This window comes from Vicia villosa, unplaced genomic scaffold (genome assembly GCF_029867415.1).
Source record: "Vicia villosa cultivar HV-30 ecotype Madison, WI unplaced genomic scaffold, Vvil1.0 ctg.000133F_1_1, whole genome shotgun sequence".
Classification (NCBI taxonomy): domain Eukaryota; kingdom Viridiplantae; phylum Streptophyta; class Magnoliopsida; order Fabales; family Fabaceae; genus Vicia; species Vicia villosa.
This window is the reverse complement of record NW_026705027.1, coordinates 1,289,007-1,361,095: the sequence shown is the minus strand read 5'-3', so window position 1 is coordinate 1,361,095 and position 72,089 is coordinate 1,289,007. Positions and strand designations below refer to the sequence as shown.

At 36.6% G+C, this 72,089-nt stretch overlaps 4 protein-coding genes across 4 annotated transcripts; 3 read left to right on the top strand and 1 right to left on the bottom strand.

The window, feature by feature from the left end:
• Positions 1-50,313: 50,313 nt before the first annotated feature.
• On the top strand, positions 50,314-50,844 carry LOC131624546 (pterocarpan synthase 1-like). The gene has a single exon (XM_058895502.1). The coding sequence runs from the start codon at positions 50,314-50,316 to the stop codon at positions 50,830-50,832; it is 519 nt and encodes a 172-aa protein (XP_058751485.1). The 3' UTR covers positions 50,833-50,844.
• Positions 50,845-55,230: 4,386 nt separating this feature from the next.
• LOC131624544 (uncharacterized) lies at positions 55,231-56,953 on the top strand. The gene is made up of 3 exons (XM_058895501.1): positions 55,231-56,144; positions 56,220-56,442; positions 56,537-56,953. The coding sequence occupies exons 1-3, from the start codon at positions 55,231-55,233 to the stop codon at positions 56,951-56,953; spliced, it is 1,554 nt and encodes a 517-aa protein (XP_058751484.1).
• Positions 56,954-57,735: 782 nt separating this feature from the next.
• LOC131624543 (uncharacterized) lies at positions 57,736-62,605 on the top strand. The gene is made up of 4 exons (XM_058895500.1): positions 57,736-57,890; positions 58,014-58,234; positions 58,382-60,582; positions 62,264-62,605. The coding sequence occupies exons 1-4, from the start codon at positions 57,736-57,738 to the stop codon at positions 62,603-62,605; spliced, it is 2,919 nt and encodes a 972-aa protein (XP_058751483.1).
• Positions 62,606-69,884: 7,279 nt separating this feature from the next.
• On the bottom strand, positions 69,885-71,951 carry LOC131624542 (uncharacterized). Its single transcript, XM_058895499.1, has 3 exons — positions 71,682-71,951; positions 71,265-71,636; positions 69,885-71,150 (listed from the first exon to the last, which is right to left on the bottom strand). Exons 1-3 carry the CDS (start codon positions 71,949-71,951, stop codon positions 69,885-69,887), a joined length of 1,908 nt encoding a protein of 635 aa, XP_058751482.1.
• Between the last annotated feature and the right edge of the window lie 138 nt (positions 71,952-72,089).

Below are 72,089 nucleotides of genomic sequence, written 5' to 3'. Positions count from 1 at the left end.
CAATCAAACTCGAACCGAAACGAGCTTAGGCTGACAGGATGCTGACTTGCTTTTAATGCTGTGTGGGCTGTGAATTTCATATGTATGCTGATATTTAAAGTTTTTGTATTTTCTGTGTGCTGTGTGTGTACGTGTTTGTGCAGGGCTTGTGATGACAAACTTCTTTTGGCTCGAGTCATGAAGAGGGAAATAGAAGTAGCAGACTTGTTGTGGCTTATTCATGGCATTCTTCTATGCTACAGGTTGATAAGGTTCACCTCGAAACCAAACGTTTGCTTATTGATTGAAATACCTTTTTTCATATGCTGAGCTGGGACCTCCTTTTTACTTCGACTACAGAATCACAACGTGAATGGCTTTGGGATTTGATGACTTGAATGTGTGTAAATATACAGGTCGTATTGGGGCTAGTCGGGTGAGAAGTTTAACCAAAGAATTTGGAAACATGAAGATTGATTCCGAAGACTTTGGAAGTGCGGAAGGCATGAAGCTTAAGACACTGTTTTTGTTTTCCCTTTGAATGGCTGCAGCATTATTGCGAATATCTCATGGGCTTCTAACACCTAATGAAGGCCAAGCAAAGTTGAAAGTATAAAGCTTGCTCAAAGGAGTTTAGGAACTTAGAGATTTTAGGTTTAGCAATAAATTATGATGTCTCTTTTTCTTTTTTTTTTGTTCCATGTTCCAAAAGTATGAAAAGAATGGACACTGGTACAGTTTGTAAGGTGAAAAAAAGGATTAGAACTATTTGTGAGATTTTTGTAGTTTTATACTTGTAATGAATATGGCTTTGATGCAATTGGGTCTTTGTGTGTATGGATTTGTAGTGAACCTGAATGGTGAGAATATTCTAATATCAAACCAATAGATTCGGATTTTGTGATGAGTACTTGTGATTTTGTGATCAAGTGGCCCTTTCCTTTCGAACCATCTTTGAATAAATTTTTCCACTATTTCCGTTTGATTTTCAAATCTTTCCCTCGCCTTGCAATATTGACTCATATGATATCAGTGAGTTTCCATGGTTGACTTCTACCAGAAAGTCAAAGTTTTAGTCATTGGCTTTCAAATTTGAAAATAGTCCCATATAAACTCAAGATGAATGCGCCCACACTCTTTTAATGAAGCTCTAAACAAATAGCTTGTACCCCAGACAATCAAGTGAGACAAACTCTGAATTGGAGAATGAATCATATGGAACTCTAACAATAAGATGATCACAAGAACAACCATGAAAATCCACAGTAATACAAGTACTGTGAAACAAACCCTAATCCATGATCAATTGAAGATCTCAATAGAAACAAGCTTGTACAAGGTATGAACTTCAAACCATGTGAAACCTCGGTTCTATTTATGACGTCGATCCCTTGCCAAGTTTATTGATTAATGATGCATGTTATGTTGATGACCTAATGAAGAGATATGTACATGAAATGCAAAGCCTAAGCCAGTTAGAAATTAGGGGTAGGACAAATATGGGGTATGACAGCTGCCCCTATTTAATCATCTTAAACATGAGTGTGAGATTGGCGTCGGCCTTTCGAACACTCGAGGTAGAAGAAGATTAAATACCAAGACCAAAAATTTGTCCTGAAATGATGGTGTGATTGTTGTCCTTATTTTTGTTTTGGAATCTGCTGGGGAAAGAGAAAATCTTTTATTTTTTGGTGGGGATATTTATAGTGAATAATGGATTTGAATAGTGGTAGTATGTAACATAGCCGAGGTGCCAATACAGGTTTTCAAAGAGAATGGTTGTATGAGACAATGACTGAAAGAAAAAGATCTCGTACGATCTATGACTCAACATCGGGAGAAGATCTCGTACGATCTTCAAGACTGAAAGGAAAGAGATCTCGTGCGATCTATGACTCAACATCGGGAGAAGATCTCGTACGATCTTCAAGACTGAAAGGAAAAAGATCTCGTACGATCTATGACTCGACATCGGGAGAAGATCTCGTACGAACTTCAGGACTGAAAGGAAAAAGATCTTGTGCGATCTATGACTCAACATCGGGAGAAGATCTCGTACGATCTTCAAGACTGAAAGGGAAGAGATCTCGTGCGATCTATGACTCAACAACAACTCGACATTAGGAGAAGATCTCGTACGATCTTCAGGACTGAAAAGAAAAGATCTTGTGCGATCTATGACTCAACATCGGGGTGAGAATAACAAACTCACGACTCACAAGAATTGAAGAAGGATAAACATCAACAATGAGGTTGGAGAAGGAGAAGATTATCGACAATACTGAGGCTGGGGATTGGGAATTGGGTTTGAAATGGTTTGCCAGGAAGGGAATTGGAATTTGAAGGGGTTTGCCAGGTTGGGAACTGGGCTTTGAAAGGGTTTGCCAGGTTGGGAACTGGGCTTTGAAATGGTTCGAAGGTCGGAAGGCAAAGGATTCACAACACGGGGGTTGAACCTGAAATTTTGTCCGCATGAGGGAAGGGGACCACAGAGACTAGTGACGACTAGACTCGATCAAAAGACATCGGTAGACATTGAAGAATCACGAAGATGTTGATGCTTGCGAAGCATAAGAATTACATTAATCCCTCAGGCCAAAAGCGGGGTGTAACTCTTCAAGAGCGGCAATTATTCGAATTGCCACACACCAAGTATGGTTATCCAAACGATTGAAAAATGAGATGGGTTGAATGCCCACCCTCATTCACACTCCATTCTGCACGCAGCATACGGGAAATAACCACGACAAGACTAGTGACGACTAGACTCGACAAGAAGATGACAGTAACCACTGGAAGTTACGGGGATATTGATGCTTGCGAAGCATAAGAATTACATTGATCTCTCATGTCATACCCCAAAATTTGCCTTCCATATTCCTTTTACAATGATTCAAAGTTCAAAATTCAATTCCAAAGCTTTGCTCAAACAATCCCAAGATCCACAGTCAACATCTCCAATCCTAAAGGCCAACTACAATCAAAGCATGATTCAAACCTATGATCATTGGTCAAACATCAAGTATAGAGGTGCATAACCATCATTTGATCAAAGAATGATCATGATTCCATTAATAGAAACTCAGAGATGAACAAATACAAAAAAGGTTCAAATTAGGGTTTCTTAGGAAAAAGTCAACCCAACTTTGACTGGGCATAACTTTCACATGGAACATCAAAAATGCCCCACTCAAAGCCTATTTTGAAGGAAATTGGATTCTCTACAACTTTGCCTCTCACAAGCCTGGGCTAGAAATGCTTCATTTGAGAGGTATGGTGCAAAAGATTACAGGTCATTTTCAAGCATCCTTCAAAAGCAGTTTTCTGGAAAAGAGGATATGATCAAGATAAAAGCTCCAAATGAAAAATATGTTCTAAAGTGGCTTATAGAGGACTTCTTGAGGTTTCCAAAAAGTATTAGAACTCCCACATAGCTTGAAAATTGAGTGAGATACGCTTGATCAAAGTTGAGCAATTTTTGGAGGCAAAATGTGAATCAAAGGGGTTCAAAATGGAATTTTTCACAAGTGGGCCTATGTTTTGTAATCCAAACTTGATCCATAAGATATTTAGGCTGTCCAAGACTACAAGCCACGAAATTATATATTATTTGATTTTTTAGGATTTTTATTTCATTTTTTAATAATTTAATTAAGGTGAAAAAACAAATATTTTGGTAAAGGACATATTTTGATTGTTTTCAATCAATATTTATGACCAAATAAAATCATATTTTCGTGCACAATTAAATGGGGAAGGATTGATACAAAACAAGCCAAGTTTAGTAACTTATGAATCAAGAAATAAATCAAAATTATCAAATATGGCAAGATTGGATGCAAAGGCTTTAGGCTCTCTTTGTTGACCTAATTTTGTTCCTCTATAAGTAGAAAACACAAGCCAGTGGAATAGGGGACGAATTTCTGAAGGGAGGCACACTTGCAAGAACAAAAAAAACCACCAAAGAACTCAAAATCGTTTTCGAAGAATTCGTGGATATCAACGAGGATTAAAGGTTTCACAAGCTTCTTCAGGTGATTTGGAACGTGTCTGGATACTAGCACAGCATCAACAACCCCAGAATAACCTCCTATAAGCCGAGGTAAGTCGTTCTCAACTTTGGTTCGATTTGCATGTTTGAAGCATTCATATGTCAAATTGTTGGTGTGTTATGGTTTGTATGATTGCTATGAATGTTTCTGGGTGATTTAATTGAAGTTTGCGTGGTTTATGTGTGCATTGCCATTAACGACCGAGCAAGGTTTTAGGGTTTATGAATTGGGGTTTTCTGTTAGGACTTCAATTAGGTCTAAAGAATGATTCAGTCAGGTTCGCATGGCCAAAACGAGTCGATCTGGGGTGGTGCGAAACATTTATGCGTGGGTGTGAGCTAATCGCTATTTTGCAGGTGTGTTTGCTACGAATGGGATCCTGGCAAATTCGTAGCAAAATGTGCAGGGATCTTCAGGTGTGGATGGGGAAGACGATGTGTTGTCACATCCTGATTTGCTTGTTTGAATTTCGCGCGCTGAATCTGTTTATTGTTTATTGTTTTATATATAATTTAACGAAGGTGAATCTTAAACAAGCGCGTTGCATAGTTGGGGTGGTAACGAACAGTCTGTGTGAGCCTGGGGGTGGGGGTTCGAATCCTCGCTCCCACATATTATTTTTCTGAATTTTCCCATATAATCCTGTGTGTCAGTCCCCCTAGGGTGCATCATGCGCCTCATAAACGTAGCCATAGGATCTCCACTCAACTAGATCTGAAGCTCCATCCTGGTTCCCTATACTATAGTCCCTCATAACAGCCACACAGGATCATAACCTTAATGAACTTTAAATAATTTTAATTATTTAGTTATTTTAATTGAAATGTCTTTTAATATTGATTATTAAATAATTGTTTTGTTGTTCGTGCCGATTAAATCGATTAATCGCTATGGGCAATAATAATTTTAATTAAAATGTTATTTAACTAAAAATACAATTAATTCCTATTTGGTTAAATGGTTTCGACTATCTTATTAGTCGCGATGATTAACCTTTCTATTTTCCATACTTCAATTCATTATTCTTTTTAATCGAATCAATCGATTGCGATGGGTAATGATACAAATTAATTATTAAAAATTATTAAAAAAATATCATAATTCGTTATCAGTAATAATCAAATCAATTTATTAAAATTGGTAACGATACAACTTCAAATCTGTTAACTATGGCGATTGAATCTATTGATCGTTGTGGTTAATAGTGCTAAATCAAATCAGGGTTGTACGCCCAAATCTAAAACTTCAAAACACTTTCCAAACATCTTTCAAACTTCAATTTCAAAATACGGATTTTTATCCTCATTCAATACAACTTCAAATACATTCAATTCAACTCTAAGGCGTACAATCCTGTGCCCGAACTACGTTGACTCTGATCCTCCATAAGGAGGTACGTAGGCACTTGGCAACAAGGCGAGTCCCCCTCTTCCAAACACTAATCATGTTCATATAATTAGCCTTTCAACTCTATTAACTGTCTGTCATCTTTCTTTATCTTTTGCCATAAACCTTTATCTTTGAGATGTTAGCCTTTAGGAAAGGGTTGAGGGTGCCTAACACCTTCCCTCGACCTGAATATAGTATCTTACCCCGATCTCTATACTGCGTAGGGTTTCCTATTCGCCCTTCAGAATAGGTGGCGACTCTAAAAAGCTAAATTTTTAGGGCAGGTTGCTACAGCTGGCGACTCTGCTGGGGATAACTTAAATGGTGAATACTATGCTCCTATAGGTTTTAGGTTTTGGCAGGGTTTAGGTTTGACAACTTTTTAGGGTTTGGCTAATTCGCCTTTTTTAGGGTTTGTAATTATTTTATTTTTTTTTTAAAAAAAAAAATTTTATTTATTTTTTATCTGAAAATATTTAATTATTTATAATATGTTTATATTTAATTGTTTATGTTAATATATTTATATTTAATTGCCTAATTGTCATATTTTTATATGCACTGCTGACATATTATGTAATGTTAAAACCCTAAGTGTGGGAGTTAACTTTGAGATCAATAGGGGAGCATGAATCGCCTACGAGTCTCATTGATAACTCCACTCGGAGTGGGTTGAGTATTCGGAAATGTCCAAAACGAGGCTTGACTTTGTTGAGGGCAGGACTGGATACTTGGCTGATCTCTCCGAGAACCTACCCAAAAAATTCGAACCTCATGGATAAAATGAGTTGTTCTAAAACCCAAAGAGACAAAAAGTCTCGGAGGCTACGAACGACCCCATGAGACCTTCTAGAACCCCCTATAAAAAGGTTGGCTCCCAAGAGCCGCTACGTCGAACCTATGAACCTGGATTTCTTGAAATATTATGATATGATTTGCATTTTTGCCTTATATGATTTGTTTTTTGTTTTGTTTGTTTGTTGCTATATCTTTGTGTTTGCATGCATCATACATCATTTGCATTCTTGCATCATGTCTTATCCAGAAAAAAAAAGGTTTTGGCATAAAGACATAAATACGAACAAGGCATATCATGCATGGCATGCACATCATTTTCATGGCATTAAGAGAAGATTTATCTTCTATCTCACGAACAAGGGACCATTGGGAAGAATAACCTAACATCCCGACCGTCTTATCAAACAAGGTTTCAGCAAAAGAGATCAATGGATCAGCTGGAACAGAATCAAGCCGCTCTTCGTGAGGAGGTGGATCAACTAAAGGTTAGTATGGAGGAAGTTAAAGGAGGTATGACTCAGATTCTAGGATTCATGAAGGCCCTCCTGGATAAACAAGAAAAAGCAAAAGAGGTTCAGTCTGGGGATACCCTGGTTCAGGATGAGATCCCTAACGACGAAAACCCGCTGCTAGGATTTGTTTCAGGCATTGGCCCAGCTAAGGACAAACCTCAGGCCCGATCTTTCAGGAGAGCTATCCAGTTCCAAGAAGGATTTGTCCCCACTCCACAAACGAAAGGGACAATCCGCACGGTTCGCATTCCTGCTAGCAATGTCCCTAAGGATGATGATTACCTGGATCTACAATACGGAGTACAAGAGGTGGACAACACAGAACAAGCACCTCAAACACAACAGTCTATTCCTAACTCTGGGGAAGACTCCAAGGACAGTGAGCAAATCAAGGCGCTAGAAGAGAGACTAAAAGTGGTAGAAGGATACGATGTCTTCGACGTGGATACCTTCGAAATGAGCTTGGTCTCAGACCTGACTATCCCACACAAATTCAAGATCCCCGACTTCGAGAAATACAAAGGACTCACATGTCCGAGGAATCACTTGCGCATGTATGTGCGAAAAATGGCTGCTTATGCTCACGATCAAAAGCTGATGATACACTTCTTCCAAGAGAGTTTAAGCGGAGCATCTATTGACTGGTACATGCAATTGGAGAAATCCTATATCAGAAGCTGGAATGATCTGGCTAACACATTCTTGAAGCAATACAAGTACAACTTGGACATGGCACCCAATCGGATGCAATTACAAAACATGTCACAGAAGAAGGATGAATCATTCAAGGAGTATGCCCAAAGGTGGAGGGAAATGGCTTCTCGAGTCCAACCTCCCCTAATGGACAAAGAACTGGTGGACATATTTATGAGCACTTTGCAAGGACCATACTACGACAAGATGGTCGGAAGCACATCTTCAGGGTTCTCGGACTTGGTAGTCATTGGTGAGAGGATTGAAGATGGAATCAAAAATGGGAAGATACAAGGGGCACCCTCAGGTTCCTATCACACAAAGAAGTCATATGACGGAAAAAAGGAACCCAACACTGTTGGGGCAATCCTGGTTAATCAGACACCAACACTACAACAGAAGGATCAGCAAAAACAACAGGGTGGCCAACGCCCCTGGAGGTCCAAGCCAAAACGATCATTCACCCCATTGCACATGCCGCTGTCTCAAGCTCTGCAACATCTGCTCAGTCAGAACTTGGTAACTCTGTTGCCTCCATACTCAGCTCCGGCTAACCCCGCTCCCGGGTACAAGCATCATGCTAGGTGCGCTTATCATTCAGATAGTCCTGGCCATGATACAGAGGATTGTGGGCCATTGAAGCACAAGATCCAAGATTTGATTGAAGAAGGGCTCATTGAGTTCGAAGATCCTCACAAGTCTAATGCCATAGGTGGCTAGAAGGAGGATTTCTTAGATCATTAGTTTTGTTTTCATTCGCAAATTCTTTCCGTTTGTTTAAACATTAGTCTTACGACATATGTTGTGTACTTTACAATAATCATTAATGCATTGCTTACGTTTGTCTTGATTTACTCCTAGTGTTCTCACTATATTTAAAACTGTGTTTTTACTCGGTTTTCTCATTTGTGATATTCAACTCTCGTTAAAAGTCGTACACCTTTAGTGGGAGAATGACGAAAACGATACCACAATTTCATAAACTACGCTTTCGAACAGACCGTGTTGACGATGTACAGGCATTGTTTCAATTCCTAAATAACGGAGATATAAGGATGTTAATCCCTTGTCAACCCCTTTGAGCCTAAAGAAGTAGGAGTTTTCCTTCATATAAAATAAAACCCTTAATACATAACCTGGGGTAGGGTAGTTGCTCAGTTAACTTAATTATTCCAAGTTGTTCCTTTGAACATGATCACCGATGGTTCCCCGTCATCATTAAGTTCGGCAGTCAATATCCGCAAAGAAAAAAGAGAAAGCAATGCAAGGGCCTGCTAAGTCGAAACCTATTAAGGAGACTTAGGCAAAATTGGGACTTCCCGCTGACTGTAGTTTTAAAACGAACAGTTCAGGCAAAAGTTAGGGATAACGAAGTCGAAAAGAGGTCACTATATACCTTTGACAAAAGGAAAGATATTACAAGAAAGGAGAATGACTTCCTTTGCAGATAAACCTTTGGTTTTTGAACCATCATAAAAGTCAATGTCACAATTCCCAAATTCTTTTGGAGACTAAACGCATAGCTAACTGAGCATAGGACTGGAGAACATCACGAAGATTGGGATGGGTACAAATAAACTTTGAGCCTCTATCTTTTGTTTCTCTAAACCGTGAACCAGGCCACGTTACAACCCTTAAAAGTCCTAACTGAAACATGGTTAGTTCGAAAGCATATCGTTACCAAAGGTATCCCGACTCCTTAAGGTCTACTATAACTCTTGAGTTGATATCACTTTCTTACAAAAAAAAACTTCGTTTACTCAAAAAAAATATTTTTAAAACTTTCAAGACAAACATATGCATTCGCATCTTATGAATTTCATTACAAAGTACACTTGTCTATGTAGTTTAAGATGTTTAAACATCAGGGAGAAGTTGCATGGGGCATGGCTAATGGCTAAAAATCCTACTGACTGACGAAGTAGCTTTAAAAACCCGTCAAAAGAAGAAACATCCCTTACTCATGACTGGGATGGCTAATGTGTACACATGGCATAACTCGTCATTATCCCATTTACATGGGGCAATCTAATCAAGATCCATTGGAATCTCTCAAGGACGCTGAATAGCCCATGGGGCAAGTCCATCACCTGGGGGCACGTTGCAAAGGTCACTCAGTATCAGATGGTGTCAATGCCAGTCTCACATCCTTTCCAGGAACCTTTATAGGATACTTCTCAATCTGTCCATATAGTCTTCTTTAAGACATGTTCAAATACTTCTCACCCTTTTTAGGAGCCTTTTTCAGACAGTCTTTTAAAGACCCACATTCTTATCCTTTCTATTTTCAAACCCTTTCAAACAGTCTTCTCTAAGACATATTCCTTTCCAAGAACCTTTTCTAGGTAGTCTTCTGTAAGACATCTCTTAATTTTTTTCAGTTAGTCTTTTAAGACATATTCAAACTTCTCTTATGCTTTCAAGAACCTTGTCAAACTTTGTTTAAAGTACAAAGTCTTCTCTAAGACAGTTCACCATCCTTTTTAGGGTGATCTTCTTCAAGATATCTTTTCCTAAGTTTTGTTTAAAACGCCACAAAAAAAAACAGTCTCTACCCTCTATAGGAATATTTTGACCCTCTGCACAAACACATCCCTTTGAGCTTTGTTTGAAGCGCAATCTTGTTTAAGACAATTTCCCATTCTTTCCGAGGACCTCTTCAGGTAGTCTTATAGAAGACATCATCTCATTCCGAGTACTCAGCAAATCACTGTCCGTCAGGATGCGACCGAAATGCATGACTTATTTTAAAAAGCATCTGCTTCACATTCGAATCAACACTTAGCATTAAGGAGACCTTGAAATTGGTCTAATCAAAGACAATCATTCCTGATAAAGACCCTTGAATGAGGAAACCACGTTCAGAGGATTTTCCTAAAACAGGGGCATACAATCAAGGATCCTATTGACTAGGGGCATATCTTTCAAGAATTCAAACACTGGGGCAATGCATATCAAGCAAGACATGGTGAAATTCGAGTTCTCTCTAAAGGTCCCTCCTTCAGATAAAGGGGCACGTCTCTCAAAATTTCTGATAATCGGGGAGTCACACTAGCATCACCCAAGGAGCATTATTGCGTAACTGATCTTTCCATGCCTATACTATTCACATCCCGCGGTGTGGGATAAGCATACATGCATAATTCTCATTTATTTTGAGAATCTCATTACATGACACATGCATCATGACATTGCATAAAACTAACGCTGCCTTTTCAAGTCACTTCATATTCAAAAGGATGTTATCATCCAATTACAGCGCAAATACGATAGTATCAACGATTCAATCTTGACAGATACAATTCCAATACCTCATTCCAGGTCTTTCTTCAAAGACAATCCAGAAGCAATCAAAGAATTTCTTACCTCTCCAGGTAGTCTTGTCCAAGACAATTATCAACCTTCCCAAGCAGTCTTGTTTAAGACGTATCCTAACCTTTCTAGGCAATCTTGTTTAAGATGTATCCTATCCTTTCTAGGTAGTCTTGTCTAAGACGCTCCATGTCCTTTATAGGAACCTTTCTAGGTAGTTTTGTTTAAAACGTTTCATGTCCTTTATAGGAACCTTTCTAGGTAGTTTTGTTTAAAACGTCTCATGTCCTTTATAGGAACCTTTCTAGGTAGTTTTGTTTAAAACGTCCCATGACCTTTATAGGAACCTTTCTAGGTAGTTTTATTTAAAACGTTTCATGTCCTTTATAGGAACCTTTCTAGGTAGTTTTGTTTAAAACGTTTCATGTCCTTTATAGGAACCTTTCTAGGTAGTTTTGTTTAAAATGTCTTATGTCCTTTATAGGAACCTTTCTAGGTAGTTTTGTTTAAAACATATCATTCCCTTTATAGGAATCTTTCTAGATAGTTTTAAAACGTATCATTCCCTTTATATGAATCTTTCTAGATAGTTTTGTTTAAAACGTATCGTTCCCTTTATAGGAACCTCTCTAGGTAAATCTTGTTTAAGATATCCCGTATCCTATCTAAGAGCCTTTCCAGGTGAATCTTGTGTAAGACGTATCACACCATTTCCAAAAACTGTTCTAGGTTAGTCTTGTTTAGGACATATCATTCCTTTCTAGGTAATCTTCTTAAAGACATGTATCCAATTCCTCCTTATCCTCTTCAGGAGCCTCTATAGGTCAGTCTTGTTTGAGACATATCTAAGTTAACCTTATAGTCTTATTTAAGGCGTGTCGTATCATTCCCAAGAACCTTTCTAGGTTAGTCTTGTTTAAGACGTACCATAACCTGTCTAGGTAGTCCTGTTTAAGACGTTTCATATCTTTTTAGGAGCTTTTCTAGGTGAGTCTTATTTAAGACATATCAAGCCTTTCTAGGTAGCCTTCTTAAAATGTCCATCCATTCTTTTCTAAGACACGCTTAGTTTCTTTTAAAGAACTTCTCAGTTAGTCTTCTCCAAGACATTCTTCCTAAGCATTGTTCAAAGCCTAAGCTTCTTCGCATCAACCTTCGATATATCCTATTCAGGAACCTCTTTAGGTAGTCTTATGTAAGACATTACTTCCTCTCTCCTCAGATACAATCGAATGATCCAGGTCTGAAAAGCATATGCTTTAGACAAATATCCTGCCAGGTAAATGGGAGGCATCCATAAGCCCATCTCCCGCGGAACTCCTTCCCTACGCAAGCAAATTTCAGGGCATTTCAGTGTCCAATCATCTTCTACCTCTTCAGGTTCAAGAAGATTGAACAGGGGCAGCTGTCTTACCCCAAAATTTGCCTTCCATATTCCTTTTACAATGATTCAAAGTTCAAAATTCAATTCCAAAGCTTTGCTCAAACAATCCCAAGATCCACAGTCAACATCTCCAATCCTAAAGGCCAACTACAATCAAAGCATGATTCAAACCTATGATCATTGGTCAAACATCAAGTATAGAGGTGCATAACCATCATTTGATCAAAGAATGATCATGATTCCATTAATAGAAACTCAGAGATGAACAAATACAAAAAAGGTTCAAATTAGGGTTTCTTAGGAAAAAGTCAACCCAACTTTGACTAGGCATAACTTTCACATGGAACATCAAAAATTCCCCACTCAAAGCCTATTTTGAAGGAAATTGGATTCTCTACAACTTTGCCTCTCACAAGCCAGGGCTAGAAATACTTCATTTGAGAGGTATGGTGCAAAAGATTACAGGTCATTTTCAAGCATCCTTCAAAAGCAGTTTTCTGGAAAAGAGGATATGATCAAGATAAAAGCTCCAAATGAAAAATATGTTCCAAAGTGGCTTATAGAGGACTTCTTAAGGTTTCCAAAAAGTCTTAGAACTCCCTCATAGCTTGAAAATTGAGTGAGATACGCTTGATCAAAGTTGAGCAATTTTTGGAGGCAAAATGTGAATCAAAGGGGTTCAAAATGGATTTTTTCACAAGTGGGCCTATGTTTTGCAATCCAAACTTGATCCATAAGATATTTAGGCTGTCCAAGACTACAAGCCACGAAATTATATATTATTTGATTTTTTAGGATTTTTATTTCATTTTTTAATAATTTAATTAAGGTGAAAAATCAAATATTTTGGTAAAGGACATATTTTGATTGTTTTCAATCAATATTTATGACCAAATAAAATCATATTTTCGTGCACAATTAAATGGGGAAGGATTGATACAAAACAAGCCAAGTTTAGTAACTTATGAATCAAGAAATAAATCAAAATTATCAAATATGGCAAGATTGGATGCAAAGGCTTTAGGCTCTTTTTGTTGACCTAATTTTGTTCCTCTATAAGTAGAAAACACAAGCCAGTGGAATAGGGGACGAATTTCTGAAGGGAGGCACACTTGCAAGAACAAAAAAAACCACCAAAGAACTCAAAATCGTTTTCGAAGAATTCGTGGATATCAACGAGGATTAAAGGTTTCACAAGCTTCTTCAGGTGATTTGGAACCTGTCTGGATACTAGCACAGCATCAACAACCCCAGAATAACCTCCTATAAGCCGAGGTAAGTCGTTCTCAACTTTGGTTCGATTTGCATGTTTGAAGCATTCATATGTCAAATTGTTGGTGTGTTATGGTTTGTATGATTGCTATGAACGTTTCTGGGTGATTTAATTGAAGTTTGCGTGGTTTATGTGTGCATTGCCATTAACGACCGAGCAAGGTTTTAGGGTTTATGAATTGGGGTTTTCTGTTAGGGCTTCAATTAGGTCTAAAGAATGATTCAGTCAGGTTCGCATGGCCAAAACGAGTCGATCTGGGATGGTGCGAAACATTTATGCGTGGGCGTGAGATAATCGCTATTTTGCAGGTGTGTTTGCTACGAATGGGATCCTGGCAAATTCGTAGCAAAATGTGCAGGGATCTTCAGGTGTGGATGGGGAAGACGATGTGTTGTCACATCCTGATTTGCTTGTTTGAATTTCGCGCGCTGAATCTGTTTATTGTTTATTGTTTTATATATAATTTAACGAAGGTGAATCTTAAACAAGCGCGTTGCATAGTTGGTGTGGTAACGAACAGTCTGTGTGAGCCTGGGGGTGGGGGTTCGAACCTCGCTCCCACATATTATTTTTCTGAATTTTCCCATATAATCCTGTGTGTCAGTCCCCCTAGGGTGCATCATGCGCCTCATAAACGTAGCCATAGGATCTCCACTCAACTAGATCTGAAGCCCCATCCTGGTTCCCTATACTATAGTCCCTCATAACAGCCACACAGGATCATAACCCTAATGAACTTTAAATAATTTTAATTATTTAGTTATTTTAATTGAAATGTCTTTTAATATTGATTATTAAATAATTGTTTTTTTTAAATTAATTATTTAATAGTTATATTAAAGATTTTAATTTGTTGTTCGTGCCAATTAAATCGATTAATCGCTATGGGCAATAATAATTTTAATTAAAATGTTATTTAACTAAAAATACAATTAATTCCTATTTGGTTAAATGGTTTCGACTATCTTATTAGTCGCGATGATTAACCTTTCTATTTTCCATACTTCAATTCATTATTCTTTTTAATCGAATCAATCGATTGCGAGGGGTAATGATACAAATTAATTATTAAAAATTATTAAAAAAATATCATAATTCGTTATCAGTAATAATCAAATCAATTGATTAAAATTGGTAACGATACAACTTCAAATCTGTTAACTATGGCGATTGAATATATTGATCGTTGCGGTTAATAGTGCTAAATCAAATCAGGGTTGTACGCCCAAATCTAAAACTTCAAAACACTTTCCAAACATCTTTCAAACTTCAATTTCAAAATACGGATTTTTATCCTCATTCAATACAACTTCAAATACATTCAATTCAACTCTAAGGCGTACAATCCTGTGCCCGAACTACGTTGACTCTGATCCTCCATGAGGAGGTACGTAGGCACTTGGCAACAAGGCGAGTCCCCCTCTTCCAAACTCTAATCATGTTCATATAATTAGCCTTTCAACTCTATTAACTGTCTGTCATCTTTCTTTATCTTTTGCCATAAACCTTTATCTTTGAGATGTTAGCCTTTAGGAAAGGGTTGAGGGTGCCTAATACCTTCCATCGACCTGAATATAGTATCTTACCCCGATCTCTATACTGTGTAGGGTTTCCTATTCGCCCTTCAGAATAGGTGCCGACTCTAAAAAGCTAAATTTTTAGGGCAGGTTGCTACACCTCAGGCCAAAGGCGGGGTGTAACTCTTCAAGAGTGGCAATCGTTCGAATTGCCACGCACCAAGTATGGATATTCAAACGATTGAAAAATGAGATGGGTTGAATGCCCACCCTCATTTACACTCTAATCTGCACGCAGCATACGGGAAATAACCTCGGAGACAACGATTCTGACAAAGAAAGACATTGTATCCGATCCATATTGGAGAGAGAAAATGAGACTTCTTTTGGGGATTAAGGATACCAGGTATCGGCACCGTGGCATAAGGAGATTTGTAATGTAGTAGCAGATATCAATTGGAGTTTGTAGGGACAATATTTTATGTGGGGAAGTATCGTCGTCTTGATTGGGTGCTGATTTGTATTATCTGGCTTATGCTTTGTATGCATGTTTGAATTTTTCTGTGGCGTAATGCTCCATGGATATGCTAACGCTTTTGAGGATGCAATGTTATATGCAGTGAACGCTATATGCAGAATGCCAAATAAAGGCATTAATGGGGTAAACACCAGGGAGAATCCCCTTAGTGTTAGGAATTATGTAGAGATGCCAATAGATATTGGACTTTGACTTACAAGATGCCCCTTCTGGTTGTTGACTTGAAGAATAACTTTTGACTTCTCACCACATGCCATTATTTGGAGGATTTTCAGTTTGAGGAGATTCCCTCGATTCACCATGTTGGGGATGAGAAATCCAGGTAACGAGCCTTGGTTAGGGGAGTAGAACAGCTCCTAGGAGAAATAAACTCCTATGCTTGAGGAATGGAACAAACTCTCTGGAGAAATAAACTCCATTACTTGGGGAGAGAATAAGTTTCCTGGAGAAATCCGACATTCAGAGAGAGGCAAGATAACTCAAAAGATTGTGCTCTAAGCTTCATGGCCCATGAGGGAATTCGCCCTAAAGGATCCTTGGAGAGATTTGTCGAATCTCGACGTAACTGCCCCAGATTGGTTGAACTCAAGAGAGATTCCTCGACATGATTGCCCCAGACTGATCAAAGCTTGAAGAGATTTATCGACATGATTGCCCCAGATATGCTGAATTTGAGAGGTCAAACCTCGACTTAATTGCCCCTGATTAGGTACATCTTACTAGAATCCCCAAGCTTTCTTTGTTTTGAAGTCGAACAAACATGGAAACAACTTTATCACACTCAACGGAGTCTTCAAACTCTTCCCCACAGAGTAATCAAAGAAAGCATCAACTGTTCATGCCCAACAAATTTCTTTAGAGAACCTGCCCCTTGATGGTCAACAATTGAGATGATTAGCTTTTACTCCTTGGAGTTCTCAAGTCTCTTGTACTTTGACATGATCAAGTTGCTCACTGATTCTCATTCTTGAAAGTTTCCTTGTTGTTAAGCGCATATTTTGTATGCAAAAGAATGATAATTCTAATGCAAAGCCTATGTTAGTCTTGAAGTTGTAAAACTTGTTTATGAAATGAGGTTGCGACCTCTTGTGACTGAATCACTAGTTGACACAACCTCGATTTTCGCATATGGAAGATAAATCAAACGTATGATACCAACAAGGATATGAGTCTCGCTTCATTGGGAGTCAGCTAAACGCTATCTCATCGGAGTGCGCTTTCAAAATAAACCCCACTTCAATTAGGACTTTTAAGGGTTGTAATTTGGCCGGGTTCACGGTTTTTTAGAAAACAATGGATTTTTAGGCTCAAAATTATTTGTACCCACCCTCTTCATGATGTTCTCCATTCCTAGGTTCAATTAACTCAACATGAGTGTTCATTCCTCACAAGGAATTTGGAATGTTGAGGAATCAATGAGGTTTTTTGGACATGGCGGTCGCTCACCTTTTATTCTTCTGATTCATTATCACACGACTTTGTTCTTGCTTGGCAATTTCATCATTTTTTTTCTTTTGCCATTTTCTTTTCATCTTTTTTTTTATTTTCATTATTTTTTCGCCATTTTTTTTGCTCTCTTTTTTTTTAACAAGTCGTGTGACCTCGCATAGTCTTTGATTCGTTGGAGGTGATTGCGACCGCCTCACTCCTTTGATTTAGTGAAAGATTACCATTGTGGTTTCGTCATCTCTTGATCTCTTGATGGAATAAGGATAATCATTGCGGTTTTGACGTTCCTCAACCTTTTGAAGGGTAACCATTGTTGTATCCTTAGATGCATATCCTTTTGGTGAGTTTTGAACACTCGATCAAGCTAAATGAACACTAGCCTGCCCCAAGGTTAAAATAAGGGTTTTTATGATTAGGAAAGAAACTCCTACTTCAAGGCTCAAAGGGGTTGACGAGGGTTTATCTCCCTTATATCTCCGGTGTTTGGGGATTTGAAATAATGCCTGTACATCCTCAGTAGGGTTTTATTCAAAAACACACGATTAGAGATTTTTGCATTTTTATTTTTCATCATTCTCCCTCAGCTCTTTGCCTAGGCAAGGGATTAATAAAGTTAGTATCGTATGCAAGCAAATCATTTTATGAGTGATAACGAATGGATTACTTCAAGAAAAACATAAACAATGCATTATGATTTTCATTCAGAAATTAACAAGTTTTTACATGCTAGCAATGCTTAAACAAACAATGAAATATTACAAATGAGAATGCAATAAAGAACTGAATGGCAGCCATTGTTGAGGAGACTTGACTCCGTTTGGACTTATTGCTCTTGAATACTTCCTGCAGTTTTGAGACCTCACAGGGACTTCAATTTATGCATAAACCTCTTGGAGTGAACGACACACAATCCTCAGTTAAATGGCTTGGTGCTCCAGCATGGTAGTCACTTAGCATTATCATGTGTTCCTTCCAAACACTTCAGATTACTTCAAAAGAAAACTCCAACGAAGTCACCCAAGAGTTGTAAGTTTTTGCCTTACTTTAGGGATTCGAGCAATGCGAGTGATGCAATGCTCAAGATAAGAGTACGTATTGCTTATCCCTCAATCGGGAGCCCCAAGCATAGTTGCTAGAGTAGTAATCGCCATCATAAATGGAAAGAACCTTGTATGGTCATCAAATTGAGGAGATCTATTTGTGGTGAAGAAGACCCAATACTCGAATCTTAGCCAATTGGAATTCCAACAAACAGGGGAGCGAATGGGCACAAGGCAATAGAATCACATCCATTTGTTTCTCATATTATTCTCGTCTCTATTAACAAGCGAAGGCCACTGAGAAGGAAATTATGAAAAGAGACAACTGAGATATGAAGTAGAACCTTGAGAATGAGAAGCATTGCGTAGAACGCTCTTTGATTACCACACGGAAGAAGATTATGACGAAGTTACCCAGGAATTTGTAGTGCTTTTAAGGGATTCGAACAAAGCAAATGGTACAATGCTCAAGATAAGAATACATCTTGCTTATCCCTCGATCGGGAGCCCCAAGAAACTTCCACACATGTACAGGAGATGATTACCAATTTAGCTTCAATATCCATCATTAGGAGTGAGAGTGGATGATCCTTGCATTTCTTGATATCATGCATTAGGCACAAACCAACAACATCTGAATCAGTGGCGTCACGACTTTTTATGGCTTTCAATCTTTTCTCCAAGAGGTGGAACCTTTTGTCAGTTTTAATAATTGGAAACTTGCAGACTTCAATGATGTGAATTCTCTTTACCAAGATTAGGAATCTCAACATTATTTCAAACATTCTGATACATAAGACTTTCTCATGGGTGAGATAAACATTTGCATTTGGCCTAGGAGGAACTCGTCTCAATTTTTCTTGTCAAAGAGAAAACGCTTGAATAACCTCCATACACTGATTCATGTCAGTCTCCATTTCTGTTCTCATCTCATTTAAAACCCACAGAGTTGTTCCAATATCAACATTTGAGCACGTAACGGTGAGAAGTCAATTGTGTTGCTGAAGTCAGAATTTGAGCAGAAAGGACCCTAATAGGTTTATGAGAGAACAATGAAATGCATGATAATATGAATGCATGTTTCATTTATGAGAGATCCTAAAGTCTTTTCACACACTTCTATTTCTCTTTTTATTTTTTTGAATCAAAGCCTTTTTTTTGCATAGAATATCTTTTCTTTCTTTTTTCTATTTTTTCTCTTCTTTTTTTTTGGAAATAGACTTTAGGATCCCTCATAAGTGAAGTGGGTAAATCAATGATGTTATGCAATGCAAAAGCATGGGATCAAGGTCCATATAATCTTAATAGCATTTGTGCAATCTCTGGATAACAGATGTGAAGCCTATGTGTAAGTCAAATGTCACAGGATCAAAGGTTCGACGCCTTTTTTGAATACCAGAATATCAAGCGCCATGAGAATAGACCAAATAAAGGTCTAACCTCAAATATGAAGAAGCCAAGGTATGTAGGAGCCAAGGTTTCCTGTCCCACCCCAATCTCACAGGTATGTAGTCTAGACACGGACAAGTGGTCCCTAATGGTCACTAGGGTCTACAGTTCCCATGGGGTACAAAGTGTTTGAGGCAACAAGCGTGCCAGACACAGTGTTCCATGAAAGAACCTCGCCCAGTTGTGGTACCCCATGTCAAACTCGATCATAGCAAGCGCTACGGGAGTCAACATGAGCATCCACGCTAATCCTAGGTGTCACTGGCCTGGGTAGTGGGCCTGTTACCTCACACAAACCCCCCACCTGCAAAACAAAGCAGAAACATATGTGGCCCCCATGGGGACCCATAATATAGTCCAGATGCATGATGTGCAAGCGGAATTAAACATGATATGCAAGCAGGAAATAGACATGATATGCAAACAGGAAATAGACATGATATGCAAACATATATACAAGATGTAAACACATAAACAAATAAATAAACACCCAATAAAAGAAACAAATAAAGGCTAGGATCGACTCGCTAAGTACGGACCCGCAATAGGTCTAACATCCCCAACAGAGCCGCCAGCTGTCGCACGCTCGCGAAAAATGAACAGAGTCGCCACCAATATATTTATCCCCTAAGGGAAAGGAATATCAGATAACCTGGAAAAGGATAAGAACGAGGTCTTTCGACCAGAGAATCTAGGTACGGGAGTCGGTTACGCAAGGGGAAGGTACTAGCACCCCTCGCGCCCATCGTACTCGATGGTATCCACCTATGTTTGTTTCTATCTAAAGGGTGTGTACTATGTCTATGTCTACATGCGAATGAATGCAAAATGTAGGGAAAATAAAAAATTGTACTCGCACGGGCCCTACCCCGCTGCCTACGTATCCTTTTCATAAATCAGAGTTACCGTAGCTCGGCTCATATGTTTCTGTTTGTTTTTGTGTTTTTTAGTTGGGCGGAGTTAACGCTCGCGCTCTTGCATAAGGGGACAGCCTAGGATGCAATAGAGCGGAGATAACAATGCCCTTAAAAAAGGAGAGAAGAGAGAGAGAGTTTGAGTGTTTCGAGGAAATCCCTAAGGCAAGGGAAACTCGAGTTACTCTTTGGTTTGTGTCTTTTAGAATTTGGGAACTTACGCCCGAATGGTTCCCTAAAGCAAGGGAGATCCAAGCACTCGAATGATTCCCTAAAGCAAGGGAGATTCAAGCTTCCATTCCCTATTTAACGATTTTCACTTTTTTATTAATGTTTTTTAAGTATTTTCTTTGTATTTTTTAAAGGGGATTTTATTTTGATATTTTTAGATGTTTTAGTGTTGTAAAAGAAAAAGAATGAAAAAGTGGGGGACTAGCCTAATCTCTAAGCCTAATTGTTGATTACTAATGTTAACGTGGTAAGGAAATGATTCTAAAAGAAGCATACAAATGGTATTAACATAGGCCAAAGTTATAGGCCAAAATCAATGTAAACACAAACATGCAAAACTTAGCACAAAAGCATATAAGACATAAATCAAAATAAAGTGCAAAAATAACCTAAAAAATACTACTATTTTTATGAGTTTTTTAAGCGTTAGGGGAATTCTAATTCAAGCCTAATTTGTACTAAAATCTATTAAGCCTAAAACTAATATTTCTATAGTTTTCTATGTCATTTTTATCATCTAAAACTCTATCAAAAGGATAAAAAACAAAAAAACTAAGTACAAAACTAACTAAAAAACATGGATAACCAGGGGGTTGGAAATGAATTAATGGGTATGATACTTAGGGTGTACAGGCCCGGTCAGAATGAGGCCCAAGGGGTTTTTATTGTAAAGACTTTCAGCCAAAAACGCAGGGTACATGGGCCAGAGGGGGATGCTGGTTAGCGAAAGGCCCAACAGATTTTTGTCATAGATTTTAACCAAAAAATGTGACACCGGGCCTCAGGGTGTAGGCAAGCAAATCATGATAAGGCCCATGTTGTTGATCCGTATTCACAGATTTTTGTAAATAGAACAAATTTAATAAAATATAAAAATGAAAGAGGGATAAAATTGTGATTTAGGGTTACCCGTTGTGACGCTTGAGTTCCTGTGAGTCCTTCTTCTCTTGCTCACGAATGTGATGCAACGACGGCGCGGCGAGAATCAACCTGCTCCGGCGAAATCCTTTAGTTCGCCATCTTTATCGGAAGCAAACGCCTCTACCTCCGACTTCATTCTTTCTTTCCCGTCTCTGTCTCAAACTCTCGCTCTCACCTCTCTGATTTCACAACTCGAACTCCCGTCTCGATCCCATCTCTCAAAATCTCTTCGGTTCAAACTCTCATCGAATGAAGATGGCCGATAAGGATGATGAAGCGTCGTTATTGTTGTTGCATTATGGTTGCGATGTGTGATGTTGTTGTTACGGTTGATGGAGGTGAAGTCGTTGCTTGGAGCAGGTCGAAGATGAAGGTACCGTGCAGTGAAGATTATGGAGATTCAAGATTGGCGAAGCGTTGATGATGATGATGATGAACTCGAACCAGGGAAGGTTGAAGGAGGTGATGAATTGGTTCACCGCGAAGATGAAGGTGATGCGATGGAGATTGAAGATTCTTCGATTGCTCAGATTTTTGTGGTGAGTTTTTCCTTTCTGTTACGTTCTCTTTCTTTTCTGTTTCCTGTTACGATTTCTCCTCATATTTTTTGGTGTGATGGTGATGGAGGCTTCGGTTAGAGGTTATGGAGAAGATTGAAGGAGATGATGAATGAAGTGAAGAAGAATGGTTGAATTGAAGAGTGAAGATGATGAATGGAAGTGAAGAATCGATAGAGAGAGAACAAAGAATGGTGGAGCGGATGAAGAGTAAAAATGGTGGAGATTGGAGGTGGAAGATGAGTGTGAGAGAGTGATGAAGATGATGATGGAGGAGAGTGTGAAGAAAGGATTCGGAGAGAGAGGGATGAAGGAGGTGGTTATGGTGGTGGAGAGAGTGAAGATGGAGAATGGTGACGAAGTGGTGGTGAATGAGCGTGTGTTTGAATTATGGAGGGAAGGGAGATTATATAGAGGAGGTGATGAGCTAGGTTCGGTTGAGTGTGAGGCTTGGGATTAGGTTCAGAGTCTGTTAGGTGAGGTTAGTAGATTGCTGACTAGGATTGGAGGTTGTTATAGGGAGGTTTGGATTCAGTTATGGGTTGTTGATGTTAGTTACATGGTATGCTGAGTTGGCACAGTTGATTGAAGGTTATTTAAGGGCTTTAGTTACAAATCTGAAAGTTTGTTATGGTTAAAACAGTTAGGCTACATTTAGATGAAAACTGAAGTCGGTTATAGGTTGACAGTTAGGAAGTTAGTTAGGGGCTGGCTCTGAGTTTTAACTGAAAGTTAGGTGGTTGGAAAGTTGGTTATAGGGGGCAAAATTAGTTGGAAACTGAATTTACTTGAAGGGAAGGGGAAGTTGGTCACATGATTGTTGGTTAAAGGTTTGTGAACTAACTGCTATCATTTTTAAGAGAAGATTCTGTTGCAAGCTCTGTTAGTTAGGAGATAAGGGATTGTGTTTGGGTAAAGTGGTTAGTTATAGGTTGTTGAAATTCTGTTACAGGTTATAAAATTCTGTTATGAGTGGGTAACACAGTCTGTTAGTAGTTTGAGAAATGTTAAAAGGTAGTTAGCGACATAGGTTAGAATGTTAGGAGATTAGTAAAACATAGTTGTTAGTTTAATGTTGGAAGAGAAGGTTAATTCTGTGCAATGTGTGGATGTGAAATGTGCAGTGAGCCCAAGTAAAAGATTCTTATTGATTTTCTGCTATGCTTTCTATTGGTGTCAGTTGGATGTGTGTTTGAATTGATGTCAATGTAAGGTTGTCTATTAACTGATAGTTTGGTTTTGATGCAATGTGTATATCAGCAAGATGGTTAAATCTAAATTGGAATGTATATCATGGTGAAATTGAATGCAGGTTTTCAAGTGCTTGGACAGTTTGGTTAAACTGAATAAGGTTTTCAAGTCTTGCGATAACTTCCGATAAAGCACCAAAAACGCTGCGAACATACTGATACAGAAGCTAAACAGAAGATCATGTAGTCTGATTCAAAAATAAAGATACCGTTAAAGACATAATAATAGCAAGGTGGTTGCAACCCTCAAAAAGCGCAAGTCTCAAGGATGATTGAAGAAGCTATCCACATGCAGCTCATTGGAGAAAACAAAACGAAAAGCAACACACAAGCATTAAATGTTGTGTTCAAAAATCAAGTTAACAGACATAAATCTTGAGATATCTATATTCATGTTCGTTTGAAACATCAAAAACAACGATCTCACACACACAAACATCATAAGTCTGAAAATCATCAAAATGTGAAGATACATAAAACTCGGTGAAGAAAAAGGTTCATATCCAAATCTCTGAGTTTCAAACATTCTGTACTAAACATTAGTGAAATATCACAATTGTGATTAAAGCTATTTAGAAGCAATTGTAAACCTGTTAGTTGAAGTTACTCTATAACAGATCCTTGAGAGACCAGCTAGGTTAGAAGTCTCAAGAAGTCTAGGACTAGTTGAGTCTTATAAGTTGGTTAGTCACAAACAGTTGGTTTGTGCAGGTTGTTAGTCACCAGCAGTTTGGCTCGTGCATTGTATTGTTAGTCACACCAGTGGGTTGTGCAATTGTAATCAAGTTCTCATTATAATGGATTAAGTCCTTGTTGAGAGAGGAAAATCACCTTGTGGAGGGTGGACTGAAGGTAACCTTATTGAGAAGGTGAACCAGAATAAAAATAACCGTGTTCTGTCTATCTTTCCTCCAAGCGAAAAAGAATCACTTATTCAACCCCCCTCTTCTAAGTGTTTTCTCTACCTTCACAATCAACCAATATTTTCTGGATTTTAACTCATGAACAACAACAAGAATCACTCAATTATATTTCAAGCATTTAATCGAACATCCAATTTACCACAAAGTGCATCTTATGGAAATTCAAGAAACAAGCCTCTCAACAATTATCAATCCCCAACTTTAATTCCAAGACACAATTTAGTTGCAAATAAATATCAACAATCCAACTTAATACAAAAATATTCACACAATCACTTAATCCTAAAATGAATTATCAATAAGAAATTATTTAAGTGAAGGATTCAAGAATTACGGAGATGAAATTGGAGAGTTGAATTTTATCCGAAGAGGAAGAGAATTTGCGGAAGCGAAGGGAAGCCGAGACGGAGAGGTGACCGGCGGAAGGAGTATCGTGCACGATTGCACGTCAGAAAGGGAGATCGCCGGAAAAATCCGGTTGAAGAGGGGATTCGCGGCGGCGGAGGTCCTGGCCGAAGCAGCAGTGATGAGTGGAGGAAAGCGGCGATCGGAGGAGAGAGAGGGAGATTTGATTTTGAGTTTTTTACGAACTTGGATGAAGTTGTTATTGTTCTTGATGAAGTTCAAAGAAAAAGGTGAGTTTGATTATGGAGAGAAAGAGAGAGAATTGAGAAAGTGTTTGTGGGAATGAGAGTTAATGAGAGGGAAAATCTAAAAATGAAATATATAGTGCTCCCAATTGCAAATTTCAAAAATTGCGCCAAAACGCCTTTTTGAGCCCCAAATACAAGGAAACATGTTTCGGTGCAAAATTCAGACTCGTGACCAACGACAAAATCGAAGATGAAGAAATTTGAGAACCGTTGCTGCGAGAATAGGCTCAATCCGATAAACGGTGAAGAAGTTATGCGCGTTTGAATGGCGAGAATCATCTGGTCATCTGAGGCAGAAAACTTAATTGTGCAGAATTTTCATGCACCTTGCAAAGAATGCGACGAAACTCGATCTTATGATAGATATCTAAAGTCGGGGTCTGAAGAGAACTTGTAACCGATTTTTTTTTGAAACAATACCGCCAGAATGAGCCCAATACGATAAAAATTGAGGAAGTTATGCATTTTTTAATCTTGTCGCACAGTGTCCAAAATTCCATTTCGACAATAAATTCTCAATGCTTTTGCAATATTCTAGATTTTTTGGTGGGGAGTTGGACTTCGGCCCGAACGTACGGAATGTCAGGGACATCGAGATGGAATTCGTGTCCAAAATTCATCAAGAGATGGTAAACGGTGCATAAGTTATGAATTTTTTATTGTCCGAGAAACAGCGTTTCAACACACTTTTTTGTTGTAAAACTTCTAGTTAATTGCAAATTCGGTGATCTTCTTCAAAGAATCAACTCTTGACTCGAACACATGAAATGTAGTAGACCTCAAGACGGTTCTTTTGACATAAGAATCGCTTCAAACTGATTTAGCGATCAGAAGTTACGAACTTTCGAACATCCGAAAAGCAGTTGAACAATAAATTTGAATTTTAAGTAATTTGCACATTCGAGAATCTTCCTCGAAGAATTGGCTTCTGGCCCAAACAAGAAAGATGTAGAGAATATCAAAACTGTCTTAGCAACACGTGAACCAAGCCAAGACAACCTTGCAGTCGAAAGTTACAAATTTTGCACTTGTGCCGTAGGAGCAGACTTTTGATATGAATTGTCTTGAAACGGTGGAAACTCTTTAATTGATTTAAACAACGAAATAAACGTCTACCATAACTTATACCAAAAAGAAGATGGCAAATTTTAGGATGCAACACCTCACAAAAAAGGTTTGGATCTAAGATGGTCCAATCTTGAAAAGTAAAGAAAAAGAATACGTGACATGCAAATTGTACATAGTAAAAGCTTTCTAATCACGTTATGTTCAAGAAAACGGTGAACGAGTACCTTGGCGATGCACAAAATTTTCAATTTATCATTACAGTACAAGAACATTTTGAGACATTTTACTTGAAAATTCACCATGCTACCTCAACAAGAATGAACCAATAAATGAACACAAACAACAACCAATATTATAAAAAATAAACAAAAGGATAAATATAAAATAATGGGGCAAAAATGATTAAGAAAGAGATGAATTTTTCTGTATGCAGGGGACCATGCTAAGCGGGCTCCTGCAGACCAAAACACCCACCAGCTTAAAACATATCCACTTCTAACCTCTCTTACCATTTCTTGACCTATACTAAATCATAAAAGAATGTATAAACGATGGAGTGCCTCCCACAAGCGCTTGTTATACGTTGTTAGCTCGACGCCTTTTATTGTTTCGTTCTTGGAAAGTAACTTCTCCACGACACGTCGGTGCTCTCGCCACAACGCAACCTAAAGAAAACATCCTAACCCAAACACTTAACAAACAAATCAAGAACAATGTATACACAAGTATGTGTCAAAAGACAAATATTCACAAAACTAAAATATTCAGAAAACTTTTATTAGCTAAACAAATTGAAAAGTGAAGATTAGAGAGTTCAAAACTAGTCCTATTTCCATTTGTTTAGCCAACACTAAATTTTCAAGTGTGATAAACATAAAAATATAAATGCACAAGTATGAAAACGTGTACAAATATACAAGTATGAAAACGTGTACAAATATACAAGTGTGTACAAATATCGCAATGCTATCCAATACCAAAACCAATCCCAGGAAATTACACCATTTTGTTGAAGTGGTAGAGGGAAAGCAACAAAAGATTTGGAAATATTATTCTAGGAATTTATCGTCTCCACGGGAATTGGTTGGAAAGAATTGTCGTTTGACGGATTCTTAGTTCTTGAGTTCGGGTTAAATGAGTTTTAAAGTAAAGTGTGGAAAAGTAAATTATAAACAGAAAATAAATGCACTTTCGAGAGGAGAAACTAATTTGGCACGAATGTAAACTACTCGTCACAAACTTAAACCTATCACTCCAATGCATCAAACATAAAATACTCGTCAGAATCACCATATATCCCTCACATCAATGTCCATTTCTAAAATACCAACGAGAGTTCAACCTTATTGCTCTTTCGACGATGTTTTAACCAGTCGAACAACACGGCACCACTGATCTGTCCTCGTCTTAGGAGCAGAGTGGTTGCCTTGCCATAGGTGTAGGGGCAAGTCAGGTCTGTGAGTATGAAGTGCGCCTAAGAGGGGGTGAAATAGGACAAATAAAAATTTCTGGTTTTAGAGACAAGGATGTTCTTATTTACTGGTTTGGTTAAGTGTGGATAAAGCAATCAAATGCGGAAAGATAAAGGATCCAACGACATTTCTAAGCTCCCCTCACAATTCGAGGGTAGTCCAGTCCCATTACGCAGTAAGAGATTTTCACTATTGTTGGTAACTTGAACAACATACAACAACAACACCAAGAAAAATCCTGTTGGACCAAGTACAATCCTCTTGTATTTTTTACTAAGACCACTTATGAGAAAAAGCATCTCAAAGTGCCTAACTTGTTTCCAACAATCCTGGACAACAAGTGAATAATAACCAATAGTCTTATTTTTAACAAATCTGAAAAATAAGATACAATACAAAGAATAATTTGAGTAGAAAATTTTAATATAATGAATCAATCACTTGATTGATCTTCCCTTTCAAGCAACAAATCTTTTAATGTAATACAAGTGTTTATGAATGTATGAGATGTATCTTTGCAATTTTCACAGAAAATCATGTGCAAAGCTTTTCAATAAAAGTAAGTATATTAACACTTGGATATTTTGAGGGTTAAAGAAAATTTATGATTTAGTGATATGTGTATGAAAGAGGTAATTTGTTAATGTCTGAAAATCTGAGTTTTATAGTCTCTAAAACACCCCTACAAAAGGTCATTATCCATGGAAAATTGTAATGGTTTAGGGTGAAAAGGTATAACAAAATTGTGTTGGAAAAAAATAGATTTTTTTGAAACTAGTACAGGGGAAACCGATTCCCTTAATATAGAACCCTGGTTCCCTATTCCAACTTAAAAGAATTTTTGATATTTTGAACTTGGAAACCGGTTCCCAAAATGTGGAACTCGGTTCCCATCCATTTGTGCGCAGTAATAAGGAGGCCGAGGGTTTGGGGAACCGGTTCCTCCAAATTGGAACCCGGCTCCCATAGTGTAAAAACTCAAAAAACTTAAGTAAAAAGGTTTGTTAGGGTTTTTGATGTTTTATAAGGTTTATGGGAAATGTATGTATGTTTGTAAACACTTGTTTTTGCACTAATAGATTTGTATGCCATATACCTTAATTCTTTTAGACGAATCAAGCTTGAATCCTTTAAGTAAAACTTGAAACTTGTTCTACAAGGCACATTAATCCATTACTTTTGCAATTGAGAGCTTGTCTTCATCAAAACCAAATAATAAGAAGCATGTCTTCACATTCTCCCCCTTTTCGATGATGACAACCTTTGCTTGAAATATATTGATGTTGATTTCTCTAACATCTAAAGCTCCCCCTAAATCAAAGCTCCCCCTTGATTTTTGGATGAAATTTTGTTTGAAAACTTGCTTGTATTTGAAACTTTGCTTGCTACAAATTGTTAGGAAACATACATGTATATATATAGAGTTCTACTCCCCCTTTGTCATTAGCAAAAAGGAATGGGAAAGAAGAAAAAATAATAAAATTATAAAAGCAATAAAAGACACACTTATATGATGAAATATTCTTTTGGCTATATGATGATGATTATATGTGATGTTCGTCCAATATACCGAGTTCTCTTTGCATTTTGAAGAAGGGTTCTTTTGCAAGTCGTTTTGTAAAACTATTTGCTAGTTGATTATGAGTATCAATGAACGTAACTTCGACGTCTCCTTTGTGAACGTGATCTCGTAGGAAATGATGTCGTTTGTCAATATGTTTGGTTCTTGAATGCATGACCGGATTCTTTATAATATTGATCGCACTGGTGTTGTCACACTTTAGAGGAATGCGTCCAAGATTTATGCCATAGTCACTGAGCTGTTGTTTTAACCATAAGATTTGAGCGCAACAAATTCCTTCTGCAATGTATTCTACTTCAGCCGTGCAAAGTGCTACACATGCTTGTTTCTTGTATGACCATGATACTAATGAATTTCTTAAGATGTGACTTGTTCTGCTCGTACTTTTACGATCAGTTTTGCAACCTGCATAGCCCGCGTCAGAATAACCAAGTAAATTACATATACTACCTTTTGGATACCATAGACCGACATTTGTTATTCCTTTGAGATACTTCATGATCCTTTTTACCGCCATGAGATGAGATTCCTTCGGGTTTTCTTGAAACCAGGCACACAAACAAACACTAAACATTATGTCAGGATGGCTTGCCGTTAAATAAAATAGTGAACCAATCATACCTTGATATTTTGTAATATCAATAGAGACACCAGATTCATCTCGATCCACATAAGTTCTGGATCCCATTGGTGTAGACATTGTTTTACAATTATCCATGTCAAATATTTTCAACAATTCTTTGCAGTACTTGGATTGGTTGAAGAAGATGCCATCCATTAATTTCTTTATTTGTAATCCAAGGAAATTGTTAATCTTACCCATCATAGGCATCTCAAATTCTCTTTGCATTATTGATGAGAATTCTTCATATAATTCTTTGTTTGTTGAACCAAATATGATTTCGTCAACGTAGACTTGAACTAATAAATTATGATTTTTAATTTTCTTTATAAACAAATTCTTATCAACTTTACCTTTTTTAAAACCTTTTTCGCATAGAAAGTTGCTAAGACAATCATACCATGTTCTTGGTGCTTGCTTTAAACTGTAAAGAACCTTTTTCAACTTGAAGACATGTGAGGGATTTTTGAAGTCTTCAAATTCCGGGAGTTGTTTGACATAGACTTCTTCATTGATGTATCCATTCAAGAAGGCGCTTTTGACGTCCATTTGAAAGAGCTGAAAATTTAATGAGCAAGCATAAGCAAGTAAAAGACGAAAAGCTTCTAACCTTGCAACCGGAGCAAAATTTTCTTCAAAGTCGATTTCTTCTTCTTGATTATACCCTTGAGCCACCAATCTTGCTTTTTTTCGAACAATTATTCCATTCTCATAAAGCTTGTTCTTTAACACCCATCTTGTACCTATGATGTGTTTATCACTTGGTCTAGGAACAAGTTCCCAAACTTGATTCCTTTCGAATTGGTTTAACTCTTCTTGCCTAGCAATTATCCATTGGTCATCTCCTAAGGCTTCATCAACTTTAGAAGGTTAAAATTGAGAGACAAATGCCATGTTTAAGAAAGCATCTTGAAGATTTAATCTTGTTGTAACGCCTTGACTAATATCACCAATGACTTTTGGATGATCTCTATGAGTTCTCCATTTCTTAGTGTAATACGGTGAACTGACTTTTTTGAAATGTCGCGGTTAAGCAAGAGTCGCCACCGACTTTTATTTTATCCAAATTAAACAGAAAGGCTAAAAGAACAGGAAAAAACCTTTTTAAAGAAAACAGGGTTCGGGGGGTAATTTATGCAAAGGGAAGGTGTAAGGCACCCTTTGCATCCATGGTTTTCCATGGGCTCTTAATTGCTTTGCTCTTTTTCGTTCAGAAATGTAGAAGAAGTGAATACGGACTTTAGCTCGTAAATGAGCGTAGCCATATCGAAGTTTTTTAAGAAAAAGATGAAAAAGAGTTTAATCGAGAGCAAGGCAATTAGGAGCAATTACCTTAATAATGTAGAAAAGTTCTTTTAGCCTTTCAGGGTGAAAGGGTCTATCCATGCCATAAGAGGGCAGGAAGCCTTTCATTTGGAGGTTGAAGGGTCATCGCAATATCGTTCGCCATAAGACTGTCCCATGCCATAGAGAGGCAGGTAGTCTAAGGGAAAGATCAGAATAGCCTTTCGTAGGCAACTAGAGGATACCTCAGCACTTCGTAGGCAACTTCCGAGGGACGAGATCATATTAGTGTATCGACGGCAGCATCATTAGGGACCTATGATCTTTGCATAATCGAGGCAACATGGCTGAGGTATCCTCGTATTCGAGGGACATGGCTATTCTGCAAAAAAAACCAAGGCAACAGGCAACAAGAAGGGTTACCACAAAAGCGTGCGTGGGTGCAACAATCACGTGATTAATTCAATATATTATCTTATAATTAGTTATTTTAAATTGATTAACAGGCTTGCACTCCCTAGGATTACTAACCATACAAAAATATAAAGAATATAATTAAAGCAATATGGGGAAGGGGAAAAAGAAACCAGCAGGGGGAAAGGGAAAATGAAGCCAGCGGGTTTGACATAAGTAATAATTAAAAGCAGAAAAAATAAAAGAGATTAGAGTTTTAGGGTTACCGACTATTTGAGCTTTGCCGATTGGCAAACCCTGAAAATGTGGGAAAAATAGAAACCAAAAAAGGAAGTGAGTGCATTATCAATTTAATAACAAGTAAAGTTAACCCTAATTAAAAAAAAGGCAAAAAGAAATTAAAATAAATATGAACAAAACTTGGCTTTGGATTTGATCTGATATGGTTGGCAGTCGGAGATAGCCTCAGGGTTAACCCTGAAAATGGGCAAAACAAAGGCAGACAGAAAATTGAGTGTAGGCAGAGTTCGTTATATTTAAAGGTAAACCCTAAAATAAATAAAATAAATGAAAAATATTAAGATAAGGATTAGATCGGGACTTAGCTTTGTAATGGGCATGGCGCGTAGTCAGAAGGAAACCCTGTTGCTAACCCTGAAAAGAATACACAAAAATAATATTTTAGTGCAGGGCAAATCCTCGTAAACCCTAATTCGGGCGAAAATTGAATAAAGTAACAAATCGATTTAATTAATTATTGGTTTCGCAACCTAAATAATTAAATCGAGGAAAAGAAAATAATTTAATCGGACAAAAAAACGATCTCATAATTTTTGTTAATTAAAACAAATTAATTATGGTTTATTAAAGAATTTAAATAAATAAAAACTAATTCTAATAATTAAAATAAATAAATAGAATAAATAAAATAGATAAATAGATAAAATAAATAAGTATAATAAACAAAATAAATATTATAAAATATTACTATAAAATAAATAAAAGAATTTAATAAAAAGATTTTGTTAAAATAAATGTGAAGAGGGGAAAAAAACAAATATACATATATATATATATATATATATATATATATATATATATATATATATATAAACAAAAACAAGTTGTGTAATTAAAAATAAAAACAAATTATAAAAATCTTAGCTTGTGATCGTATGCAGCGCGCGCGTGAGGTAGCATGGTAGACTGGCACGTCCAGATGCGTTGGATTGAAGATGATGATGATCAGATGGTCTGGATTGAAAGTTGCATCACGCTCACGTGGGTTGGCACGCACTGGATCCATCTGGGGAACAAAAAGCTCGCGCGCTCAAACTTTTGAATTCCAACCAATTAGACTGCGCCACGCAGTCATCTTCTCCACTAAAAAACTGTAAAACATCTTTTACAGTGCTTTTGGCAGATGCATTGTAAAAAGCCCTTACCTATTATACCGAGGGGTGTACGTGCGTGCTCTTGATGTTCTGAGCCTTGCTATTGATTGGAAAAGCTTCCTTGGAGGTCCAGGAACGTATTGCAATCGATGAACACCCTTGAATCGCCTTGTAATTTAGAATTGAAGTTTGGGTTTCTCTTGAATTTTTTTATCCGGATTAGGGTTCTCTGACTCAGAATTTTTGTAACCCTAGGGGTCTGGAATGATCATGTATATATAGGTGAATGTTTTAGGTCAACTTTTATGGAGAAAATCTTATTGAATCAATCTTTGCAAATTGTGAAAATTTGATTGAAAATATGTTATGAAATTCTTCTATATTTGGCCAAATATCAATCTTTCTTCAATCAATCTCTCTTGCACGAAATTATATTAGCAATATGCCTTAAATGATGATTGAATATGCTTAGAATAAGATCCCTAGCCAAATATTTGATTTTCCATGATTTATATTATTTTAATTCCTTTTTAATTAAAATAAAAAATAAAAATAAATCAACCAAGTAATATATTTTCGTGACAAGGGGATCTTGGGCTCTTGGATCCTTGAGGATCAAGATTGAACTAAAATTATTTGGACCCATTTGCAAAATATTTCAATTCCTTCACATTTTTCCCTCCAAAATAGTCCAACTTTGACAAGGCCTATCTCTCTCAATTTTTGAGGTATGGAAGTATTCTAGTACTTTTTAGAAACCTTAGAGAGTCCTCTAACCAGTGTTTTTGGTCCCATGTAAAAATAATTATCCATGCTCCTTGTGTGTCCTTTTGAAAAAAGTGACTATTTGTTGACCTTTGAAAAGGACCTATAATGTTTTGGTCCATATCTCCCAAATGAAGCATTTTTAGACTTGGCATGTGACAGACAAATTTGTAGAGCATTCAATTTCCTTCAAAATGAGCTTTGGATGGAAAATTTCTGATGTTCCATGTGAGAGTTATGGCTGGTCAAAGTTCAGTTGACTTTCTCCTATACAAACCCTAATTTAGAAACTTTTGGAATTGTTGATTTCTGATATTTCGTTGATGAACCATGATCAATTCTTTATTAAATGGTGAATGATACTTCAATATGAGGATGTTGACAAAAGATTAGGAGTTTTGACTGTACTTTGACCAAGTTGACTTTTAGGTTAAACTGGTCGACTGTTGACTTTTTGAGCAATTGAGTGACCAATCTTTTGTATTGAGCCCTGGATTTTGTCATGGAGATAATGTGGGGTATCATGGACCCTATGGGATGCTTTGGAGCCTTTGGTTCATTGATTTTCCTTCAGAACAACAAAACCCTAAATCTTTGAGCCTTGTTTAGGAGAGGGTGTCTTTGAGCTTTGTACCTTGATTTGAATTTGAACAAGAGAAATAGTATGGGCAAATTTTGGGGTATGACAGCTGCCCCTGTTCAATTTTCTTAAACCTGAAGATGTAGAGTGGTTTGTATGCCAGTCGGAATCTGAAGGTAGAAGAGGATTGAACACTAGAATACTCAGGAATTTGCCCCAGCTGATGATGAAGGGACTTTTGTCGGAGATGGGCTTGAAGATGCCATCCAGGTGTTTGGAAAAGATGTATGATGGGGATGGGCTTAAAGATGCCATCCGGTTGAGCATGCATTATACTATGTTTGAAATGTTTGAGAAGTAGTTGTTTGTATGTTGATCGTGTCATGACTGTTCATAGTAGATGAATTATATCTTTGAGAATGATCGTGTCATCACCGTTCGTAGTAAATGAATTAGATCTTTGAGAATGATCGTGTCATCACCGTTCGTAGTAAATGAATTAGATCTTCTTGTCGTGTTAGCACCGTTTGTAGTAACTGAATTAGACTTTAGAAACAGTTGATCGTATCCACACCGTTCGTGATGATAGAATTAGATCTCTGAGAATGATCGTTTCATCACCGTTCGTAGTAAATGAATTAGATATTTGAGAATGATCGTGTCATCACCGTTCGTAGTAAATGAATTAGATCTTTTTGTCGTGTCAGCACCGTTCGTAGTAACTGAATTAGACTTTAGAAACAATTGATCGTGTCCACACCGTTCGTGATGATGGAATTAGATCTCTGAGAGTTGATCGTGTCAGTACCGTTCGTAATACCTGAATTAGATCTTGGGAAGATGATCGTGTCTACACCATTCGTGATGATAGAATTAGATCTCTTGTCGTGTCAGCATCGTTCGTAGTAACTGAATTAGACTTTAAGAAACAGTTGATCATGTCCACACCGTTCGTGAGGATGGAATTAGATCTCTGAGAGTTGATCGTGTCAGTACCGTTCGTAATACCTGAATTAGATCTTTGAGAATGACCGTGTCATCACCGTTCGTAGTAAATGAATTAGATCTTCGAGTGTTGACCGTGTCAGTACCGTTCGTGGTAGCTGAATTAGATCTCGGAAATTTGGAGATTCCGTTCATTTGTCTGTACCTGTATTCTGTAATAGGTAAAAAAAAATTATGCAATGTCATGATGCATGTGTTATGTAATGAGTCCCTCAAAATAAATGAGAAACTTTGTATGTTATGTATGAGTCTATCATGAGGTAATGTATGCGATGTATGAGTATGTTTATGATTTATGACGTATGATTATGATTTATGCTATTTGACACATCTTGATTGAGAAGATGGATCTCCCATGTTTTTGATGTTTGATCTTATCTTGGAGATGCTCAGCTGGAGATTTATGGTTTTTGCTTGGGGATTATCAATAGGTTGATGTACCCTGATTGGGGATTGAAGATACTAATAAACCATGTTGGAGAAGAGCCCAGTGTTGGAGAACCGATAGTGTTGGAGAATTAAACTCTGTTGGGGAGCCATGTCTTTGTCGGGACGAGAGCATTTGAAGATATCTTCTTAATGATTACTCTATGGGGATATGATCTTGTGAACCCGGCTCTATGGGGAGACATGGGTGTCTTGAAAGTTTTCCCTAATATTATAGTAACTACCATTCCTGGGTTTGATTAGGACACACCACTGAATATTAATCAAGATGTCAAACTGGACTTGCATAGATTTGCCCCTGCTAATAGGGACTTTGGAAAGATTCACCTCGCGAGGGCTTTATGAGATGTGCACTATGGGCGACATGCCCCTGGTAATCATGGGCCCAGGAAAACGTCCCATGTTGATTGGGAAGTAGCTTCAGATCTACTTGGATACATGCTCCTGATTGTTTTGGCACCCTTGAGATATTCTTGAAATCTTGACTTGATTGCCCCAGATTGACTGGCATTCTTTGAGAGATTCTCGGAATCTTGACCTGACTGCCCTAGGTTGATTGGATAAACCATGTCATGCCCCTTGTATACATAAGAGACATTGCTTCTGAAGTGATTTTGTCTGTCGGGATAACTTTCAGTCATTAGTCGTACCATGTGCAAATTCTTCCTGATGCTAACATTCGAAATTATGTAGCAAAATATGTTTAATAATGAGTTCATGAGATGCAATGCATACGTTTGTCTTGAGTTTTTTGAAAAACATTAAAGCAGGAGATGTAAAAGGCGTGGTGTTTATAAAACGTGATGTTTGTAAAAGGAGATATCAACTCAGCTTTTATGGCAAACCTTAAGGAGTCAGGATACCTTTTTGGTGACAGTATGCTTTCGAACTAACCATGCTTCAGTTAGGACTTTCAAGGGTTGTAACGTGGCTTGGTTCAGTGTTTAAAAAACAAAGGATAATGGCTCAAAAATTTATTCATACCCATCCCAATCTTCGTGATGTTCTTCGATCCTATGTTCAGTTAACTCTGTGTTTAAGCCTTAGCAAAGCTTGAAGTTGTAACATTGATATTTGATGATGGTTAAAGTACCGGAGGTTTATTTGGACAGGCAGTCATTTTTTTTGTAATACTTTCTTTTTGTCGAGGATTTGTAGTGACCTCTTTTGAAATGTTTTCTTTTATCGAGGAAAATTTTTTAGCAACCTCCTTTTTAACTTTGATTTTGTTATCCCTAACTTTTGCCTGAACTGTCTATTTTGAGATTACAGTCAGCGGGATGTTTGATTTTTGATAAGTCTCCTTCATAGGTTTTGACTTAACATTTTTATCTCCTTTTTTTTTATGGATATTGACTGCCTGACTTAATGATTACAGAAACCCATCATTACTTGTGTAAAAACAACTGTATAATTGAGTTAACTGAATAACTACCCTGCCCCAGGTTATGATCAAGGATTTTAATTAGTACAAGAAATAAACTTCTACTTCTTAGGCTCAAAGGGGTTGACGAGGGATTAACATCCTTATATCTCCACTATTTAGGAATTGAAACAATGCCTGTACATCGTCAGCATAGTCCGCTCAAAAGCATACTGTATGAGGTTGTAGTATCGTTTTCGTCATCCTCCATTAAAGGCTTACAGCTTAGCAGGAATTGAGTATCACAAAACATATGCAAAGTAAAGACATAATTTAAAATGAGTGGTAACGAAATAGTTTATTCAAAATAAACATATGCAATTCACTAATGATGATTATTAAGACAGATAATGTCTATCATAAGTCGAATGTTTAAACAAACAGAAAAAGAAATTGCAAATGAAAGTAAATCTAATGATCTAACAAGTTCATCCTTCTAAACATTAATCAATCTTGTCGTGACTAGGAATGGGAGCGGTGATCACTACAGGAGTCTTGGGATGATTGAATTCAATTTCACTAGCATCGATCATGTCTTGAACCTTGTTCCTCAATGTCCAACAATTATCGGTGTCATGTCCAGGACTATTGGAATGATACGCACACCTCGCGTTGGGATTTTAGCGAGGAGAGGAAGTGTTGGGATTCACGGGAGGATCCTTTATAGTAATCAAGTTTGCTTTCAGCAGATATTGTAATGCCTGAGCCAGTGACATATTGATCTTTGTGAATTGACGCTTAGGTGGCACTGTCTTGCGACCTTGTTGTGGAACTGGTGTAGAGATTAGAATTGTCCCCACAGATTGGTTGCGTTCATTATGACCTTTCTGGTTGTAGCCATATGAGATTCCTCAGGTAAGTTGAAGTCAATGATCTGGTCGTCGATTAAATCTTGGATCTTATTCTTCAATAGCCAGCAATTGTTAGTGTCATGTCCAATGCTGTCGGAGTGATAAGCACATCTTGCATTGGGGTTATACTGATGAGACAAAGTGTTAGGATTCCGAGGCGGATCCCTCAAAGTAATTAGCCCTTTCTTCAACATCTGTTGTAATGCTTCAGCCAAAGTCATGTTGATCTTTGTGAATTGTCTTTTAGGCGCGTCATGTTTGCGTTGTGGTTGTGATGCTGATGTGGATATCAGAACCTCCCCAACTCGTTGGTTGCGCACAGTATTAGCCATGTAAGGCCCCTTAATTGAATTGAAATCAATGATCTTGTCGTCAATTAAGTCTTGGATCTTATGTTTCAATGGTCCACAATCCTCTGTGTCATGACCAGGACTATTCGAATGATAAGCACATCTCGCATGGTACTTATACCTAGGAGCAGGATTTGTAGGAAGTGAATATGAAGGTAATAGGATTATCAAGTTCTGATTGAGCAGTTGTTGCAGAACTTGAGACATCGGCATGTGCAACGGAGTGAATGATCGCTTGGGTTTGGGTTTCCATTTGTCTTGACCATCTTGCTGCCTATGTTGATCCTTCTCCTTCTCGATCAGAAGTGCCTTTAATTCTTCTTTCCCCTTGGCCAAGTGAAAGATTATTTTTCGGAACTGGTTATTCTGAGCCTGAAGATTTTTGACAGATTGTTCGAGATCCATTTTCTCACTGAAATAAACAGCGGAAAGATGAGGTATTTGCTTTTATGAAACCTGTGATGTAATGTTTATGAATGATATGATTATGTCTATGCAATGATCTCAAGGAGTTAAAGGCTTTTTAACACATTTAAAAAGGAAATAGAAACAAAACAAATTAATTATTTAAATAGAAACCAATGTATTATATGTTTTTGAAGTTACATCAAGGAAATACTAAAGAAATAATAAATAAAATACAATAAAAGAAATCATTCTTCAAGTCGGCGTTTCCTCTTCAATCCTCTGATTTCTTCTTTATGGGCTTTGACCATCTCATTCTTCTCTTGAACAAGTCTATCAATCTCTCGTTCCCATGATTGTATTTGATTCGGCGAGATAAATTCTTCAATCTTCCACTTGCGGGAGAAATAGTCAAGCATACTATCTCGTTCTTTAGCATTAGCCACTAATACTGCTTTTTCTGCCTCAACCACTTGTAAACGCTTTTCAAGATCAGCCTTTTCTTGTCTTAAGTGAGCAAAGGTGGTAGCAAGGTCTTCGTTTGGAGCGGGTACATAAGGCTCCAATTCTACGTGAACCTTTGGAGGAGTGATCCTTGGAACAATAGGTGTGTCAGATGGATATGGTATGCCAAACTCGACGACTCGGTCATAAATCCATTTAAAGTAAAGATCTGAAGGAGTATGGATCCTGGTTCTCAAATCTCTTGCACCTACCTTTTTTACTTCGTACCAAGCTTTAATGAAGCGATTCTTCTTTTCGGCTGTACCTGAACCATAGTCGAAACTTTCCGAGCTAAGATATATGGAGAGAGGCTGATCTTTCAAAGCAAAACCAAACTGATGTCGAGCAAGTACAGGATTATAAGTAATTCCTCCTTGGGTGCCAAGAAGAGGCACATTAGGGAACTCTCCACAACGATCAAATAACTGAACTCCCTCGAACTCTTTTGGATACCAAATGATGTCATCGTACTAAAGTCTCATAATCCTCTGAATCCAAGTCAAACCTTCTTCATTCTTTATTGCTGATCGGGGTAAGTGAGAAATAAACCACTTATGCAGAAGGGGAATGCATCCTAAAACACAACCTCGTCTCTTTATCAGCAGAGTTAGAACACTTTCCAAGAAGGGGAATGCATCCTAAAACACATCCTGAAACAGAACTTGTCCATATATCAGCAGAGTTAGAACACTTTCCAAGGCATCCATACTTAGAGCTTCAACAAAGATCTTGGCTTTCTCGTACAAGAAATCCACAGGTATTCCAGAATAGTCTATTTTATTGATCCAAACCTCGTTAATTTCTGATCTTGGTAGGTGCAGAGCAGCAGCAATGTCTTCCAACTTAGGACCTCCTTCCTCACCAGTGTAAGGAATTTGATCAGGTATGGGTATATCCATTATATGAGAGAATTCTTCCAATGTAGGTACCAGTTGAAAATCTCTATAAGTAAAACAATGGAGGAGAGGATCATAAAACTGCATCATGGAATTGAGAAGAGCTTCATCCACTTTGGTTCGTATTAAGCTTATCAGTTTGTTGAGAGGCTCAGTGAGAACGAGAGAACCAGTAATATCATCACACAAGAGTCTTAGTGCAGTAGGTACTTTCTTGAAGTTGAGAAAGAAAGGCTTTCGGATTAAAATTCCCATATTCAAATAACCTACAAAACAAATTATGGTTAAAAGACCTTTTTCTCCTTGAGATGGGTTAGCCATGTCATGAATGCATGTATGCATGATGCATCACAGAAAAACAAATCCACACAAATCACACAATTTTTGGCTTAAGGCTTGCATGGAGTCTGATCAGGTGTCCTTTCCAAGGATATTTCTATGGATTAGGAGGTTTCAGCAACAGGTTCTATAAGTTATCCAGAATTGTCAGCCCTTCTAAAGCACCCTCGGACATGATGCATTTGCACAATCCAATGATACTTTGAGAGAGAACCTATCTGAATCGTAGCATCGGGTAGCGACTAGTTCTCAACATTTGTCAAGAGTAGTCCCCCCACTACGTTCCTAAAGGCCAGGATGGGTTAAAGGTGACTAAAGGTCCTTGAGCTCCGGCGCACCCACAGGCACATACATAGACCCCCCTCAATTGAGAAAGGTGTGCATATGCTATGGAGTCCTAACTCAAGTGTGAAATTCATATTGACTCATCTCCCACATATGTGAAAGAGGTCGCCATGACTATGCCACTCCTAATCTTAAGTGTTCTTGAATCCGGGAATAGGATTCGTCCTTCATTTAATTCCCAAAACGCCCCTGAAAAAATAAAACAAACAAAGCAAACAATAGAAAACATTTAAGTGAATCCTAACCTTTTAAGGTAACCCCTCTTTTATAAGAAAATAAATCCCCAACAGAGTCGCCAGTTCTGTAATACGGTGAACTGACTTTTTTGAAATGTCGCGGTTAAGCAAGAGTTGCCACCGACTTTTATTTTATCCAAATTAAACAGAAAGGCTAAAAGAACGGGAAAAAACCTTTTTAAAGAAAACAGGGTTCGGGGGGTAATTTGTGCAAAGGGAAGGTGTAAGGCACCCTCTGCATCCATGGTTTTCCATGGGCTCTTAATTGCTTTGCTCTTTTTCGTTCAAAAATGTAGAAGAAGTGAATACGGACTTTAGCTCGTAAATGAGCGTAGCCATATCGAAGTTTTTTAAGAAAAAGATGAAAAAGAGTTTAATCGAGAGCAAGGCAATTAGGAGCAATTACCTTAATAATGTAGAAAAGTTCTTTTAGCCTTTCAGGGTGAAAGGGTCTATCCATGCCATAAGAGGGCAAGAAGCCTTTCATTTGGAGGTTGAAGGGTCGTCGCAATATCGTTCGCCATAATACTGTCCCATGCCATAGAGAGGCAGGTAGTCTAAGGGAAAGATCAGAATAGCCTTTCGTAGGCAACCAGAGGATACCTCAGCACTTCGTAGGCAACTTCCGAGGGACGAGATCATATTAGTGTATCGACGGCAGCATCATTAGGGACCTATGATCTTTGCATAATCGAGGTAACATGGCTGAGGTATCCTCGTATTCGAGGGACATGGCTATTCTGCAAAAAAAACCAAGGCAACAGGCAACAGGCAACAAGAGGGGTTACCACAAAAGCGTGCGTGGGTGCAACAATCACGTGATTAATTCAATATATTATCTTATAATTAGTTATTTTAAATTGATTAACAGGCTTGCACTCCCTAGGATTACTAACCATACAAAAATATAAACAATATAATTAAAGCAATATGGGGAAGGGGAAAAAGAAACCAGCAGGGGGAAAGGGAGAATGAAGCCAGCAGGTTTGACATAAGTAATAATTAAAAGCAGAAAAAATAAAAGAGATTAGAGTTTTAGGGTTACCGACTATTTGAGCTTTGGCGATTGGCAAACCCTGAAAAGGTGGGAAAAATAGAAACCAAAAAAGGAAGTGAGTGCATTATCAATTCAATAACAAGTAAAGTTAACCCTAATTAAAAAAAAAAGGCAAAAAGAAATTAAAATAAATATGAACAAAACTTAGCTTTGGATTTGATCTGATATGGTTGGCAGTCGGAGATAGCCTCGGGGTTAACCCTGAAAATGGGCAAAACAAAGCCAGACAGAAAATTGAGTGTAGGCAGAGTTCATTATATTTAAAGGTAAACCCTAAAATAAATAAAATAAATGAAAAATATTAAGATAAGGATTAGATCGGGACTTAGCTTTGTAATGGGCATGGCGCGTAGTCAGAAGGAAACCCTGTTGCTAACCCTGAAAAGAGTACACAAAAATAATACTTTAGTGTAGGGCAAATCCTCGTAAACCCTGATTCGGGCGAAAATTGAATAAAGTAACAAATCGATTTAATTAATTATTGGTTTCGCAACCTAATTAATTAAATCGAGGAAAAGAAAATAATTTAATCGGACAAAAAAACGATCTCATAATTTTTGTTAATTAAAACAAATTAATTATGGTTTATTAAAGAATTTAAATAAATAAAAACTAATTTTAATAATTAAAATATATAAATAGAATAAATAAAATAGATAATATAGATAAAATAAATAAGTATAATAAACAAAATAAATATTATAAAATATTACTATAAAATAAATAAAAGAATTTAATAAAAATATTTTGTTAGAATAAATGTGAAGAGGGAAAAAAACAAATATATATATATATATATATATATATATATATATATATATATATATATAAATAAAAATAAAAACAAGTTGTGTAATTAAAAATAAATAAAATTATAAAAATCTTAGCTTGTGACCGTATGCAGCGCGCGCGTGAGGTAGCATGGTAGACTAGCACGTCCAGATGCGTTGGATTGAAGATGATGATGATCAGATGGTCTAGATTGAAAGTTGCATCACGCTCACGTGGGTTGGCACGCACTGGATCCATCTGGGGAATAAAAAGCTCGCGCGCGGAAACTTTTGAATTCCAACCAATCAGACTGCGCCACGCAGTCGTCTTCTCCAATAAAAACTGTAAAACATCTTTTATAGCGCTTTTGGCCGATGCGCTATAAAAATCCCTTACCTATTATACCGAGGGGTGTACGTACGTGCTCTTGATGTTTTAAGCCTTGCTATTGATTGGAAAAGCTTCCTTGGAGGTCCAGGAACGTATTACAATCGATGAACACCCTTGAATCGCCTTGTAATTCAGAATTGAAGTTTGAGTTTCTATTGAATTTTTTGATCCGGATTAGGGTTCTCTGACTCATAATTTTTGTAACCCTAGGGGTCTGGAATGATCATGTATATATAGGTGAGTGTTTTAGGTCAACTTTTATGGAGAAAATCTTATTGAATCAATCTTTGCAAATTGTGAAAATTTGATTGAAAATATGTTATGAAATCCTTCTATATTTGGCCAAATATCAATCTTTTTTCAATCAATCTCTCTTGCACGAAATTATATTAGCAATATGCCTTAAATGATGATTGAATATGCTTAGAATAAGATCCCTAGCCTAATATTTGATTTTCCATGATTTATATTATTTTAATTCCTTTTTAATTAAAATAAAAAATAAAAATAAATCGACCAAGTAATATATTTTCGTGACAAGGGGATCTTGGGTTCTTGAATGCTTGAGGATCAAGATTGAACTAAAATTATTTGGGCCCATTTGCAAAATATTTCAATTCCTTCACATTTATCCCTCTAAAATAGTCCAACTTTGACAAGGCCTATCTCTCTCAATTTTTGAGGTATGGAAGTGTTCTAGGACTTTTTAGAAACCTTAGAGAGTCCTATAACCATAGTTTTTGGTCCCATGTAAAAATAATTTTCCATGCTCCTTGTGTGTCCTTTTGAAAAAAGTGACTATTTGTTGACCTTTGAAAAGGACCTATAATGTTTTGGTCCATATCTCCCAAATGAAGCATTTTTAGACTTGGCATGTGAGAGACAAATTTCTAGAGCATTCAATTTCCTTCAAAATGAGCTTTGGATGGAAAATTTCTGATGTTCCATGTGAGAGTTATGGCTGGTCAAAGTTCAGTTGACTTTCTCCTATACAAACCCTAATTTAGAAACTTTTGGAATTGTTGATTTCTGATATTTCCTTGATGAACCATGATCAATTCTTGATTAAATGGTGAATGATACTTCAATATGAGGATGTTGACAAAAGATCAGGAGTTTTGACTGTACTTTGACCAAGTTGACTTTTAGGTCAAACTGGTCGACTGTTGACTTTTTGAGCAATTGAGTGACCAATCTTTTGTATTGAGCCCTGGATTTTGTCATGGAGATAATGTGGGGTATCATGGACCCTATGGGATGCTTTGGAGCCTTTGGTTCATTGATTTTCGTTCAGAACAACAAAACCCTAAATCTTTGAGCCTTGTTTAGGAGAGGGTGTCTTTGAGCTTTGTACCTTGATTTGAATTTGAACAAGAGAAATAGTATGGGCAAATTTTGGGGTATGACACTTAGGTAGATTGTTAAAATTTGATTTTTGTTGAATAGGTTCTACTTGATTCTCATTGTTGACTTTAAAAGTTTCTCCTTGAGGTTCCGTTTGATTTTCATTGTTAATTTTGGAAGTATCTATGTGATTCTTCGATTGATTCTTATTATTCATCTGGAAAGTATCTTCTTGAGGAACTACTATTATATCATCATCACCATGATTACAAATAATATCCTCCTTGGAGGGATTAGATTCATCAAAAGATACATGCATAGATTATTCAATTTTTAAAGTTCTTTTGTTATATATTCTAAAAGCTTTACTAGAAAGAGAATAACCAAGAAAAATACCTTCATCGGATTTTTCATCAAACTTACCAAGATTGTCTTTGTCATTGTTTAAGACAAAACACTTGCATCCAAAGATGTGAAAATAAACAATGTTTGGTTCCTTCCTTTGAATAGTTCATATGGAGTTTTTTTATAATAGGTCTAATATTAACTCTATTACTTACAAAGCATGTCGTGCTTACCGCATCCACCCAAGAGTATTTTGGAAGATCTGAATCACTGAGCATTTGTTCTTGCAAGTTCCACAAGTGACCTATTCTTTCTTTCCACTAGTCCATTTTGTTGAGGAGTCCTTGGTGCAGAGAAATTATGAGATATTCCATGTTCTTCACAAAATTCTTCAAAAGAAGCATTTTGAAATTCTCCACCATGGTCACTTCTTATGGAGGCAATTGTTATGGACTTCTCATTTTCAATTGGTTTCCATATTTCTTGAACGCTTTGAATGCATCATTTTTCTGCACTAAAAAGAATGTCCAAGTATATCTAGAGAAATCGTCAATAATAACTAAGGCATATACATTACCTCTGAGACTTCTTGTTCTTGATGGACTAAATAAGTCCATATGCAACAATTGTAGCGGCCTTATGGTGGACACCACATTCTTAGACTTGAAAGTTGATTTTTGTTTGTTTCCCTTTTTGACACGCATCACAAATTCTATATTTGACAAACTTTATCTTAGGCAATCCAATGACAAGATCATGCTTTATTAGTTTATACAAATGGTCCATATGAATATGAGCAGTTCTTTTATGCCAAAGCCATGAGTCAATATTGTACGCCATGAGACATCTTACCTTCATAGATAAATCATCAAGAGAAATCATAAATATATTATTAATTCTTTTACCTTTAAGTTTAAACTCGTGTGTGACTTCGTCATCTATCAAGCATTCATCTTTAGTGAACTTGATCTTGAAGCCTCTGTCACAAAGTTGGCTAATACTAAGAAGATTATGCTTTAGTCCTTCAACATAAAGAACATCTTCAATGGATGTGAAAGGTGGTGCACAAAATTTGCCTATGCCAAGAATCTTTCCTTTATTGTTATCTCCATAAGTAACATAACCCTTGGCCTTAAGCTTTAGATTTGAAAAATTGTTAATGTCTCCCGTCATATGCTTGGAACAACCACTATTGAGATACCATAGATTTGATGTGGTCTTCAAGCATACCTACAAAACAAATTAAGTTTTGTTAGGTACCTAAATTTCTTTGGATCCTTTATAATTAGTACCTTTCTTTATCCAAACATAATACCCACTTGCTACACTAAAGTTTCTAACATAGCAAGCATTAGGTGTATGGCCACTTATACCATAGTAAAAACATGTAGGAACAAAATTACTTCTATATCTCGGAACATAAGGTTTATTTTTAGGAAATTTTTTCATAGGATGGTGATGAACCACTTTAGGCTTGTTAACATTCTCTTGGGATGTTTGTTCACTAGCCTTAACAAAAATAGTTTTGTTAGAACTTGGTTTTGAGAACTTTGAATAACCAAGCCCACTTCTATCATTAGAATATCTTTGTTGACTAAGGACACCCTCCAAACCAATTTTTCCTTTTTCATATCTTTCAAGGACTCTCATTAATTGGACAATTTGGAAAGAAAGTGATTCACAATAGTTACATGTAGATTTTTATTTTTCTTTATTAACATATTGTTTCTTTTCAATCTCGAAATCTTTTTGCATAATATCAATTTTCTCTTCAAGAGATTTAATTTGTTTCTCTTGTGTTGATACGGTTCTATATAACATTTTGCATTCACTCAATAGGTCATTTATGCCACCTTGTGGATCATTATCATATATGGAAAATTCATTACTATCCTCATCGTTCTTTTCATAGGAATTGTGTGAAGCCATCAATGCTAGATTTGCACTTTCGTCGCTATCCCGAATCGGATGATGAACTTATCTCATTGTCTTCCCATACAACACAGGCCTTTTTATGCTTGAAGTCCTTTTTGCCTTTGACACCACCATTCTTGGAGAGTTTAGGACAATCTGGTTTTATATGACCTTGCTTACCACATTCATAACATGTGACATCTTGTGTTGAAGTGGAAGCCTCCTATTTCCTGAAATGTTTCTTTCATTTTACATGAGAGGATTTATCGTTTTTACCAAAGAACTTACCAAGTCTTTTAATAAGGAGCATGGAATTTTCATCTTCCACCAGTGGATCATCGAACATAGAATCTACTTTCAAAGCGATGCCTTTGGATTTTGTCTATAAACATTCGTGCTTTTCAAGTCTTCCGAGTTCAGTTTCATATTCTTGAAGTTTTCTGAACAGTGTTGTGAAAGTCATTTTAGTTAGAGTTTTCTTCTCGGATATTTCCGTTACCTTTGTTGCCCTTCTCTGGTTAAGGATCTTAGGACTTTAAGATTTTGTTCCTCGGTAGAGAGTTTCTTTCCAAGAGCGCTTAAATGATTTACTAAGTGAACAAATCTCTTTTGTAAATCAAGAATGGATTCTACAGGCTGCATTCTAAATAACTCATATTATTGACTCAATGTATTTAATCGAGATCTCTTAACTTCAACGGTTCCTTCATGAGTTTCTACTAACGTATCCCATATTTCTTTAGCTGTTGTACATGCCGAAACACGAAATAATTCATCCATGCTAAGTGCACCTTGAAGAAGATTGATAGCCTTTTGTCAGCAAGAACTCTTTTCTTATCGTCGTCATTCCATGAGTCTTTAGGTTTATCTGATCCAACGCTATCGACAACAGTTGTAGGAACAAAAGGACCATCTAGGACAGCCTCCCATACTTCTTCTCCTTGTGCTTCTAAGTAAGCATTCATCCAAATTTTCCAAAAATCAAAGTATTGTCCACATAACAATGGAGGTTTGCTGTTGCTACCATTGTCTCTAAAAACTGGATTTTGATTTGTGGAAGCCATCTGAATCTTTTAGGAACAAGTTACCTATAACCTGCTCTGATGCCAATTGTAAGTATGAAGTGCGCCTAAGAGGGGGTGAATTAGGACAAATAAAAATTTATAGTTTTAGAGACAAGGATGTTCTTATTTTCTGGTTTGGTTAAGTGTGGATAAAGCAATAAAATACAGAAAGATAAAGGACACAATGATATATCCTGGTTCCCCTCACAATCCGAGAGTACTCCAGTCCCCTAACGCAGTAAGAGATTTTCACTATTGTTGGTAACTTGTACAACACACAACAACAACACCAAAAACAATCTTCTTGGACCAAGAACAATCCTCTTGGATTTTTCACTAAGACCACTTATGAGAACAATCCTCTTAAAGTGCCTAACTTGTTTCCAACAATCCTGGACAACAAGTGAATAATAATCAATGATCTTCTTTTCAACAAATCTGAAAAATAAGATACAATATAAAGAATAATTTGATTAGAAAATTTTGAAATAATGAATCAATCACTTGATTGATCTTCTCTTTCAGGCAACATATCTTTTAATGTAATACAAGTGTTTATGAATGTATGAGATGTATCTTTGCAATTTTCACAGAAAATTATGTGCAAAGCTTTTCAATTAAAGTAAGTATATGAACACTTGGATATTTTGAATGTTAAAGAAAATTTATGATTTAGTGATTTGTGTATGAAAGAGGTAATTTGTTATTGTCTGAAAATCTGAGTTTTATAGCCTCTAAAACATCCCTACAAAAGGTCATTATCCAGGGAAGATTGTAATGGTTTAGGGTGAAAAGGTATAACAAAATTCTATTGGAAAAAAAAAAGAATCTTTTGAAACTAGTACAGGGGAAACCGGTTCCCTTAATATAGAATCTGGGTTCCCTATTCCAACGTTAAAGAATTTTTGAAATTTTGAATTGGGTAACCGGTTCAAAAAATGGGGAACTCGGTTCCCATCCATTTGTGCGCAATAATAAGGAGGCAGAGGGTTTAGGGAACCATAGTGTAAAAACTCAAAAAATTTAAGTAAAATGGTTTGTTAGGGTTTTAGATGTTTTGCAAGGTTTATGGGAAATGTATGTATGTTTGTAAACACTTGTTTATGCATTAATAGATTTGTATGCCATATACCTTAATTCTTTTAGACCAATCAAGCTTGAATCCTTTGAGTAAAACTTGAAACTTGTTCTTCAAGGCACATTGATCCATTCCTTTTGCAATTGAGATCTTGTCTTCATCAAAACCAAATAATAAGAAGCCTGTCTTCACAAGGTCGAACGTAGCGATGGTGAGCTGTCCTCGACATGAAGGAGGAGCGAGCCCGATGAAGGGTTGGGGGAGACAGCGGTCCTACTGCCCTTAATTGATTGGGTTAAGATATAGGTGTCGTCCTGAGAACAGATATGAATTGGGCCCTTATTAGCCGTCGGGCTAGTCCACAACTATATATATATATATATATATATATATATATATATATATATATATATATATATATATATATATATATATATATATATATATATATATATATTGTTTAATAATAGTTTTAATTTTATACTTAACACCTATAAGATATACTGATTTATAAAAGATAATATACAAGAGACATTAATCTTACTATTTTTTGCTCTATCCAAATTTGCTATCTCATTTTTTTTTCAACTTTTTAATTTTGTTAAAAATAAATATTATTATTTTTTTCATTTAAAACTATTCCATTTTCTATAATTATTTAAAAATTAAAAATAAAATAAATATTCTCTAAACTGTCATTTTAATAAAATAAATTATTAATAATAATTTAATAAAGTTAATGGTAGAGTTACTCATATAATAGTTTTTTGGGTGGATTTACTCATATGACAGTTTTTTTTTTTTTTAAAATGTTGGGTAGAGTTATTCATATAATATATTTTTTTTTGAAATTTAAAATTAATTTAATAAAAAATTAAATATAATAAAATTAAATGACATTTAAGTGATGAATTGAATATACATTATCCAACTTTTAGAGATTGGTAGATATATTATCACCTAATATTTATCTAAAAGGATTGTGGGGTAAGAAATAGAGTGAATCTCAACTCTAAGAAATATTATGTTATGTTTCGTACATATAACTATATCTTTTATTCCACAACGGTAAATGAAACACATTTCATGTGAATTATTCCGGTGTTAGAGATGCATTAATTATCACCAAAACATAATTTGTCCAAGTCGGTGAGTAGAACAAGCACAAATTATAATGAGGCTAGAGAGAATCACATTAATTTATTTATGTAAATGATTTGTTCACAATATTATTCATATACTCACGTTTAAATGACTCGCATATTTATTTGAAATTAAAGTTTGTTGTAAAAAAAACTTTAATTTTAAAGAAAGTCTTTCTTTAAGTATAAATTCTGTCCCGGATCGCCTCTATAAATTTCAACCATTTTCAGAAGTTTTTTTTTTAAATAGGTAATGGTATTAATAAAGAGCAAAAGGGTTGCTCCTCCCAAATACAAGACTACAACGGACCTCTAATCAATAGCAAGATAGAGGAAGAACATGCCACATGTGGAAATTACATTTAGAGATACTCTTGGAACACCAAAAAAAAATGACGGCAAAGTTTTCAGTTCCAATATTGCTTTTCATAACCATTAACATAGCTAATGGTCAAGCTCAACCAACTCACTCAACCTTGGTGTTCTACCTACAAGATGTCGGAAAAGGACCTAAGGCAACGGTTGCTACGGTTATAGGCATCAATGGTAAGGTTTGGTCTTATAACACATTTGGAACAATATTTGTTGTTGATGATCCTGTTACATTAAGTCCTAGTTCATTTTCAACTCAAATCGGAAATGCTCAAGGTACAATTACAGTAACTTCGCAAGATGGCGCAAATGTGAACATTGTTTTGTCAATTGTGTTCAACAATGAGCAATATGCTGGTAGCACTTTGGAAATTCAAAGTACAAGTCGCCAACGTGATAATTTAAGAGAGTTAGGTGTTGTTTCTGGAACAGGAAGGTTTCGATTTGCAAGAGAAATTGCTGTGCTTGAAACTATATCTTATGATCCTACAAGTAGTCAGTCTGTTATTAGGTTGACTATAACCTTGACAATACCTTGAAAACTTATGTATTTTTACATGGTTAATGCTAGTTAAAATAGAACATCATATGATGCAAGATTCATATATTTACCAATAAACTAAAATCAAAGATATCACCCTTTTATCTTATTTAGCTGTATTTTTTTCTTATTAGTATTATCTTTTATTCTATGTCCAACTTGGATTGTGATAATAGACTACTTGAAAAATATTTAATTTGTTAAATTGAACGTAATATTTTTTTTAATAGGCAATGATATTAGAAATCGTACTAGGGGTGCAACCCTTACATCGAAAAGACTCTAAGAAGAGTTGCATTAGTTCAAAGATAATTTATACCAATCATAAAAAATAAGTCTAAAATCGGAAACACTATTACACATCCATCTCCAAGAGTAAAACATTATGTTGGATATTGACCACTTCGAAGCTAAAAGGGGCACTATCAAAGATAATAGCATTCCTCATTAACCAAATGTTCCAAATTAAAGGCAACCAAATTAAATTAAGTTTAGCTCTAGTCTTGGCTTCTTTCACCTTGTCTTGAATGCAACCGAAGTTCTTGAATACTTCAAAAGAAATCTCCACAACATTTCCCAACCAAAGAATTTTTTTTTCCCAAACCCCTTTCGATATTAAACATTGGAAGAAGAGATATTCCAAAGTTTCCGGATGATTAGTACAAAACAAGCAATCAAGAGAAGTAGCATTAGACAAACCTTTATTGGCCAAAAGGTCTTTTAGAGTCATCATATTTAATGTCATGTAGTTTTAAAATTCTAAATGTCACAATTTTGAGGTGAAGTTGTTTCTTGAAGGGGTGATGTTGGAGTTTTGTTTGAGGTTTTTGTTTTTAAATTGACTATCAAATGCTCAAATTTTGAACAACACTTTGAGGAATTTCTATAACCTTAGGTGTGCTTTGAGTAGAGGATATAGTCGCTTTAATATATTCTAGTCAAGCAAGTGACAGAGGCTCACAAAAATAAAAAGAACCAGACCCTCAATAATAATAATTCCTTGGATAAGATGAATAAGGCAGACAATAGTATAACCAATTCTTGCACTAATTAGGGCAAGATCTAAAGTAGTAACAAAAGTGAGAAAACTAGGTATGATTATCAAGGAAACAGCAAAGGCAAAAGGATAATCACCATGAAGTATAAATATCAACAACGGGTTAGAGATAGCGAGGAGACCTTTAGCTTAGATACCATTTGGTGTTAAGGTAAAACCTTGGGAATAATGAACAAGTGTTACATGAATCAACAAATCAGATACACACAACACCTCGAATACATCAAATAAGAAGGTTAAAATCCAGCAAATTCATACAAAGAACATCAACAACAAAAAAGTCAGTAATAGTTCCACTCGCTAAGATGATTATGAAACTCACAATCAACAAACACAAGGAGGACATTCATAGCACAATCAACATGCAAAGAGATCAAATCAAAAATAATAATAACACATGGAATAAGAGAACAAACAAGATCAATAGATATAAGTTAGAATGTGATAGGAGAAATAAATTAAAAAGTTGGAGAGAAGAAAGAAATAAGGAAAAACGTCGTGAGGTGCACAACACCATGAAGACCCTAAGAAAATTCCTTTTATGGATACTTTATAGAGAAAGAAAAATTATTATGTAGATAGTCAGAATAATAACATCAAGCACATGCATGAAGGGAAGAGAAACAATAAACACAATAAAGATGAAAAATCTTCCTATAAAAAATAGGGATTTAACGGTCCATTACCATGATTAGAGGTGTGCATGGTTGGTTATTTTCAAAAATCAAATCATAACTATTTAAAAACCATTTAAATGGTTTAGATTTATAATCATAACCACATTTTAATCAAAACTGGTTATAAAACCGGTTATAAATTTGGTTATGATTATATAACCGGTTTTTTTAAAAAATTTAGTTTTGAAAATTATTTTTTCCGAATTTTTTTTTCAAAAAAATAATAATTTATTTTGAGAATTAAAATTTTTGGATTTGGATAATAACCGGATTATAACCAAATCCAAAATAATTTAACCGGTTAATAACCATTTAATTATATTCGGATTATATGAATGAATAACCAAACCATTAATAACTAAACCTGTTAATAACCATTCAATTATATCCAGATATTTAAAAGTGATTTGGATTTGGTTATGAATTTGGGCATCACAAACGGATATTTTGCACACCCCTAACAATGATTCTTCAGTGGGACATTATCATTCTCAAAAAACCCTTGATTTAAGACATAAGAGCCTAAATATTTCACCCTTAGCGTGAGAGGAGACAGATCATATTAACACACGAAATACACAAAAAGCTACATTGCTTCACATCTCACGTGAGATGTCTCTCTTATCACCGGAAAACCCCACCCACTAGAATCTCTCACAGCAGCGGACAAACCCTAAACCACCTTACAAATACTATAGTCTCTAACTACTACTTCTAACACAGGGTTGTCATCCATTTTGTACTTTTAAGTACAGAGACAAATAGTTGCAACTCTTGGAATAAAAATACAAATTCAAACATATGAATAATTTGTTGAACCAATACAATAAAAATGCTTTGTGGCTTGCATTTGAAACTGTGTCAACCATATTGACATTTAGGATCAATATTATAGATAAACATTAAATCTTCAGGAAGAAAATAACCTCTAACTTTGGGATGTGAGGATCATAGACATATAGAGCCTTAGATCATGTGATAGACAAACCAAGAAAGGAAGCCATGTTAAGAAGAACTGGAAACAAATGGTTAGTGATGAAAGACTAGGTTTGGGAAAACTAAACAAGTGCTAAATATAAAACATCATGTCAACCCATAAAAGCATAATTATAAGAACATTAAGGGCATGTTTAGGGATGGCAAACCGGCATGTCTGTCCCGCAAAAGCCCGCGAATAAATGAGGCGGGGCGGACATATTTGAGAGTGCGGTCGCAGAATGTTGTCCCGCCCCACAAAAAGTTAGGGCGGGGAACGCCCGCGAGCATTGAACTTTTTAAGTCTAAAAAATATAAAATTGTAAAAAAAAGCTCATGCCCGTAAAAAACAGAGTGAATACATTCAAGAGAACGGACCTAAAACTTTTCCTCGCTCCGCGGGCCGAACCCATTTTGCCACCCCTAGGCGTGTTAATTTTAGTTTTAAAAAAATGGATTTTTTTTCTTTGTATTTTTAAAAATATTACAAGGTTTTTTATATTTGTTTTTTCTAAATTGCAAGACTGATTTTGATATCTTATAATATAAACATACATTATTGAAGATTAAAACATAGTCAAAATCGTAACTTTTACAAAAAAAAAAATTGTATCTTAGTAATGATTTATATGAAAACTATTTGAAATAGCTTTAAAATTAAATAATTTTTTGAAATTTTGATATACAAATTTTTTTTTAATAAAATGATGAAATATTTAAAATAACATTTTAAAATTAATTATTCAACCAACTAAATTTTCATTTAAAATATTTATGAAAAATTTCTTTGTAAAATATTTTTATATAAAATTATATAACACTATAAAAATCATTTTGACCTAAAACTTATAAATTTTGGTTATGAATAGTTTAAATTTATGTTATTGAGGATAATTAATTCTGAATTGAGCGAGGGAAGTTCTAAAACTTGCTATCAAAACCCAAGAAACATGGTTTCATCGATAGCGATAAAGGTGGAAGGATATTATTAAAAGGGACACCTTCTTTACCCAACACAAAAATTGGGTAGTGTACCTTCAACCAATCACAAAGTTCTATTTAACTTTAATACGTTTAATTAATTATAAAATAGTATAATTTTTTGTTGTTTCCAAAAAAATTTACATTAAAGGTAACTTTACCCAATTTTTTTGAGTTGGGTAGATAAGAATTCACCTTATTAAAATTTGATTTGGGTCAAAAAAAAGCCTTAATATGAACATTTGAATTATCATGAATGGCGATTCGAATGGCGATTTCCGACGTGTTCCATCTTCGGCGCTTTAGGTCGAAGTTTTGAGTTGTGTCTTTGCAGCGGGTTTCGGTAGGCTTTCAAGTGGTTTTTGTTCGGGTTAACATTCATCTTTTCAATTTCGGTTTAAATTCCTGCCCTTAGGGTTAGGGACCTTGTTGAGGAGGTGGTTTGTTTTCTCTGATAAGGCTTGGTGAGCTTCATCGCATCTTTCCCCTGCAATCGTTTCTTCTCTTTGTGCCTCTGAATCGTCTTGGTTGTTCTGTTCCCTGGGTTTTGTGGGTTCTCGTTTGTTTGCGTCTTCGCTTTTCTTTGATGCAGAGTGGTGGTTGGAGTAAGGTTTCGTATAACAGGCCGCCTTTATTGAAATGGGATACCTTTCCCTTTGGTGGGCGAAACCGAAATTTATAGTGTCATGATAAGGAGGTTACTTCCATGTATGTCTCTGAGTTTCCAGAGGAGTCAACTGCTAAACATCTTTTTGAGTTGTTTGGATGTATCGGGAGTGTGGTTGAAGTCGCCATTTCTCCAAGGAGAAACTCGTTCGGGAAGAGGTCCGGGTTTGCTCGTTTCGTAGAGGTAAGGGACGGGAGGCTTCTTGCGGTTCGCTTGGACAACATCATCATTGCCGGTAAGAAACTTCATGTCAATCTCCCTAGATATTGTAGGGTTCAGCAGACGGGTGTGAGGAGGATTGCAGAGTTTGTTAGAAGAGATTGCGGTAGGACTCAGGTTAGGAATGCAGGTGTGGGGTTTGGCAACACTAGAGTCGATTCTTTTAGGAATGACAAATCTTATGCTGAAGCAGTGAACAATGATTCCCCAGCAAGTGAGGTTAATGGGGTTTCGAGCAACGCGTTACATTTCAATTCTTCTTCTGAGCGGAGAGAAAGGTTGGCCAAAGCCTATGTTGGTAGAGTCTGCATTCTAGGTTCTTCTTATAACATACACACCCATTTCGAATTGGAGGGGGTTTATGCGGTGAAAGTGTCGCCTTTAGGGAGTAATTTGTGTCTGTTAGAGGAATTAAAGGAGGGTTACATCAAAGATTTGATAGCAGAAGGGGAGAGTTGGTGGAAGTCTTGGTTTTTGGAGATAGTCAAATGGGAAGAACGATTGGTGGATGAAAGTAGGGATGTTTGGATTAGGATTTTCGGGATCCCGGTTCATTCATGGTCCGCTGATTTCTTTGTAGCAGTGGCTAATCTATGGGGGAGGTTTATTTCCTTAGACGAAACGACGGCGAAAGGTGAAACTTTTGATGTGGCAAGGATCTTGATCAGTGTTCCAATTGCTGTTAAGATCCTCGATGCTGTTAATGTCGTGATTGACGAAGTTTCCTTTAAGTTGTTTGTGAGAGAGGATGCTCCGACTTAGCTCAGAACTTCCGTGAAGGATTTAAAATTGGTTCCAACTTTTGGTAGCAATTTTGTTTCGGAAGAGGATTGGGTCGTCGATGACGAGGGAGAGGATGATTTGGGGGGTTCTGCAGACGCAGTGGACAGCATTGAACAATTTTCTTCGAAGCACTGTACTGAGACCAAATCTATGAATAATTCGGCTACCATTAATCGATGGGCAGAAGGGCCAGTTTTATCCGCTGCGGCTTGTGCTAAGGTAGGGAGTTGTGAGGTTAACAGCAGCCAGGTAGTGAGGAGAAATGCTGCCGTTTTAACTGGTAACAGTCTGGATATTAGTGAATCTTTTCAATCTGTGGTGGGCTGTTTTGTTTTTGATGCAGGTGAAAAAAATGGGGAAAAGGATTAAATACAAGAATGTGAATGGGGTGGGAAATACTAGTAGAAAATATAAGGGTGCTGGCAACATTTTTAAATCTACATGCCGTAGCACAATCAAGGAAATCGGGAAGGCAAAGGGAGTCGAATCTTTAAATGTGAGGGAGGATGGAGTTAATAGTGGTAAATCTTCGGTGTGTTATGGGAATCAATTGGAGGAGTCGGATATTCGTAGGAATAATGGAAGGCAATGGGATTTTTTAAATAGGGGTGTGGGGTATAAATTATGGGAGGCAATTGTCGAATTGGGGGTGGTGGATGAGGAGGGAAGGAGCAAGTTAATTAGTAGGATTGAAAGTCTGGAACAAAAGAGAGAGGTGGAAGGAGAAGAAAGGAAGGAGCTTAAAAAAGGTGGGAAATGATTGTCGGTTCTTTGAACGTTAGAGGGGAAACGAATGCACTCAAAAGAAGGAGAATAAGTTCTTTAATCAACAAAGGCAATGCAGACATTTTTCTCATTCAAGAAACAAAAATTTCTAACATGAACGATGATTTTTCTAAAAGTCTATGGTGTAATGTGGGGATTGGGTTTTCTTTTTCTTACTCGGTGGGAAGATCGGGCGGTTTGATTACTTTATGGAAGAAGAATAAAATGGAGGTCTTGCTTAGTTTCAAAGGGGAAGGATTCTTAGGTATTAAAGTGTGTTGGAAGGAAGAATTATATTATGTTGTGAATGTTTACTCTTCGTGCAATCTTAATAAGAAGAAGGTGATGTGGGATGAAATTCTTAATTTGAAGGAGGCGTTTAGGGATGGGAAATGGATTATAGGAGGAGACTTCAATTCTATCAAGAATGTTAGAGAAAGAAAAGGGTGAGCAGGAGAGGAGAACAAAAAAGAGGCAGATCTTTTTGCGGAGTTCATTTGTAAGAGTGCTTTGGTGGATATCCCATGTAAGGGTAAAAAGTTCACGTGGTTTAGTGGAGATGGCAAGTCTATGAGTAGGATTGATTGTTTTCTTTTATCTTACAATATGGTGAATAGATGGGATGTTAGTGGTCAAATGATTGGTTCTAGGGATATTTCGGATCATTGTCCTATTTGGATAATGACAGATAAGTACAATTGGGGGCCGAAACCATTTAAGTTCAATAATGAATGGTTTTCTTTTGACTCTTTCTTACCGTTCGTTGAGAAGGAGTAGATGTGTTTGAAGGTGAAAGGAAGATGGGACTTTGTTTTGAAAGAAAAACTTAAACTCTTAAAGGACAAACTCAAAAGGTGGAATAGAGATGTCTTCGGGAAGACCAATTTGGATATTGAGGAAGATGTCAACGATATTAATCTTGCCGATGAGAGGTTAGATTCCACCCCTTTTTCTATTTCTTCTTTTGAGGAAAACTTGGCTTTTAGAAAAGAGGCGACGTGTGGTTTTTGGCGGAATTTGAGAATTAAATAAAATATGCTTGTGCAAAAGTCTAGGATGAAGTGGCTTAAAGAAGGAGATACTAATAGTGGTTTTTTTCATAAAGTTATGAAACAAAGAAGATTACATAACCATATTGGTCCAATTCTTACTTCGGGAGGCATGGTGGAGTTGGTGGAGGATGTTAGGGAGGAGGTGTTCAAACATTTTGGGAATAAATTTGTTGAACCGGAAGTGACTAGACCAGTGTTAGATGGTGTTCAATTCAACACTTTAAGTAGGGAGGAGGCGAGGGGGCTTGAGAAACCTTTCCTTGAAGATGAAATAAAATAGGCGGTTTGGGAGTGTGGTGGTAATAAGAGTCCGGGTCCGGATGGTTACTCTTTTCTTTTCATTAAGAAATGTTGGCATTTTATTAAAGCAGATTTCATCAATTTCTTTAATTATTTCTTTCTTGGAAGACCGATATCTAAGGTGATCACCTCTTCTTTTTTGACGCTTGTTCCTAAATCTAATAATCTGATCGGCTTAGATGATTATCGTCCCATTTTCTTGGTGGGTTTCTTATATAAAGTGGTGGCTAAGCTTTTGTCGGGAAGAATAAAAGGAGTGCTCAATTCTATTATTTCTCCGTGTCAAAGTGCTTTCGTCCCCGGTAGGCAATTGTTAGATGGAGTGGTTGTGGCGAATGAGGTGGTGGACTATGCAAGAAAAGAATACAAGAATTGTGTTTTATTTAAGGTAGACTTTGAAAAAGCTTATGATAAGGTGAGTTGGAGTTTTTTAAGGTTTATGCTTAAAAGAATGGGGTTCGGAGAGAAATGGATGAAATGGATGGAATTATTGGTGTTTAATAGTAATATGTCCGTGCTTGCTAACGGGAGTCCAACGAAGGAATTTAAGGTGAGTAGAGGATTGAGACAAGGTGATCCGTTATCTCCTTTTCTTTTTGTTTTGGTGGCGGAAGGATTAACGGGGCTTGTTAGAAAATCGATTGAAGTGGGTGAATTTCAAAGCTTTAATATTAATGGGTCTTGTCCGGTGTATATTCTTCAATTTGCGGATGACACTTTAATAGTGGGAGAGGGTAATTGGAAACATGTGTGGGCTATGAGAGTCGTGCTTCGGGCTTTTGAGTTAGTGTCGGGTCTTGGAATTAACTATCACAAAAGTAAGTTAATTGGCATAAATTCCAATTTACATTTTTTGGAGGCGGTTTCTCATTTTCTCTCGTGTAAAGTGGAGGATAGTAACTTTTATTTTCTCGGTATTCCTATTGGGTTCAATCCTAGGAAAGAAGCCACTTGGTATCCTCTTTTGTCAAAGTTGAAGAACCGTTTGGATGGGTGGACAAATCGCTTTTTGAATATGGGAGGAAGAATTACCCTTTTAAAGTCTGTGCTTAGTTCCTTGTCCATTTTTTGGATGTCTTTTTACAAATTACCAAGTAAGGTTGTTAAGAGGATTAATGGCATTCAAAGCAAATTTTTATGGGGTGGAGTAGAAGAAAGAAGAAGAATTCATTGGATAAAGTGGGAGGATGTTACTTTACCCTTGAATAAAGGGGGGTTAGGAGTCAAAAATATCATTTTGTTCAACTTGGCTCTTCTTAACAAATGGAGATGGCAGATTCTTAAAGGGGCAAATTCGTTGTGGCATAAAGTGTTGCATGTTCGTTATGGAGATTTGTCTTTGAAAATGTGCGGTGGAGGAGAGGAAAAGAAAGTTTTCTCAAGATGCTCTTTTTGGTGGAAGAATTTAATTAAGATTATCCCTCTGTCATCTTTTGACCCTTTTATTGCTCATTGTAGGTTCTCGATTCATAATGGTTTTTCTACCCCTTTTTGGGAGGCCAAGTGGTTGGAGGGATGTACTTTGAAAGAAGATTTCCCAAATTTGTACAAGATCTCATGTCTTAAGAAAGTATCCATGACGGCCATGGGTGGATGGGTGGAAGGAGAGTGGAAATGGGGGGATTTTGGATTATGTGATATGGGAGTGGAAGAGATGATCTTAGGGGAGGAAGCGGTGGCGTTGAAAGGGCGAGTGGAGGCGTTTAGAGGTTGGTTAGAAGGAAAGGATAACGTTGTGTGGGAAAAAAGCTTGAATTCAGAATTTTCGGTGGCGTCTTGCTATAATTTTTATGATAATATCCATATTCCGTTCGGTCCTCCCAATAGGAATGATGTTGCTTTCGGGTTATTATGGAGGTTGGAGGTCCCGATGAAGATCATGGCTTTCGGATGGAGACTTTTTCATGATAGGCTTCCGATGAAGGACTTGTTGGTGCTTCAAGGTATTTTTATTCCTTTTGATGACTTAAAGTGTTCTTTTTGTGGATATTGTGTGGAAAGTTGTAGTCATTTATGTTTTAGTTGTTCGGTGGTTAAAAAGATTTGGAGTGAAATTGCTTTTTGGGTGGGTAAAGAGGATAGAGTAGACAAAGAGTGTATGTCGAATTTTATGGATTGGCACTCATTTTTTTATAGCAAAAAGGTGAAGGAGAGGAAATTAGGTGTTGTTTGGTTGGCTATTACTTGGAGTTTATGGTTGATTAGGAACAGAAGTAGTTTCCGGAAGGAAAATTGGAATGTGAATAATACCGTTTGGAATATTAAGCATTTGGTTTGGAAGTGGTCATTTTGTGGAAAAATTATACACCCCAATTACTCTTTCTACGATTTTTGCAAGGACCCTTTGTACTTTTTATCGTAGTAGCAATTGGTTATGTAATTTTTTCTTTTTGTTGGGTCTTGTCCCGTGTATTTGTGTAACCGGGTTGGAGAACATTAGTTCTCCCTTATATGAAAATCTTGCTTACACAAAAAAAAAATAACATTTGAGGAATGTTCAATATAGGAATGGACATATGAGAAAGAATATGCATTGTTAATATATTTTTCAATGTCCCCTTAGCTATAGCTAAATTGTATAATGACTCTAAAATTTTGAACACATAGCAACAATTTAAGGAGAGAAACGAGGACCCCTCGAAGATATGCTTCAATAGATCTTTAACATTGAGAATATAGTTGTAACTTTTGGAATAAAACTACAAACTCAATGCATATGAATAATTTGTTGAACCAATACAATAAAAATGCGTTGTGCCATGCATTTGAAGTTGTATCAAAAATATTAACATTGAGGATCAATAATATAGATTAACATGAAACCTTCTGGTTGAAAGGAATCCCTAGCTTTGGAAAGTAGGAATCATAAGCATATAGAGCCAAAGATTATGTGGTAGACAGACCAAGAAAGGAAGCGACGTCAAGAATAATGGGAAACAAATTGTTGGTGGTGATAGACTAGGCTTGGGAACACTAAAGAAGTGCTCGGGTGCAGTTACCGTGCATAGATAAAAATCTATGCACCATGCATAGATTATTATGGACCCTTGGATCATTGGATCAAATTCTAGACATCAATTGTTATTACTCAATACTCAATACTCACCACTCAATACTCAATATTCAATACTCAATAATGGATTAAAAACATGATCCAATGGCTTATGTAGGCTTATGCATGGTGCATAAGGAAAATCCTTACGCATATTAGCCAAAGCCGAAGTGCTCTATATCAAACATCTTGTCAACCAATGGAAAGTGTAATCATATTATAAATACCTTACCGCTTATAGTTTTCACCATGGATAGTTGCCATTCCACAGTAATTAGCTAGAATTGGTGAGGGGAAATTCTAAAATTTGATGTCTAAACCTAAGAAACATAGCTTCATCGGTCATAATAGAATGGAAGGACAATATGAAAATTGTTCTTGGATTAACAACAAAGCCATTCGAGGAACATTCAAGATAGGAATAGACATATGAGAAAGAATATACAATGTTATACATGTCAGTTGAAGTGTAATTGCATCTTCAGTATTGTTAGTTTATTTGGGTCATGTATTAGGCTTTAGCTAGTTGATTTAATATAGGTTTAGTATATATTGCATTTTTGCAATGTAATGTTATAGAGTAGAATTATTTATTGTAACTGTTTTCCAACTGAGTAAAAGTTAGTTACATATCCTCTTTTTTCTCTCTCTTCATCATCATCTTCCTCATCTTCATCTTCAACCTTAAGTTCCAACAATTGATATCTAGAGCTCTGGTTCAGATCCACGGAAAGGGAAATACGAGTGTACGTGAGGTGTGTGATTATTTTGATTTCAGATTCACTCAATTTACAGTAAATTGAAGACCAGAATCGTATCAGAATCACATTTCTTGATTTTGAGAGATCGGTAAACACGAGTGTTTGGTGAGATCTAAATGATTTCTTGCATAATATCGAAGATGAACGATGGAAACAATAGTTTGAATTTAAACCTTTCGGTGTTTGATGGAAATAATTGGAATCCGTGGATGATTAGGATGGGTGTGTTGTTTGGCGCTCAATATGTGCTTGTTCTCGTCAACGACTGTTACACGCATGTTGTTGCGGATGCAACGAAAGCGCAAATAAATGTGCAACAAAAAACAAAGAAGAAGGATCATAAAGTCTTGTTTTACATCCATCAATGCGTGGATGCGAATGTGTTTGAGAAGATCTCTGATTTGACGACCACAAAGGCTGCGTGGGACACACTAGTACGGTGCTATGGCGGTGACGCATCAATGAAAAAGGTGGAGCTTTAGTCTATACGTATGTAGTGTGAGAATCTCAACATGAAGAACAATGAGAAGGTACCTAAGTACATCTTCAGAGTGACTCTGATCACTAATGAGATGAAAGCTTGTGGAGAAACGCTCTCAGAACAAGTGATTATTGAAAAGGTACTGAGATCACTTACTCCTCAATTTGATTACATTATTGTAGCTATTGAACATTCTAAGGATCTGAGCACCATGTGAATTGAAGAACTGCAAAGTAGTCTAGAAGCACAAGAGTTGCGTCTAACTGAGGGGACCTCTGAGAGAGAGGTATAGCAGGCTTTGAAGGCGTCTTCTGGTAGGAAGAGTCATAAGCCTTTTTTTTTCAGAAGCCAAGAAGAAACATGGTGGTTCTCAAAAGTCAGAAGCGTCTAATTCTAATAAAAAGAAACATCATACGGGAAGAGAGAAGCTTGACAAGAAGAAGATTCAATTATACTATTGTGAGAATGTTGGCCGTTATGCTTTTGAGTGTTGGTCAAACAAAGGATAGAAGTTAGAAGGAGCAAACATAGCTAGAGAGTCTGATGATGAACCTCTAATATTGATGGCTTCTGATTTTGACTATAGTGAATGGCCATAATTGTGGTATATGGAAATTGGCTGCTTAAATCACATAATTAGAAACAAATAATGGCTGATAGACTTTGACTCCAGAAAGAGGAAAAAGATTAGGTGTGCTGATGATAAGTTCCTTAATGCCAAAGTAATAGGAAATTCCAAAATTAAAGTGAAGAATGGTAAAACTGTTTTGATCAAAGATATTTGCTATGTTTCGTACATGAAGAGAAATCTAATGAGTGCAGGTCAAATAATTAAGAAAGGTTTCTTAATTACTATGAAGGACAGTCTCTTGAAGTTGTATGATTCTGATCTGAAGCTGATTATGCAATATGAGTAGGGAAGCAATAAAATATTCAAGGTTTATGTGGAGACAAATGAAACTCAATGCCTTAGTGAATAAACCGCTGAAGGTGACAATGAGTTGTGGCATACGAGATTGGGGCATCTGAACTTCAGAAGCTTGGGGCATTTGAATTCTAAGAAGATGGTACTTGGCATTCCAAAGATTGTGAAGCCTAATAAGTCATGCGAGATATTCATGAAAGGTAACCAACCTAGATTGTCATTTGCATCAGAAGTAGTTCCAAGATCAAAGCATGCTTTAGGATTTTTGCACTCTGATATGTGTGGGTCATTCCCCGAACCTTCATTTGGAGGAAACAAGTATTTTGTGTCATTTGTGGATGATTTCACAAGAATGATATGTGTAGAACTCATCAAGTTTAAGCATGAGGTATTTACTAAGTTTATGAAGTTTAATGTGAAGGCAGAAAGTCAGAGTGGTCAAAACCTGAAGATTCATAACTGATGGTGGAGGTGAGTATAACTCTACTGAGTTCAGACAGTTTTGTGAAGAAAATAGAGTTGAGCATGAACTAACAGCTCTGTATACTACACATTATAATGATATTGTTGAAAGAAGAAATCGTACTTTGCTAGATATTACAAAGAGCATGCTAAAGGATAAGAAGCTACCTCACTCGTTATAGGAAACACATGTGTAAGTGAGGTGTGTTATTGTTTTGATTTTAGATTCATTCAATTTACAGTGGATTGAAGACTAGAATCGTATCAGAATCACATTTCTTGATTTTGAGGGATTAAGAAACACGAGTGTTTGGTGAGATCTTAGTGACTTCTTGCATAATATCGAAGATGAATGATGGAAACGGTAGTTTGAATACAAAAATTCTGGTGTTTTATGGAAAGTGAAGTTTTGGAACTTACAAAACAAATGTTAAGACTGATGTCCTAACAACTCACAATGTCAAGTTAGATGTTATAACATCTGCTGACAGACAGTACAAATATCAAAACTTAAATAAACTGTAAAATGATAAATAACATAGTAAATTGTTAACCCAGTTCAGTGCAACAACACCTAATTTGGGGGGTACCAAACTAGGAAGAAAAATCACTATAATAGTATTAGTTCAAAGCCTAAATAATCCCAGATTACAACTTTTTTCCTAATCATTAACTCGTGCAACTTCTACCTGGAAATCAACATCTAGATGTGAAAAATCAACATCTAGATGTGAGAAATCACCATATCACTTCGCATCACCTCAGTGATAAAAATAGTCACACACCTTGTGACCAGAGGAACCAAATAGAAAGACTAAACTTTCAAATAAACAATACTTGATCTTTATTAAAAGCTTCAATCAAGAATAATACTCAACTCTTATGCTTAAAATCTTTAAGAGTGAGAACAATAACTTGACAACCAGTCAAGTAACAATCACACTACCTCAATGTATCATAAGATACATGCGTGACACACAAACAAAAAACACAAGGAGCTTGAACTCCTTTTAAAACCTAAACCCTTATTTCACCCACAGATTTCTTCTTGTAAAAGCTTGCTATACTAGGTTTAGCAAGTTTCTTTCTATAGACTCTTGCAGTATGGGCTTGGATTTCTGGATAAAATACTATCTTCTCTTTTTTCAATCAGCTGCAAGATCTTTACCAAAAATAGGAACAAATTAAATCAAATCAAATCTTAGTTTCCTAAAAAAGTCTCAATGATTCTTTTTCTGAAACTACATCAATCTCTATTTGTCCTAAAAACTCCATTATTGGTTGCGCCTGTATGAGTGTTTGAATATTCTAGAAACTCATATTTTTCAATCATATCTTCAAGGATTAAAAATGTTTGAATTGTGATGATATTTTGGTATAGTATGTCACAACTACTGACAGAACCTATCATGACAGTTGGTCAAGATGTTTCAACATCTTGCTCTACATCAGTTAAAAACCATATTTTAGCAAAATTATGCCAATCATAAAACCATGGTACTAACAATCTCCCCCTTTGGCAAATTTTGGCTAAAACAACCAAAGCACAGTTATGTCCCGGAGATAGGAATAAAACCAGAACTACATGCCATGTAATCTTACATCAAACTGCAAACAGAAATATATATGAGATACACGGTAGTTACACAAAAGTCTTCTTCTTCAAGGCTCTTCAGAAGTCAAATGTTCAGACATATGGTCTGACATCATAGCTCTTTGGAGCTTGTACAATCAGACAGGTCCATTGCCCCCTGTCATAGAGACCTAATGCTTCATTTCAAAGGGAAAACCAAATATGAACTACCCAAGTAGTTAAGTTTGCCATGTTAGCAGTCTCTGAACCTGTGAATATAGAAGACGCACATCAAGAAGAAAATACGGGTGAAAGCCATGAAGGAAGAACTTAAGGCTATATAAAGAAACCAGACTTAGGAGTTGACTGGGCTTCCAAAGGAGAAGAAAGCCATCAATGTCAGATAGGTTTTCAAGGTGAAGTTGAAGCCAAGTGGATCAATTTCTAACCACAAATCAATGTTAATAGCTAAAGGTTTTCTTCAGACACCTAGGCTAGATTACTTTGAGGTATTTGCATCTGTAACTAGACATAAAACACTCAGGTTTGTGATTGTTGTAGCTGCTATTAGGAATTGGCCTATGATACATTTGAATTGTTATTTCTGAAAGGTCCATCAAAAGAAGAAATTTATATGTCACAACCACCTGGATTTATGAAAAGAATGACGAAGGGATGGTGTACAAATTGGATAAAGCCTTGTAGGGATTAAAGAAAGCTCCCAAAGCTTGAAATTTAAAGATTAATTCGTTTTTCAAGAAGAAGGGGATTCACAAATGTGAGATGGAATATTGTGTTTATGTTCAGCATACTTCTAAAGGCAACACTACAAGAAAATTGGCAAATTGCGACGGTTAATTTTGGCAAATTGCGACGGTTTCAACGGCCACAAAACGCAAGGCACGACGGTTAGGTAACTGTCGCAGAAACGTGTGTCTCCAGGGTGTATTGCGACGGTTGCAAAAACTGCCGCTCTATCAATCGAGACGGGTAAGAAACTGTTGTGAATTGCAGGTAGCGACCGTTACAAACCGCCGTAAATTTCAATGATTTTGTTTCAATTTTGGTTGCGACAGTTTCAAACCGCCGTGAAGTTTATTTGATGTTTGATTTAAAACTAGTTGCGGAGGTTTATAACCCCCGCTAAATTTATTAATTTTAAAAAAAAATAAAAAATATGAATATAAACAAAATATATTCACCATTTTATTTGTAGTAACATTTTTTTTGTCATAAAAACATAGAAGTAAAAATATTTTTAAAAAATATTGTCATATCCAATTTTGTGCAAAATACCTATCCAAATATAACAAGTAAAAAAAGGATAATGTAAATAATTGCGTAAAGATCATAGCTAGAAACAAAATCATAAAGACCAAATTAAATGCCACAAGGTTGAAATTAATTATCTCTAACCCAACAGCTAACTATTTATCACACAGTAGAAAACTAATTAGTACAAATCTGATACTATTTCATCAAAAGTAACAAAGCCAACTTCTACTGCTTTCTTAATAAACGGGAGCCTCGTGACCTTAGAAAGTTTACTGCTTTATACCCGTAGCAGCATCCCACATCGTAGTTACATTACATGACTTAGTTAGCAACATGGACATCTCCAATTCAGAAAAATAAGCTAGTTCATTTGAAGACGGGCCTTGCTTTAGAGTTCATGTTCATAGGAGACGGGCCTTGATTTAGAGTTCGCATGAGTGTCTTTGGCAAGTCCTCGGGAGAATTAAAAGCATGACCATGACCGTGACCATGCCTTGGAAACATCATCGACAAAACATTAACAGGTAGATTTCCCTGCACAAAATGATGCAAGATCGCATGCAGAATAGTGATAAGTTAAAACTCACATGTGCGTGATTTGCAAGATCATGCATGATGTTTGCATAAATGATCATGCATGATGTTTAACAAGTCAGTATCTCATGCATGTACATGAAAGCTATTACATGCAAAGAACAAATATGTGTTGTATATTGATTGACAAGTAGGTAATCTCATACATAAGAAGATATTATCTTTGATTGATGAGAATGCGCAATCTTTAGTTCTTAAGATTGGGAAATTGCAAACACTATTCCAAACACATACTAAATAAGAAAAAATTTAGGGTTAATGAACTTTTTCGTCCCTTTAAATATTTCAAATTTCGGTTTTAGTCCCTCCAAAATTTTTCTTCAAGAAATCGTCCCTACAAAATTTTTCTTCTGAACTATTGGTCCCTAACGTCAAATTTCGTAGCTAATCGGTGGCTAAAGTCGTAGCTAATCTCTAGCAAATTTGACGTTAGGGACCAATAGTTTAGACAAAAAATTTTGAAGGGACGATTTCTTAAAGAAAATTTTTGGAGGGACTAAAAACGAAATCTGCAATATTTAGAGGGACCAAAAAGTTCATTAACCCAAAAATTTATATTCTTAGCTTAAATTCTCCAATGTCAAAAGTTGGGTGATTTCCTTGAACAATTCCTGGAACAAAAAAGAGACTTATATGTGGGGAAGGATAGCCACATTATTCTTATGCTTAATTACTAAGCTTATCAAACACATACAGTCAATATGATTATGATATGTCTCTATGTTGATGACATATCGCTGACTGCAAGTTGTTGTGAAGAGATAGTCAAGTTCAAGAAGGTGCTGATGAATAAGTTTGAGATGACTGATTTGTAAAATAGGGTATATTTTCTAGGGATGTGGATTTTGTACTCTGAGAAGGGTATACTTTTGCATCAGCTGGAATATGAACTTGAACTTCTTAAGAGATTTGAGTTAACAAATTGCAAGTCTGCAATCACACCAGCTCAGACGAATCACAAGTTGGATTCTAATGTTGAGGATGATTGAATAGTAACTCACGATGGATGTCGTAACGGATGTTATGACATCCACTTCAAAACTGATAATAAAATTTTGCAAAGAGTAAACAAAAATAGTAAAGAACACTGGGAATTGTTTACCCAGTTTGGTGTACAACAACACCTACTCTGGGGCTACCAAGCCAAGGAGGAATCCACTATAAGTAGTATTAATTCAGAGCTAAACAACCAGTTTACTCTCCTCACTTAAGACCTACCCAATGCAATCTCAATCTAATTCTAGACCTGAGTTCCTACTCACTCCCCCTCAATCACAACAATGATAACAAACAGAAAACTATGAAAAGCAAATTGGAGACACACTCCAAACAAATCTTGATCTTGCTTAAAAGCTTCAATCAAGAGACACAACACTCGTGCTTAAAAGCTTAGAGTGACACAACAAATTACAACTCAAAAACACCCTAGTCCAATGCAATCATCAAGGTGATAATTGCTTGGCTCACAAGAAACACTAAGAACAATTAACACAGAACACACAGGTCGCAGCAAGCGCGTTCTTCAAAATGGACAGAATTCCTCACACAAAAATATCTGCCTCTGAAAGTAGGATTAGCAATCTTCTTATAGGCAGCACTTGGGCCTCGGGCCTTCCAAAGATAAATTAGGGTTAACCAATTTAACCTAATTTCCACATCATCAGGGCGTTAACACATATGCTGTAGACAAGATCTTCTACTGATAACCATTCAGCAAAATATGTGGTTTCCTAAAATATAGCTTGAGATTAATAAGGAAACATAACAGTAAAACATAATAGCCACTGCTGTCAGATACTGATGTCATGACATCGAGCATGACATCCAACTAAATTCTGTATTAGCTCAAACATACAAAACCTTGCATAACACTATACACAGCATGTCATGACCTTAGTCAAGACATCACACATACATGAATGTTTTACCATAAAATGCAGCCAATATGAAAACATCTACAAACTCCCCCTTTGGAAAATTTTTGGCTAAAACAACCTGTCACCATATCAGAGATTCCATGAAGCAGCAGAAAAGAACATATCACACAACCAGTCAAGCATAATAGCTAATACACTTCCAGAAACACACACCTCTATGCTATCTCATCAGAAACAGCTATACTACCACATCAGATCAATCTTCATCACTACATACATCTATACTACCACAAAAGCATACAACTATCATCACACACTCATACTACCAATCATAGATCAACACAACTGACTGCAGAAATAAACTGCAGGAGTAAACTTCAGGAAATAAACTTCATTCAACATCATCATCTAACAACAATTGTTGAGCACACATTCAATTGTTCTGGGGTGACACACTACACACTACTCCCCCTTTTTTCCAGAAATGTTGCCAAAGAAACCTTGATATTCAATTAAGTACAGGCCTGAAAACAGAAAAACAAAGAACACTTAAAATTCATTGTACACGGATGCTCTAGTCATTAGACTCATAGTCACTGGATCCATTCCCATCAGATTCTTCATCTGTGCCATCATATATACTTACATCTACTTCAACTTCTTCATCTGATCCTGCCATTCTTCCATCACCAACATCATCAGGTTCAGCCTGTTCGTCACTTCCCTCAGCATCCTGTTCATTCATATCAGTGTCAGCAAACTTAGCTCCTTCATCCATCTCAAGAGAGCTGATCAAATTCTCAAGGGTCAGCTTTCTGGACTCCAGTTCCTTGCATGTCTCCTTGAGCATAGCAATCACAACAGCTTTACATGTAAGTGTGTTGTCTTTGGATGTTCCAGCTGATGTTGTGACAATGTCAGGAACATGGGTTCCTTGAAATAGCTTGTAGTGAAATGATAGAGCACTTTCTCTCTTGCAAACAGAATCATTTTCACTTAGGATATTAGGAAACTGGTCCAAAATTATACCACATATGATAAATGGGAAGGCAATAGGACCTTTCACACTAAAACTTCCTGCATGCTTCATTGTCTGATCAAATATGTAAGTACCATAGTCAAACTTGGTCTCGGTTCCAACAGCATATATAAACTTTCCCACCAAAGTAGCAACAGTTGACTTGTGGTTTGTGGGCACCCTGTTAGCAGCTCCAATCTTGTGTAGCATTGCATACTTTATGCTGAGCTTGCTTGCAGAAAGTTTTCCCTTCAGGGGCCAGCCTTTCACCTGCTTAGCAGTGATTACCTCACATATTTTTTTGTCAGACACCTCCAGCTCAGATTGAGCTTCATCAGATCTTCCAAGAAAATTGTTAATAACAGTTGAGGAGAAGATAACACACTTTCCTCTCACATACACTTTCCTAAAATTCTTTGATTTTCTATCAGCACAGTCTTTTGATAGATTCACAATGAACTCTTTTACCAGCATTTCATAGCACTTAGGAAAATGAACAACGATTTTCATTAGCCCAGCTTTATGAATCAGGTCCATGATTTCCTTATTCTCAAGGGCATTCTGAGCTAACTCCCTTTCCAAGGCTAACCTCTTGTGGTAGACATATTTCCACCTATTGACACTAGAAGGAACATGAAAAGAGATATTATCAATGGGTACCTCAGGAACACTAGCAGCAAGCTTGCTAGTTGTTAGCTTCTTCCTTAGTGGAATGTCTTGGACATCAACAGCAACATCAAAGTCAGAGTCAATAATAGCTTGAGCCTTCCTTTTCTTGAGGACCAACTTGCTCCAAGATTTGGTAGGACCAACAGAAACACTCTAAGATAAAACTCTGCTCTTAATGGGACATGTAGATGTACTTTTCTTCTTGATAAAGTCAGCAGAGGGACTTTTAAGAGCAACCTTTCTCTTGGGAGAACTTTGTACAACAACCTTGCCTTTCCTCCTAGTCATGAGCCTTTTGGCTATGCTAGGGTTCACAACAGTTACCAGATCATTATCAGAATAGTTATCAAGGTCCACAACATGTGTGTCTGTACGAGTAGCAGTACCTGTACCAGCATCAGCACCAGTATCCCCAAAGTCATTAACATCCTCAGTGACATCTGCATCATGATTGTTTTTTTGAACATCATCACCACTATCTTTCTCCTCAGTCATTTGTACACCACCATCAGGAGTGTGTACATCATCATCAACCATGTGGGCAACATCATCATTAGAGGACTTCCCTATGATGTTTGCCCTAGGTACAACAGCGGGTTCAGGAATCTCAGTTTGCAGAGGAACGGATATCCCAGGGACCTGATGTTACTCATCCAAGATACGAATAACAATTTTGGTAATGACTTCGTAGACATACTTTGATCCTTCCTTGGGTAAGTTTGCATGAGAAGTGGACGATGAAGGATTATCGCCCTTAGCTCGAACAATTTCCTTGGGTCTTCTTGCATGTAGAGTTCGAGATTTCTTGATCTTCAGATCATCAATGCTAACCATTCTTAATGGAGTAACATTAAGAACTTGATTAGGGTTAACCGGTTCAGTTCTTGGAACGGAGTGAGGAGCATTGGTGGGGGACAACTTCTTGGGAGAGGAAGAATCTGATTGTTGCGACATCTTGAAGTATTTCAGAAAAAAATTTGAGACACAATTGTGGAGAGTGAGAGGACAGTTCAAGAACAAATTTGTGTTGTTGAATACAATAGGGTAGTGAGCAGCCTTTTGGTGTGATGGAGAAATAAGAAGGAACTTGAT

Coding starts and splice junctions, on each gene's coding strand:
- LOC131624546 (XM_058895502.1), top strand. CDS start 50,314: ATGACGGCAAAGTTTTCAGTTCCAATATTGCTTTTCATAACCATTAAC.
- LOC131624544 (XM_058895501.1), top strand. CDS start 55,231: ATGTATGTCTCTGAGTTTCCAGAGGAGTCAACTGCTAAACATCTTTTT. Junction 56,145..56,219: donor GACGAAGTTTCCTTTAAGTT/GTTTGTGAGAGA, acceptor AACTTTTGGTAG/CAATTTTGTTTCGGAAGAGG. Junction 56,443..56,536: donor GTGAGGTTAACAGCAGCCAG/GTAGTGAGGAGA, acceptor TTTTTGATGCAG/GTGAAAAAAATGGGGAAAAG.
- LOC131624543 (XM_058895500.1), top strand. CDS start 57,736: ATGTGTTTGAAGGTGAAAGGAAGATGGGACTTTGTTTTGAAAGAAAAA. Junction 57,891..58,013: donor ATTAATCTTGCCGATGAGAG/GTTAGATTCCAC, acceptor GCAAAAGTCTAG/GATGAAGTGGCTTAAAGAAG. Junction 58,235..58,381: donor TGTTCAATTCAACACTTTAA/GTAGGGAGGAGG, acceptor TTATTAAAGCAG/ATTTCATCAATTTCTTTAAT.
- LOC131624542 (XM_058895499.1), bottom strand. CDS start 71,951: ATGTCGCAACAATCAGATTCTTCCTCTCCCAAGAAGTTGTCCCCCACC. Junction 71,637..71,681: donor GATCAAAGTATGTCTACGAA/GTCATTACCAAA, acceptor GAGTAACATCAG/GTCCCTGGGATATCCGTTCC. Junction 71,151..71,264: donor TGACTAGGAGGAAAGGCAAG/GTTGTTGTACAA, acceptor GTTTTATCTTAG/AGTGTTTCTGTTGGTCCTAC.